The 60,948-nt window shown below is 44.0% G+C and overlaps 1 protein-coding gene across 2 annotated transcripts; it reads left to right on the forward strand.

Annotated features, from left to right (window-relative positions):
• The first annotated feature begins 13,843 nt into the window (after positions 1-13,843).
• Positions 13,844-54,910, forward strand: OGFOD2 (2-oxoglutarate and iron dependent oxygenase domain containing 2). Of its 2 annotated transcripts, none has more exons than XM_069214966.1 (7): positions 13,844-14,108; positions 21,566-21,622; positions 36,820-36,930; positions 45,466-45,565; positions 45,695-45,819; positions 54,068-54,325; positions 54,417-54,910. In XM_069214966.1, exons 1-7 carry the CDS (start codon positions 13,959-13,961, stop codon positions 54,690-54,692), a joined length of 1,077 nt encoding a protein of 358 aa, XP_069071067.1. In that variant the 5' UTR covers positions 13,844-13,958; the 3' UTR covers positions 54,693-54,910. The 2 variants fall into 2 exon arrangements, with proteins under 2 accessions (XP_069071067.1, XP_069071068.1); XM_069214967.1 differs by lacking the exon at positions 13,844-14,108 and adding an exon at positions 14,733-14,877.
• Positions 54,911-60,948: the final 6,038 nt, after the last annotated feature.

Raw genomic sequence — 60,948 nt, forward strand, 5'->3', positions numbered from 1 at the left:
TTAAAAAAAACATATCTTCAAGTCTTTTTAAACATTTTTCAGGCCACAGAGTGCAGCTATGGAATCAACCACTATAATTCACTGCATTCCAGCCGAACAGCATATAGTTCCATCTCGGACTGCATTCAAAATAATGATAGGCTCTCCTGAGTTGATGGATCTAATGACCCAGGAGACTAAATGTGTTTTGTTTTTTTTGCGTTGTTCAGGGGGAGGTGTTTGCTGTGCTCCTTGTAGGAAGTTGGCTCTGTATGTACTATTTCAAAGTAAGAAATTGTGTGCACAGAGTCCAAGTGTTCCCCTTAGAGGTAGGATAGTGGCAAAAGCAGATAATTCTAATGCTCTATTTTGTGGTAGTGTGGTCGAGCAGTAGGCTTATCAGAGGGTAGTGTTAAGCATTTGTTGTACACACACACAGGCAATAAATGAGCAACACACACTCAAAAACTTACTCTAGGCCAATAGGCTTTTATATTGACAAATATCTTTTCTTAGTTTATTTTAAGAACCACAGGTTCAAGATTTACAGTTAATACTTTACATGTAAGGTACTTCACTTAGATACTTTAGGAACTTTGAATGAAAGCAATATCACATACAGTCTTTGTAAAAATGGCAATAAGCTTTTGGACACAGTGCAAAAATCAACAGTTCCTGGGGGAGGTAAGTAAAGGTTAGTTTTGAAGGTAAGTAAAACACTTACAACCCTCAAGTTTGGGGCATAGGCAGCCCACCGTTGGGGGTTCAAGGCAACCCCAAAGTTACCACACCAGCAGCTCAGGGCCGGTCAAGTGCAGAAGTCAAAGAGGTGCCCAAAACACAGAGGCGCCTATGGGGAACAGGGGTGCTCCGGTTCCAGTCTGCCAGCAGGTAAGTACTTGCGTCCTCGGGGCAGACCAGGGGGGTTTTGTAGAGCACCGGGGGGGGGGTGGGGGGGGGGACAAGAAGGCACAGAAAGTACACCCTCAGCGGCACAGGGGCAGCCGGGTGCAGTGTGCAAACAGGTGTCGGGTTTTAGATTGAAAACAATGGAGAGACCCGGGGGTCACTTCAACGATGCAGGCAGGCAGGCAGGCACAGGGGGGGCTCCTTGGGGCAGCCACCACCTGGGCTAGGCAGAGGGTCGCCTGGAGGTCGCTCTTGCACTGGAGTTCGGTTCCTTTAGGTACTAGGGGCTGCGGGTGCAGTGTTGGTTCCAGTCGTCGGGTCCCTTGTTACAGGCAATCGCGGTCAGGGGGATCCTCTGGATTCTCTCTGCAGGCGTCGCTGTGAGGGCTCAGGGGGGTCGTCTCTGGTTACTCATGGGCTCGCAGTCGCCGGGGATTCCTCCCTGAGGTGTTGGTTTTCTGCAGGTCGAGCCGGGGGTGTCGGGTGCAGAGTGTGAAGTCTCACGCTTCCGGCGGGAAACGTGAAGTCTTTAAAGTAGTTGAAAAGTTGCAAGTTTGTTGCAGATTTTTGAGCAGAGCCGCTGCTCACGGGAGTTTCTTGGTCCTGGGGGTCAGGGCAGTCCTCTGAGGCTTTAGAGGTCGCTGGTCCCTGTCGGATGTGTCGCTGGAGCAGGTTTTCGAAGTTGGAGACAGGCAGGTAGGGCTGGGGCCAAAGCAGTTGTCGTCTTCCTCCTTCTCTGCAGGGTTGTGGGTCAGCAGTCCTTCTTCTTTCTTCAGGTTGACGGAATCTGATTTCCTGGGATCTGGGGTGCCCCTAAAAACTGAATTTAGGGGTGTGTTTAGGTCTGGGAGGGCAGTAGCCAATGGCTACTGTCCTTGAGGGTGGCTACACCCTCTTTGTGCCTCCTCCCTGTGGGAAGGGGGGGCACATCCCTAATCCTATTGGGGGAATCCTCCAAACTCAAGATGGAGGATTTCTCAAGGCAGGGGTCACCTCAGCTCAGGACACCTTAGGGGCTGTCCCGACTGATGGGTGACTCCTCCTTGTTTTTCTCATTATCTCCTCCAGCCTTGCTGCCAAAATTGGGAGCAGTGGTCGGAGGGGCGGGCATCTCCACTAGCTGGGATGCCCTGTGGCGCTGAAACAAAAGGGGTGAGCCTTTGAGGCTCACCGCCAGGTGTTACAGTTCCTGCAGGGGGAGGTGAGAAGCACCTCCACCCAGTACAGGCTTTGTTCCTGGCCACAGAGTGACAAAGGCACTCTCCCCATATGGCCAGCAACATGTCAGGTGTGTGGCAGGCTGGCAGGAACTGGTCAGCCTACACTAGAAGTCGGGTATGTTTTCAGGGGGCATCTCGAAGATGCCCTCTGGGTGTATTTTACAATAAATTGCACACTGGCATCAGTGTGCATTTATTGTGCTGAGAAGTTTGATACCAAACTTCTCAGTTTTCAGTGTAGCCATTATGGAACTGTGGAGTTCGTGTATGACAAACTCCCAGACCATATACTCTTATGGCTACCCTGCACTTACAATGTCTAAGGTTTTGCTTAGACACTGTAGGGGCATAGTGCTAATGCACATATGCCCTCACCTGTGGTATAGTGCACCCTGCCTTAGGGCTGTAAGGCCTGCTAGAGGGGTGACTTACCTATGCCACAGGCAGTGTGAGGTTGGCATGGCACTCTGAGGGGAGTGCCATGTCGACTTAGTCATTTTCTCCCCACCAGCACACACAAGCTGTGAGGCAGTGTTCATGTGCTGAGTGAGGAGTCCCTAGGGTGGCATAAGACATGCTGCAGCCCTTAGAGACCTTCCCTGGCATCAGGGCCCTTGGTACTAGGGGTACCAGTTACAAGGGGCTTACCTGAGTGCCAGGGTTGTGCCAGTTGTGGAGACAAAGGTACAGTTTAGGGAAAGAACACTGGTGCTGTGGCCTGGTGAGCAGGGTCCCAGCACACTTTCAAATCATAACTTAGCATCAGCAAAGGCAAATGTTTAGGGGGTAACCATGCCAAGGAGGCTTTTCCTTACACCTATAACCTTCCAACACATTTAAAAAAAAAAGCTTGACTGAGCCTCCGAGCTTCAACATATTTTAAAACAAGTACTTGCAGGGTATTATAGGGCACTTCCCAGCTGGAGCACTGAATGTGAAATAAGTGACTGCTCCGCTCATTTATCTTATATACACATATATACATATTTTTTAAACACTTGTGTTATCAGAATATGTTTATATTATATTTATGGCTACTTTCTACTATTAAATGCTTTCATTAAAATGAAAAGCAGAGTGATAGGTTGATTGATACACTGGTCAATCTACCAGATGCACACTCCTAAAAGTAACAGCCGCATAAGGAACTTTAGCTCTAGATCCGCAAGTCTCCAAAGATTGCTTTATTTTTCATTCAAGCTGCTCCATATCCTCTCTGTACATCTCCACTAATGTATTGTATTGCATCACAGTGGATTTATTAGATCACCTTGGAGATTTTGGCACACCAGCTTCTGTTCTATTCCCAGCACCATGCCTCCACCCATCTATACTAGTGTGCCCATTGTGTTTCTTCATACAGTTCCAACCACTCCATTCATAATTCCTTAGTCCTAGTCCTGTACAGTTTTAAAGGATTGCATGAACACTTGCCACACCTCCTGCTGGTTTTTGTCCTGCAGCAGAAGGGGATAGAAATTGCATTCGGTTTCCGCAATTTAAGAGGGTGTCCCAATTCGGTCACCCCTGCATCATCTTGGGTGTCCTATGGCAAGGAGGTGCATAGATGGAGAAACAAAAAAAAATAATCTGATGTCCGTTTAGGGAGGGAGATTTAAACTGACAGTGGAATTTGCGGCAAACATTAAGCAGGTGGTTATTTCAAAGTAAGATGATAAATGGATTCTGATGTGAAATTCTCCAATAGTCCAGCCTCTCCATTTTTGTGTGAAACTTACAGTTTACCAAAAGGAATATTGAGTGAGTCCTAAAATTGTTGTATTAAACATGCTGTACTCACCCAGTCTACTACATCCTTTACAATTCCCAGCCAGTAGTACCGGCTTTGGATTCTGTGCACTGTTTTCTTTTGTCCCAAATGATGTCCTGCCTCCGTGAAATGGCATTCTAAAAAGATCTGACGCCTTCTTTCAGGGTTTACAACCACTTCTCGCTTTTCCTCCTTCTTTGCCCCAATATAATACATGCACCCACCTCCAAAAAAAACAAATCACATAAAAAATATAAGTCACTCTTCAGAGAGATGCAAAAGTATATCTTGAATGCAAGTCCTAAGGTCTGCTGTGTTAAAGAACAGAATGAAAGAAAATGTTAGAGGAAGATTTTTTTTTATTAAGTTCAAAACTGCAAATTGTTGGAGCTCATATTTCTACAAGTGACAAAAAGGTAGTGGAAATATAGGCCCTCATTACGAGTCTGGCAGTCGCGTGACTGCCCACCTTGCGGTGGCGGTCCCACTGTCAACAGGCTGGTGGTGGGACTGTCACATTATGACCGTGGGGAGCCACCACAGTCAAACCACCAACACCGCCAGGCTGCCGCAAGTGGGCAGTCCTGGTGGTCTTTATCCTCCAGGGCAGCGGTGCTTGCAGCGCCCCCCTGGGGATTACGAGTCTCCATCAGCCAGCCTTTCGGCTGGCGAAATGGAGGACTCAGGAGCCCCTGCACTGCCCATGGACTTGACATGGGCAGTGCAGGGGTCCCCACGCACAGCCCCGTCATGCATTCCACTGCCCCGCCGCACAGCCACATTGGCTCCGGCTCCATTAGGAGCCGGCGTCAATGTTAAGGCCCTGTTCACCGCAGGACCGGCGCCGGCCCTGCGGTGAAGTCCCATTAGGGCCTGCGGGGTTCAGGCCGCACAGGCGGTCTAAAGGCGGGAACAGTTTGGCGGGCGGACTCCGCTGTCTGCCAAACTCTTAATGAGGGCCATGATATTGTGGAGTATCTCTAATTTCATCTGAAAAGTTTTTTTGTAATCCATGTGTGCGCTTCTTATTTTTTGGAAGATTTCAGTAAGGGTTCAAAAACATTTGCATTTTCCATCATCTTTAAATTACCTGACCCATGATGTATGCAATAGAGCACTGTTTTGTTGGGCTGCTGTCAGTTCATGGTTGATTCCTAGAAAGCATGTACCAGGCAGTAAGGAAATGCATTTGATTGGCCTGAGCAACTCAGATAGGAGAAACATTAAAAGTGACTCCAGGGCCCCCAATATCAGAGGAAAAAGGTAAACTGCAAAGACCACTTACAAGACACATAGATAGTGAGGGCACATTAGGAACAACAGAGCGCTATCTCCCTTGCAAGGTGAAACATCTTAAGAGACTACTCATCAAACTCCATATTATGATAACAACTGGATGAAAATATCCAAAAGGCATGTAGATACAAGCATGCATTCAAAACTGGAACTCTTTCAGAGGAGGTTTAATGATGAAGTACAAATGTTCTGTTTCGGAATGTCAAGAGTCAGACCAATGATGTTCTAAGTGGGAGCTTTGGATAATGTGCTCTTATCACTGCAGCAGAAGGCATGATATGTGAAATATAAAAATCTAGACAATTAACTGGACTGTGGATAAGGACTTCAAAGTCAGCTTCCCATTTACCTCCTTTAATGGTTTACTAATTAGACCAGCTCTGGGAAGTCAGGTTGCAATTGGTAATAAAAAGGTTATTTCCTCTGGCCAAAAAAACTACTCTATGTGGATGGAAGCACGAACTGAAACCGTAGGATGAAACTTGACTGTGTTATGGTCTCTAAAATATGAACCACACGGTTTTAAAAAAATGACAAACTTCACAATCTGGAAAGTTGGAAACCTGTGCTGATTTCAGAAATGTTGGCCTGCCAGTGAAAATTCCTACAAGATAAACAGTTTCACAAAAACTATTTTTGTGAGAAAATTCTCTTGGAAAAAACGAGTTATGTGGGTGCTGTTTTTGAGATATTGTTCCACAGAAAAAGATACTCAGAAGACTGCAGAGGGATATCTTCACAACTTATGATACCCCTGTTTAAAATAGGTACAATTTAAGGAAGTGCTGACAATGTTAAGAGGTTATATGACCATTTGCTGAAGTTGTACAATTAAAGATCTTTGCAAAAACGTTTTCCAAACCGAGCAGTACTTCAATCTTATTGTCATGCCTTATCGTATGCATATATTTGCACCTAAATACGTTTTAACACTTTTAATAAGACTGCTTAACTGCTGGCTAAAGCATAAAAACAACTAACAATATATACAAGGGCAAGATAGAAAAGCAGAGCTAATTAAAATAGTTAATAAAGAAACACATGTTCTGGCTATGTTTGGCGTGATGAAATAAGTGCCAAGATAAAACAGCAAGTTTTAAATATTACAACTCTTAGTAGAGAGCTTTCTGGATAATAACTACTGCATGATAAAATTACTTTCAATCAACCAACATGCCCCCTCTACATCTGCCGCCACAGCCCTGCGGACAACACAGAAGGTGCAGATGTCAGATAGACACAACTCTTTGCATCAAAATGATAATTCGAGGCTGCCACCTAAAATTTATCTAGCTGGCCATAGGCATTTATACATCAAATATTACACCCAGTGTTTTGACTTTGTGTTTGGTAGCAATATTGGTTTCACCCATTTCTGATGGTCTTGTAGATTTCACAAGCCCTTTTTTGGTGTGTTATTAGTTCCAATCAATAAAACCTCTGCTTTATCCAGACTTAAACTCAACTAATTTTAAGCAGGAGTAGTTGAATGCTGAGAGATTTCTATTAATTTCAATTTGAAATGCCTCAAGTATCTGGTTAAGAGTATGACGATCTGCTCATCGTCTGCATAATTGTTGACCAACATGCTAGATTAGTATAAAAGTTGCTGAAGAAGCAGAATATAAATATTTTGTACATCAGGAAAAGGACAACTCTGTAGACCTATTAGGAATCTGGGTAATTGGCTATGTGAAAAACAATGCTTTTACTAGATGTCGATTAGCATGCATTAACACTCTTAAGAATTAATCAGGTATAACTCTTTATGGATCAAATCGCTCCGTGACAATTAATGCAAGTCAACAGAAGAAGCATTTTCTTCTCCCTTTCTTACAACTCACATTTCACCCTTTTTTGATCCGCTGTGCTGGCTCCCCTTCATTTGAAAATCTACCTTTCACTATATTTGTCTTGTCTTCAAGCGTGCACTCTCACTGGCTTTCCTTTTCTTTGGCCTCTCTCTACTGGTTTGACTATTTTTATATTCCTACACCTCTTTGTGTTCCTTCCAGTTTTTGCTCATTTATTTTTCTTGTTGCTCTGTTTTATGATGAACTTTGGGTTCCGTTCAGAAGTGAATAAACTATGTCCAGCTTCATAAAATTGTTGAAAGATCATCCCATGCCACTGTCTTTCCAGCCTTATGTGATTTTACACCTTATTGTTTCCCTTTTATCTCACTCAGTGGTCAGTACTGTTTGCATTAACCTAGTGGTTCCCAACCTTTTGACCTCTGTGGACCCCCACTTTATCATTACTGGAGCCCGGGGACCCCCAATGAATCTTAATTGGAATCCAGGCACCTCCCCCCGAGTCATTACTAAAAACTGGGGACCCAATCTGTTAATATTGTTTGTCGGAAATTGCCTTTCTGCAGGGTCACCCCCAAACTTTTTGCCTTCCTCCTTCTCTTTTTCTGACCTCTTTTTTGCTGGCTTTAGGACTTTGCGCACTTTACTTCATGCAAGAACTCCTGGTGCGGCAAAAATCGACGCACTGCCTGCCAGAAAGGACGCACAACCTGCATCGCGGTGAGAAAATCACTGCACGCCGAACCAGAACGACGCAGCCCGACGTCGCAAGGAGATCGACGCAGCGCCAGCGTAGCGACCGGAAATTCGACGCACGGCCCACTGGATCGACGCAAAGGCAAGCCGGAATGATGCAGCCCGACTTCCTGAGAGGAATCAACACAGCTCCTGCCGTGTGGTAGAAATTTCCATGCAACGCCCACCAGATCGACGCACCCCTGTGACTTTGCCCTGCCAGCACCGGATTTCAACCCATCGTCCCCGGAGTGTCCGAAAACCACGCAACCCGAAGAGGATCCAAGTCAGAGTGCCAAAAATTGACGCAAAGCCTTCCCCGCGTGAAAAATAAACGACACATCGATGTGTGCGGCCCGAGAAATCAACGTACACTTCCCCGTTTTCCACACATCTCCTCCTCTGCGGTTCCTTGCAGAGATTTTGAACGCAAACCAGGTACTTTGTGCTTGCAAGAGACATTTGTTGCTTTTAAGAAACTAAAGACACTTTCTATCATTTTTACAGTTATATTTCAACATATACTTATTGCATCTTAATCGTTTTGACCTGCAGCTTATCAGATAAATATTATATATTTTTCTAAACAATGTGTGGTGTATTTTTGTGGTGTTCTACTGTGTTATTGCATGATTTATTGCACAAACACTTTACACATTGTCTCCTAAGTTAAGCCTGACTGCTCAGTGCCAAGCCACCAGAGGATGGGGACAGGATAATTTGGATTGTGTGCGACTTACCCTGGCTAGTGACGGTCCTTGCTTGGACAGGAGGTAACCTGACTGCCAACCAAAGACCCCATTTCTAACATTATTTAATTTTCTATGCAGTTGTGGATCCCCTGAGGAGGGTTCGCAGACTCCCAGGGGTCCCCAGACCACAGGCTGGAAACCACTGTATTAACCTATTCAGCGTTTTGGAAATAATAAATAATAAACAGCAGCGAAGACTCGAGAAGTTGACCAAAACTGTTGTCGTTTTATATGAGTAACATGCCTATATGTGCCATTTATATATTGGTGATTGCCCACTGTGGGATAGTTTTTTAATAATTCTATTGTTATTTGCAACTTTAGTATATCCATATTTAATACTGTGTCATTTTCTGTGTGATCACTGAACAGTGAGCATATAGCACTTGTATTTAATTTTTAAAATTTAAATATATATGAAAAACTCCTTTGGTCTTTGCTGCTGTTTCTATAACCCTCTGCATATCGCTATTGAATTGTTTGCCCCATAACCTAACAATTGTTCAGTTCCATATTTGGTTGAGGACTACGCCCAAGTCCTCAAATTATTAGTAGGTACTCATTTGTACCTAATTAAATAAACACTAAAAGCAGGGGTTACAGGCACGAGCTCTGTTAACATAGTACATGGTTTGTACATTTGACACTGCATCCCAAATCATCATTTGGGCACATCCATCAGTAAGGAAAGAGAAGTACCATTAGCCTGATGTCCCCTACACCCACGACATCTCTTGCAATCTCTGAAGAAGTGTATTACAGTCAATGGTATTAAGTGTATTACCATATATGCCTGCCGACACGTGCACAACGATTTTCATGAGTGTATGCAATTATAACATAATACAATGAGTAACATGGGGCACCTTTATCAATGATCATAAAGATGGTGTCTTGTATGTCCAGCAAACCTGGTTCTTTCTCTACCTCCGTTTGCTCTAAAACCAGATTGCCACTCTCCTAATCTGTGATAATCTTTCAAATGTGTCTAAAGTCATATAGTTGCAGCGGTCTCCTGAACTTTAAACTTGAAAAGAATATAGGAGACTGGCCTTTAGTTTTTGAGCGATAAAGGTTATGACGATGCTAATGTTTATTAATGTTTTAATCCATGCTCTTTTCAACTCACTGGGACTATAGCAAAATTAAATTATTCATTTTTAAACTAAGTCATCAGTCAAGCCAGTTTGTTGTTCTGTAGTTAGTTTGATGACAACAGAAGAGTGGAGGTTAGTGAGATTCAAGTCTAAATTTTACAATACCGGACGAGATATATTTCAACCTTTTTGACACGATACAATGCTTTGTGCACCTTGTTTTCCTTTGAGTCCTGATACAAAGTGTATGCATCCATACATACCATGTACAATAAGCATAAAAATAAAAAGTCGGCATACCAGGAAATTGATTGCATTAGAAGGAAGAAGAATATGCCAAATGAAAAAATGACAGCTGATCCCATAATATCCACAAGTGCTGAAAGGACTGCATATACTGTCCATATTCTGTGACTGAAAATTTTAATGTTGACGTTATCCTCTAGTCCTTTTCGTTGTTAATTGAAACCAATATGGTCCCACACCCAAACATTTGGAGTTGTCCCAGGTGGGCATTACTATATTGTATCTAATAACTCTAGTGAGAGCATTTTTCAATTCGTTCTCCGTTGGATGTGTGTATACTCATGTTCGCTTAAGTGGTTCCATTCAAATACACGGTGAATAGTACCTGCAGAAACACTGGTTAATTTAGAAATGCCGAGTTAATTAAAAAACGTTCTGTAAATACAGAGAAATTTGAAATTAGAGGCTAAAAATTAAGTTATTATCCTCAGATTGATTTGTGGAGTAGTGCAAATGCATCAAATAGAATCTAGCATGGACGATGAGTGTCCAAAATTGGATTTATCAAAGCTCCACACTTCCCATGGAAATGTTTATTTTTTCAATAGCTGATTGAATTATATAAAATATTTCATTATTTGTTTGATGAATGCTTGTTTTTGTATGTTTTTTAGTATTGTCTTGTGGTTCAAATCATCTAAAATGACTCAGTGGGGGTCCCTGAATTCCAATAATGATTCAGTGGTGGTCCCTGAGTTCCGATAATGATTAAGTGGGTGTCCACGTGACTCAAAAGGTCTAGAGTAGTTTAGTATTTAATGCAAATTACAACTACTGTAGTTATAATAACAATACATAGCAACATACAGGGAGTGCAGAATTATTAGGCAAATGAGTATTTTGACCACATCATCCTCTTTATGCATGTTGTCTTACTCCAAGCTTTATAGGCTCGAAAGCCTACTACCAATTAAGCATATTAGGTGATGTGCATCTCTGTAATGAGAAGGGGTGTGGTCTAATGACATCAACACCCTATATCAGGTGTGCATAATTATTAGGCAACTTCCTTTCCTTTGGCAAAATGGGTCAAAAGAAGGACTTGACAGGCTCAGAAAAGTCAAAAATAGTGAGATATCTTGCAGAGAGATGCAGCACTCTTAAAATTGCAAAGCTTCTGAAGCGTGATCATCGAACAATCAAGCGTTTCATTCAAAATAGTCAACAGGGTCGCAAGAAGCGTGTGGAAAAACCAAGGCGCAAAATAACTGCCCATGAACTGAGAAAAGTCAAGCGTGCAGCTGCCACGATGCCACTTGCCACCAGTTTGGCCATATTTCAGAGCTGCAACATCACTGGAGTGCCCAAAAGCACAAGGTGTGCAATACTCAGAGACATGGCCAAGGTAAGAAAGGCTGAAAGACGACCACCACTGAACAAGACACACAAGCTGAAACGTCAAGACTGGGCCAAGAAATATCTCAAGACTGATTTTTCTAAGGTTTTATGGACTGATGAAATGAGAGTGAGTCTTGATGGGCCAGATGGATGGGCCAGTGGCTGGATTGGTAAAGGGCAGAGAGCTCCAGTCCGACTCAGACGCCAGCAAGGTGGAGGTGGAGTACTGGTTTGGGCTGGTATCTTCAAAGATGAGCTTGTGGGGCCTTTTCGGGTTGAGGATGGAGTCAAGCTCAACTCCCAGTCCTACTGCCAGTTCCTGGAAGACACCTTCTTCAAGCAGTGGTACAGGAAGAAGTCTGCATCCTTCAAGAAAAACATGATTCTCATGCAGGACAATGCTCCATCACACGCGTCCAAGTACTCCACAGCGTGGCTGGCAAGAAAGGGTATAAAAGAAGGAAATCTAATGACATGGCCTCCTTGTTCACCTGATCTGAACCCCATTGAGAACCTGTGGTCCATCATCAAATGTGAGATTTACAAGGAGGGAAAACAGTACACCTCTCTGAACAGTGTCTGGGAGGCTGTGGTTGCTGCTGCACGCAATGTTGATGGTGAACAGATCAAAACACTGACAGAATCCATGGATGGCAGGCTTTTGAGTGTCCTTGCAAAGAAAGGTGGCTATATTGGTCACTGATTTGTTTTTGTTTTGTTTTTGAATGTCAGAAATGTATATTTGTGAATGTTGAGATGTTATATTGGTTTCACTGGTAATAATAAATAATTGAAATGGGTATATATTTTTTTTTGTTAAGTTGCCTAATAATTATGCACAGTAATAGTCACCTGCACACACAGATATCCCCCTAACATAGCTAAAACTAAAAACAAACTAAAAACTACTTCCAAAAATATTCAGCTTTGATATTAATGAGTTTTTTGGGTTCATTGAGAACATGGTTGTTGTTCAATAATAAAATTAATCCTCGAAAATACAACTTGCCTAATAATTCTGCACTCCCTGTATTCCTGCGAATGAATGAAGATTCAGAATTAATGTGTCTTATCCGCTCCACTAACCTTTGTCATATTTATTGATAGCTGTTATTTGTATCCTTAAAAGAAATGCATAAATAAGTTAACCATCTGAAAAATACAACTAACGTCATACGGGCTGATCGGTTACCTTGAATGGTAAATTTGAGAGCATATCTCTTCATGTTTTTTCTTTTGACGGAGCAGAAGCTGGCAGGGAAGGATCCGTCTGCCAGAAACCTGTAGATATCCTCGAACTTATTGTTGGAGCATTCGAGCACCTCCTCTTCTGCCACCTGCAAGGGGTCCATGCCCACCTCCCTTGCACTCCCAGCGTTATGATCCGTAAGGTTCTCTTAGCACCGAGGCACAGGGCGGCGTTCAGGCCACCTGCAGAGGCTCCACGCCCATTTCCCTTGTATCCCCAGCGTTATGATCTGTAAGGCTCTCTTTGCACAGAGACCGAGGAACCTTCGGGATAGGTCGTGCCCACCAAACTTTTGCAATGTTTACAAGGCGCTTTGGCCCTCAACTGAGGGTCTCCCCTGCATTCTCTGTGCAGGGTGAGGTTATAGTCTGAGCGCAGGCATAGAGCAATTGTATGTCCGTTTCCCAACATTCACCCCCACCGCTATAAAGGTTTTTCACTTTTGGCGTGGTTCTGGGCCCGCAGAAGCCCCTCAGACGCAGTGACAAGCCACAGAAGGGTCACTCCCAGTTATCGGGTTGCACGTTCTTCTATGCCATGCGTGAATGTAATGGCTTGCCTAACCCGCTGTGTAAAATGCTAATGCTTTCCCTAGCTCCCGGACACAGGCCTCGAACAGCTTGGAAGACACGCCAGTATGTTTACTCATTGAAAGAGCACGTCTGGGAAAAAAAATAAAAACACAAATATTGGAATCAGTCAGGACACTTTACACTGTTACACCTTCCGGTCTCTCAAGAAAGACTCGTTTGGATTGGGTAACGCTTCTTGTCTGCCGTAAACGGTAAGACCACTTAGCCTACATAGACATGCAAAACGTCCAATGAAATAACAAGCCTTCACACCCCTGAACGGTTCTAATTAAGGAACTTGTAAAACTCAGAAACGTTTGAAACCTGCTCTGTATATATGTAGATGGATTTTTCTTATGTATAAGCAATTTTGCTTTGAATAATTGGCATCATTCGTTGAAAAAAATTATTATAATAGAGGAACTCACTGGTTGGCTAACTGAGAGTTTCACAACTGAAATAGTGTTCCGTCTAGGAGGAAATGTCTCCACTCAAAGATGGCCGAATCCTTAACATCTTCTTAGATGAACAGGCGCGGAGACGCCTTGCACAAAGTGCCTCTTTTTTTTACTTCTGCTTGTTTACCGTTACGACCAGAATATCGCCTAACATATCCATGGCAACATTTAAAAAAAACAGAACCGCCTCCCAAACGTAGCGTACTTGGAATTACGCCACCCTATACCCCGTTCAAAGATGGCGTCCACTTTAACAAATGCTGACTAGATTTTAGAGACTCCCATTGCAAGATGGCGGACGCGTATGCTTTTAAATGGTCTAGATAAAGTAATTCCCCGTCCCAACATGGCGACGGATGACCTGTCAAACCTTCCTGAAAGTGCCAACCTGTAGTTCCTTCCCGACCCTCTCCCGAACTTGTACCGTCTTCGTTTGCTCCCCAACGGGTCGTCGGGAAAACAATGTCGTCTGAGCGAAGGCGCCAGACACAGTTGCGGGAGCAAACCTTCCACTGCTGCGCCTGTTTTTATACAGACAACATCTTCTTGGAGGATTACCACATGCACATCCGCTTCCAGGATGAGCAGCAGTTCAGGAAGGAATATGAGGGGGTAATCCAGGCCTGAATACATATTTATTTATTAATAGCCTCATATAACGTGAGCTAGACCCAAACTGTGATACAGAGAGTTAGATATGTGACATAAGTGATTTCGCAAGCGAAAACTAAACATGCGTAGAAGATAAAACATCAAAACATTAAAAAGCTACACCTGAGTTGGATACATACATTTCAAATATATTGTCCCCCCTTCAAGCTTGTAGTAACTGAGTGAATTTTAGGCAGTGCCAACCAGGACATTAAAATATATACGTTGAATGATAGGTTGTCGATTTAGCTGCTACTTTCTTATTCGAAGGTCTAGTGAAATTTTAAACATTATAGTTCACCCCGATATTTGGAGTCCCGTCTTTACCACGTCCTGTGGCAACAATATACGACCTGAATATATGTATCTGTATTCACAAATGTAAGTGTTAAACCTACTTGACAAATACTGAAATAACAGTTCAGTTCAAGCTTCTTACCTGTTCCGAAGTTCAATGGAGTGACTTCTTTCACCTAGCACCCGTTCTGCCTTTTGTGCCTGGCGGGTACTGACATGATAGATGCTCCTCGGGTCAGGCAACAAGCACCGCAAAGGTCACGCATCAAGACATGCGCTCCGGATTTTCTGATACAAATTCCCGCCCATTTGTGCCTAACCACCCGTTTAGTCTCCCTTTGCACAGCACCGGTTGAATGTTTGGGAGCTATGTCTGTGCACCAGTGGCGTGACAGGTGGACGATATTTGTAGTACATAACAACCCTCTCTGAAGTAAGAAGAAGAAAATAAGTTTAAAAAGAAAAATGGATGGTTGGGGGGCTTAATTTGTGTCTAACTTGCAATACCGTCCACAGTGTTGTTAGTGCTGTGGTGATATGGTGACGATGTCCTTTTAAACTACGGTTCCAGGATGTTGTCTTGAGTGGCTGCCAAAAGGCATTTGTCAATCAGTCATACATGCTCCTCAGTATGGCCAGTATGCCCCTTGGCCAGAGTCCTGATTAAAGGTGTCTGGACTGATAGTCCGCAGGGTTATTATTACTTGTGTGGTACTTGATGTCTAATTGTATATTTCTAACTAGAACGCCCATTTTTTATTCTTGGGGGATGAGATGTCATCCATTTGAATAGCGAATGAGTGGTTAATGGTGTGCCATAACACTGAATCTGTGCCCATACAGATAGATGGAAGTTTTGCTCTCTCATTTTATCGCAGTTTGTTCTTATTCAAGTTTTATGAATATCTTGATTCCATATCCGTAAAGGCCCAGTTGGCACACACTGTTTTTGCCCATTCATCAGTTGTTTGTTCTTGGGGAAACACTGTTTCCTAGCCTGATGGGTAGGGTCAGCATTCTTCATGGTGGCAGGGAACCTCTTTAGCTGCTTGGAATGATTTTTCATTCGAGGGGGGAATCCATACTTGCTTTTGTCAAGCATTGGTCCAGAACCCAAAATTCTCTGGAGCACTACTTTTATTGGGTGGTGGTGCTTGGGTGTTGTTGCTAATTTGATCTAAACATCATTGTTGGTATTCATTGTATCTTCCTAGCCAGTGATAGTTTAATTAAAGGCTTTATGGAACACCTTTGCGGCTGAAGATATCCCAAACTTTAGTCTCTTACAACATCTCATGCCATCATGCTCAGCGAAAGTCATATACCTACAAGCTTTGTACAAATGTATTTGATATGTCCAGCACTTATGTTCAGTTTTGAGAACAGCTAGGCTCTGAAAAGCCCTTGTAATTAGTGTTATGCAAGGTTCTCGATTTAATTTCTTCTTTAGCAGTCATCCTCAGTGAGTCCTAATAAATATTCAATGACCAAACACCATTTTAAGAGATGTTTGTGTTTTGTCAACTGAAGCAGGGACAGAAAAATACTTCTCCAACTCTTAAATAAAACTATTGCCTAATATAGTGCTTAATAGAAACCATGAGGTAAAGTTTATGGTACTTTTTAAAGAATGGGGTCCCTTATGCCTTTCTACTTAGGAATCCACTGCACATGGAGCTTAATTGCATAAAACCATTGGGTCCGTTGCAATCCAAACATGGCCTAATCTGCCATGTTAAGAATCTTGGTCCATGTTCTGACCAGAAGACCAACCACAATCAATACCTTTTTTGGGATTGCAACTGCATTTTGTGGAAGAGGCTACATTCTGACCTCAGTTTATAGCAAACTAAAATAGACCTTTATATTCATAAGATCTCCTAGAAAACCTTTCAGAAAGTCTGTAAACTAAGAGTTACTAAGGTTCATTTGCTACACCCACTGTGAACTGAACTTGGCCTTGTTATTCATGGGCCAACTTTTAATGTGTAATTTACACTTTTTGGGGTACCCAACCCACTATAGACAAGCAGTGTCTGAAACAGTAACATAAGAGTTTTGGGAATTCCCATCCTCTGTGTCGGTCACTAGATCACATCATAGTTGTTAGGAACAACAGTCTGAGTGCAAAGTGCAGATTGTATCATCCAGGTTAGTGGTACTCAGTAGGATGGAATTTGTTCCAGATGAATTGGATTCTTGATCTGGTTTCTGTTCATATACATCTACCACACCACTGGGGACAGAATGTCAAACAACAAAACCACAAAGCTTTGCTGTTTCATATTTGACTAATGAGACAGGGTTGCCTGATGTGTTTCTGCTACTACCAGGTGTGGCGTTCTAAGTAGTGTTTAACGATTAATATATATATTTTTGCAAAATAGAAGCTCTTCTTGGCATCACATCTGTTCTGGGAGGTTAATGCAGGGCAAATGGACTGCTTCAGTAAAAATTGGGTGCTGGACCATTGTGTTATGCATATCTCGATTTAATTCTTAGTAATTGGTATCTCCTTAAGCGATTGGTACTCTTTTAGATTGTTAAGTCTGAAGTTTAGTTGTGAAAAATGGATAGCCTTGTAAATTATGTACACTAATTAAATTTAGATTCTTGCTTATATTTCTTTTAAAGGGAGCCAACTTAAGTGTTTCAAGACTAGGGTGATGTGGGCAATTGTTTTGATTTTTTTTTTAAATGATTATGGCGCTGAACAATTGATTACGGAGAGCAGAGATAAGATAGATCTAGCAACTTCCACTATGGTGCAATTTCCTCAAACAATGCAGGAGAATACAAAAGATTGCATGATTGGTCTGTTGTGTGAAAGATTGTTAGGGTCTGCCTGTTTAGTTTTTTTGTGATAGCACTGTGATTTCACATGTTTTTAGTAAGTCAGAGAAAATATCTTACATTGGGATGGATGTTTTAATTGCCTTTAAGGTTTGCCAATCCGATAGTAGTCCTTCTTGATGATTGTGGGTGGAATTGTGTCATTGTGATAGGTCAGTTTTAGATTTCTGATGGACTTGTGTAGATGCTCTTTAAAGAATGGATCGAGTTCGGTCCAGAGGAGGCAAGATAATTTATCTTCCAATCCTAATTTAGTTGTTCTGCAAAAGAAATTTCTTAGTGCTTTCATTTTTGTTAACAAATAATTGATTGTTGAGTTCCTTCACATTTTAGTCAGGATTGTAGTGCAACCAGTGTGTGGTTTTGAGTTGGTGTTTGGTTCTGCCTCTGCAGCTCTGCGCATTGGTGGCTTGAGACAAAGGTGTTAAATGGAGGTTCCTGAAAAGGACTAAACTGTATGTTACCAGAGAAACTGAACAATCTATTGCCATGCGGGGGAAGGGACAAAATCCTCCACCTGCATTGCAAGAGAAAAGGGTGTCCCTCAGCTAGAGTTGTAGCCCTTCCCCCACATCCCCCCCAGAACGATCAACCCATCCAAGCTGGCTCAGCCTCTCACTCAGCACCACAAACCTACTTCTGAGTGCTCCCCAGGAGCGCTTCATCAACTTGTTGTTCCCTTTCCCCCACAGAGCCACTGTCCCCAGCAGCTCAGGTGTTCATTGTATGTCCTTTTACAGAAGATGGTGACAGCAGCAGGGGCGATGAGGCAGAGAAGGGCTGCAGCTAGTGCTGTGTGAGGACAACCCTGGTGTGGGCTCTCCACCAGCTCACTGACCTGACTGCCCTTTCTACCCAAGAACACCCGCAGGCAGAATGAGTGCCTGCCCCACTGCGCCCACATACAAGTGCGAGTATGTGACCACGGCACTCTCACTCAGCAATATTGGCATCAACTGCAGTGAGGCAGAGGCGGTGGGTGGCACAAATCACACTCTAGCAGAATGCAACCAGGTCTGCATGATGCTGGCCACCAGGAAGTAATTAGTCTCTCAGATCTGGCTTTCTGTGTAGTAGGTGCAAGGATCAGGCTAAGATTTGTTAACTGCACAGGCTGGGCATCGCTTGAGTTTCCCTGCTGTATACATGAGCTGTGCAGATGTGCATATACGGAGCCAACACTCATTTATGCAGCAAATGATAGAGTAATTGAAGCGCACACAGCTGCATATTTTATTTCTCAAATGTATTCATTGTTTTGGCTTGCAAATGTAAGCCATATTATTACAAAAAATTAAAACACCACTTTATAAATTCTGGTGTCTAGCACATTTCTTTAAAAAAACGATCTTTTTACAGAGTATAAAAGCAATCAAATAATGTATATATAAATATACTTCATTAACTTTCTCCCACTCCAGCAGAATTCCATAATTACAGAAATATAAAAAAGAAAAGCAGTCAACTGCCATATGTAAAATTACGTCTGTCTGTCCCTCCAGCCCGGTGTACAATCTACGCTCTGATCTTCCCGACTGATTCTCTTTAATCCATTTAATTGTGCGCACAAAGATTCAAAGTAACCCAACTAGCACAGCACTATGTGCTAACACCTGTTGGCACAACACCTAATAGCGCTAGATTGAAAATACATTTAGACAACCTATCATGTACTAACAAAGGCATTTTTGCCTTGGTGAAATTAGGATCGTATGATTTTGCAACCACACATATTGATTCAGAAATTAAGCAGAACTGCTTGACATCTGGAATCACCTTACTTTCCTTCTAAAGTGCGAATATTTTAACTAAAAACCTGATCTCCCTATCAAACGATTTACCTGGCTTTTGAAAACGCTTCATGTTATCAAATGTAGCCAATACCACACAGAACAATTTAAAATCTCATAATAATTGCCTTCAGTACATTTGGTGAAAATGCAGTATTTCCCTAATTCCCTCACTGCATATATATGTAGTGCAACTTCCCCAATAATTCAGAACACGCCCTACCAGATTTAAATTAGCAACAAGCAGTAGCTCAAAACTGAAGAACAAAGGTGCCTTGAGTTTCAGAATGTGGACTTATAGCTAAATATCAGTCTATTCGTGAGCCTACAGCCGCATGACTTTCCAAACTGCATAAATATAGGAAGCTACTGGGTTGAGGATGGATTCACAGTCAGATTCATAGCATCATTGCAGTGTCTTATATTTTTTTTTTTTTAAGTGAACATATGTATAACCTCCTTGCTGACAGGGAATAAGTGCACAGCAGCATAAAGTGCAGGACCAATTCATCACCACCTTCTATGCAATTGCAAATAGTAGCCTGGTTCTTATTCCGCCAATTCCTCGTAAACGTCTGCACAGGATGTGAACCTAACCTGAACTTTATAAATAAAGCTCTCTTCGTTTCTCGTTATTTAAGTTACACACACAACTCAAATCCTGTACAGTCATTAAACATTTAGATTGCCATTCACTGCTCATACTTCATTTCCCTTTGGCCTCTCTTTATTAGAGGGAAGTCCAGCACAGAGATCATTGCAAACCTTGAATTGCGTACCAGAAGTTGTCTCATGATGCAGATGTCAGCTACGTTACTCGTCTAACAACCTTGTATCCATGTAACACAAAGCCATTCCTACACCAATGCCTTGTCATCCATAATAATGAATACACTGTTAAAACTGTTTACCTTGTCATATTTTCCCATGAGACCATGAATTCCTGGCGGTTGCCTAATTCCATCATTACAATTGACGTAAGGATGCCATCGCCACTACACCACCTGACAGAAGTTGTTTAGAATGGGACGGAAATATACTCAAACATATATAGGTTCCATAGATAACATAATATTTTCTAATAGGCTAAACTAGAGAGCCCAGCGAGTTGAAGAAAGGTCAAGCAGAAAGTGTCAATAAATAAAGCTTCTCAATACCTTCCACATCGTCCATAGATTTAGTTCCCCTGCAGTGTAGCACTCCCCGCTGATGGTAATCCCTTCTCTCTCCAAGCAACCATTTGATTAGCTTAAAATATTCTGGGGTAACTAGGCAGACGTATCCATGGCAGTGTAGGAGCACATGTCTGAGTCTCCCCAGTTCTCTTGTTTACTTCGCCTCCAGCATTCCAGTGCAACCCAAAGCATTTGGGAGGATTCCTTAACCCCGATGTGCCCCTGCATTAAGATATGCAAGAGCATTATCTCCTAGTCTGCCACCTGGAATTCTAGTTTCATGCATTTTTACCTCCCACCCACCTGGCTGCCCATTGTAATTTAGACACTAGATAATATAATTCGTGGTTGGGATCCCCTAGACCCTCTTCAGTAACTGGAAGCTTCATCTTAGAGAGTTTTACACTGTCATATAGTGCCCAATATAAGGTTTGACAATAGCATATCTAATTCAACAAAGGCTCACCCAATAATACAAACAGGTCAGTTACTAAAATACTATAACAACCTTGATAGCATTGCCATTTTGACCAGCACTGTCCTGTCCAAAACTGACTGGGTAGCACCCCTTCTCAGAGCCAGCAATGTGGTGCCAAGATTACCAGCCCGCAGATTGTGTGCCCGTAGATAGACTTGTATCCCGAAATACCGAAACGTGTGTGGTTCCTAGGAGATGTCTGTGCAGAGCTGGCTCCTGGGTCCCTCCACCATCATGGCATATACTGGAACACACATTTTTGACAATTTCATTTTGAGATCTGATATTCTTCTAAGCTCCTCTTGACTGGCCCAGTTCAGTGTTGCCACCTCTCAAGTACAACTGTACATTGTCTGGATACAGCTAGATAATGTCAGATCTATATTGGGTTACAGTGAGATTGTGAGTACGGTCAAAATAGTGTTTATGAAACACTGCGGAACTGGGTATCAAACACTTACACAACCAGTTAACTCCTCAAACAGCTATGAAGTATGATTTATGGTCTTGAATGAGAACTGGGATTTTGCCCCAAAATTTCATGTCCAACTACTGTCTGGTGAAGGCCAGGAATATACCTGGTCTCTAGTGAGTTCATGCTCAGTATGGCACTCATTCCGTACTTGAATTCTGTCCAACTTGCTTTTAAAGTTTTGCACCATTAGTTATTAATTGCTGTTCTACTTCAAGAATGGTTCTTCATATGGGAGCGAGTTTAAGGTCTGTAAATAAAAACAGTAATGAAAATGAGTGCATTTAGCTTTTTATGTTGCTAAAAGCCACATTTATCCATTATTTTTCACTATATTTCTTGTGTTTTTACAGATTTTAAAAAGTCGTGGATGCAGAACCGAAGAACATTTAAAAAGCGTACTCATGAAGGCATGTCATCTTTATCATAATATTAAATATAGATCGGCATTAAGATAATGAATGCGGTGTTCCACCTCTTGCCGAGGGCAACTGTACAAAGCTCTTTTAATCTGCATGAATACACTTTAAGAAGCTACATTGATTCAGGAACGCATTATGATATTTTGACTGTTGGTTGTATTGATACCTACTGCTAAATGAGATTGGATCCCTAAAGGTGCTTTTCCTTTAGTTGTTCCAGCTTGATCATATGCATGGTGAATGGAAAACTAGGAGTGGTCAAAACTAATCACAGGACTGTTCAGGAGGTCTTGTCTGGTGTTAGGCTTCCATCATTTAATTGTCCAGTTAGCTGTTCTGTATCTCTCTGGTTCACTAACAAGACGAATATACACAACATTTGCAAAATATGTGGTTATTGTAGTCAGGGCAGTGGAACTTCACGTGGCATCTTGTAAGAACTGCGTCTAGAAAGGTTACTTTTTTAAATACATATTTCATACACACACATGAGCATTTGTTGTACAACACACTGAAAGTGCTCCATCAATCTTAGACATTATAAGAGTTTGTTTTCAGGATTGAAGTGTTTTACAAGAATTAAAACAGGTAACATCTTTTTAATATGTTTGTTTGCAACATGTAAGTATATACTATATGGAAACAGACTGGCACTGCAGTACACCGGTAAAAAATGTAGGTAATAATAAGTTATTTTTATATTCCACTTCATACCTTCATACTGCATTCCTGAGTTCTGCAGGTATCATATGTTACTGTTATCCAGTTTAATGGTACTCCATGAACCACCCATGGGAGGCCGGAAGGTTGGGAGTTGAGCTCATGTCCTGTGTAGGAAAGTACCCTCTTTATTTTTATTTTTTTTAATAAATATTTTTATTGAACAACGAAACAGCTATTGTACAATGTAGCATGCAACGATAAAGACCCATCATTTATCTACAGCTCAGAGACAGATTTCAGTAGGTGTTAAATATCAAAGGTATAACATGTCGATCAAGCAACCCTTAGGTAACGTAGTTTGGTATAACCACATCCCTGTCCCTTCACCTGCCCATGCATACCATAGCAATGGGTCACTTCTTACTTCTGTAGGCCACCGACTCTCCCCAGATTTTCTCCCACTACCTGGGGCAGCACCTGCTCTCGTAGATTACTTTTTCTTCACTTTGGCACCAGCCTAGGTCTGTCTGCCATTCCTGTATACTGGGCGGAGACTCTACCCCATGCCCGTGCTATATTGGGTTTAGCTGCCATTACTGCTATGGCCAACCATAATGCTTGCTGTTTCGGCCCGTGTTCCTCCTCCCACTATGTTAAGTAGAAGGAGCTTGGGATCCAATGGGACCGCTCTCCCCATCACCCAGCCGCCACCCCGGCAACCCCCTACCAGTAAGTCTTTTTCACAGGGCATGTCCCTAAAATGTGATAGAAGGTACCTTCCGACCCACATCGTCGCAAACACTGCGAGGTCTGTGCCCTACCCATCTTGTACATTACTACCCAGGAATAATATGCCCTGTGCAGAATCCTCATCTGGATCAGTCAGAGCCGTGCTTTAATCGCCACAACCCTCGGACCTTCTCTCGCCTTCCCCCTAATCATTCAATGCTCCCAGGTTCACCTCCCATGTGGCACGCAGGATTTTCTTCGGATCAGGGGAATTGTTTCCGCAATTTCCTGTACAATAGAGTTATGGCCTTCGTCTCCAGAGGTTCCGTCAAAAGGCGGTCCTTTGTGGGAGATGCTTCCGGCAGCTGTTTGTGCTCCGGGACATAGCGACCCAATGCATGCTGCACCGACCAGGTAACCGTTCTTTTCCCGCCATGGCATACTCTTGCAGAAGGACTTCAAACGTCATGAGTGCCTGACCTCTCCTGACATCCCCCAGGAGCTCAATACCCAAAAGAGATCATTTGCGTAACCCACTGCGGGTCTTAAGGTCCCCCAATAAGTCGCTACACCACAATGGGGTCCGAGCTGTTAAGGTGGATCCCCAAACCAGAAAATGGGTGGCGTCACACCACGCTTTCACCACTGTTGTAGTGTGCACCGGCAGTGCTCGCAAACTTGTATGGGCATAAAGGGCTTGCTCATATCCCCCCGCCCATCGTCTGTCCACACGAAACGCCAGGTCCTCCTGGTCAGCAAAGGCCCAGTCATTAATGGTAACCAATTGTGTTGCCCAGTAATAGCGAAGGGGGTCCGGATAGCCAGCCCACCCTCATACACCCCAAACTTTAATTTCAGCAACGCTACATGGGAACAGCCGCCGTCCCATAGCAGCAGTCTGATTTCCCGGTACTGGCGATGAAACACCTCTGCTGGTATTTTGTAAGGAGTGTTCTGAAAGACATATAAGAGGCATGGCAGCGCATTCATCTTGTAGAGGGCTGCTCTACCCATGAGAGAAAAAGGTTACGTCCTCCAGTGGGCCACATCTGTGTGGAATCTATCAAGCTGGGGCCGTAGGTTTTTCTGGAGAAAGCACTCCTGGTTCCTAGTCACATATATCCCCAAATATTTAAAACGATCCATGCAGATCGGTACATTACAGCCCGGGGGCAAGGTGGGTGGGGCCCCAGCCAGGGGGAAAACTAGTGATTTTTGCCAGTTAATCTGGTAACTGGAGTGATCCCCAGATATGTGAAAAACCTGCATTATCCTATCGATGGACCATCGGGGTTGGGTAACATACAGCAGAATATTGTCTGCGTACAGGGAGATATATTCCTCACATGTTGCACCCGAGTCGATACCCCGAATCAACGTGTCTTGTCGGATCCATTCCGCTAAAGGCTCAAGTGCCAGCGCGGATAGGATAGGGGAGAGCGGACACCCCTGTCGGCTACCCCTGTGTAAGACAAAGAGCCGTGACCGCATCGCATTAACCTGCACATGAGCCACTGGGTCACAATATATCAGTCTAATCCAGGCCAGGAATCGTGGACCTACAACGAACTTCTTGAGGGCCTCAAAAATATATGGCCACTCCACACTATCAAAGGCCATCTTGGCATCGAGGGATAGGAACGCCGCCTGCTCCCTATTCTGGTATTTTGTCATGTGTAAGACCCCGTAGAGTCTCTGCAAGTTCAAGCACGTGGATCTGGACGGCATGAAGCCAGATTGATCTGGATGGACTAGCTTAGTAACAATTGTGCGCAGTCTAGTTGCCAATACCTCCTCCAGGACCTTGACCTCTGCGTTGAGAAGTGAGACGGGCCTATGAGAAGCACGCATTTCTGGGGGTCCTTTCTTCAGGATCAATATGATAGTCGCAGGCCTTTGATCCAGCAGCAACACTCCTACCTCCCGCGCCTCCTGAAACATGGCCAACATTTGTTTTGCTACCTTGCTCCCCAGACAGTTAAATAACTCAGCCGGGAGTTCATTCGGTCCCGCTGCTTTGCCTGACTGAAGCTCCCGCAATGCCGAGGCAACTTCCTCTTCCGTCAACTCAACATCCAACTCTCCTCTCACCTCCTCTGAGAGCCCCTGCAGTGGAATGTCTTGCAGGAGGTCCGTATAGGCCTCCTCATAATATGGGGCGAAGACCTCCGATATGGACTCGTTGGACCCACATAGGGAACACTGCTTAGACTGTACCTCCCTGACCCATGATCGTTCACGGTCTCTCTTGTCCAACCAGGCCAGTAGTTTGTTAGCTTTGTCCCCCACATCATACAGTCGACGCTGAGATGCCAGCACATACCCCCGAGCATGCTGTTGAGCAAAAGTGGGCAGCTGATATCGCTTGAGGCGCAGTTGGTATAGAAGACAACCCTCAGCCCCTCCATCTGCCGGACAACGGGCCTCAAGTGCTACAATACCTCGCTCAAGTTTTGCAGCCTGCGAGTTTTGTTCCTTTTTCTTACCCCCAATTATGTCTTGAGAATGGCCCCTAAGTACAGTTTTAAAGGCTTCCCACAGAGTACACACAGAGTCCACTGATCCGAGATTTTCCTCAAAGCATTGGGTAGCCCTCTCTCTTATTTTGTCATCAAAGGATTTATCCCACAGATGCCAAGGATCCAATCGAGGCAGCAGAGAGTAGGACTGCGAAGGGCACAACAGGGTGATCCCTACAGGGGAATGGTCTGAGATCCCTCTTGGATAGTGCGCAGCTTCTCGGAACCTTACCCACATGAGCCCATGTCGTGAATAGATAGACCAGCCTTGATGAGCTACTATGGGGAACTAAGGAATAAGTGAACTGCCTCTTCACCTGATTCTGTTCCCTCCACAGGTCCGCCAAGCTAAAAGAGTCCAAAAAGGACCTTAGTGCCGTTGAGGCGTCTGGCGCCCTTGCACGTGAGACTCTGTCTAACCCCGGGTCAACCACAAGATTCATATTGCCTCCCAAAACCAAGAGACCTGTCGGGAGATCAAGCAGCAGGGTACCCAGGTCCGCAACAGTAGACCTCTGAAGTTTTGGCGGAGCACAAACTGAACACATGTTGAGAGTGAGCCTCTCCCAGATTCCTGAGACCGACACATACCGTCCCAGTGTGTCCCACCAGGTGCGTGTCAGAATGAATGGTATTGATTTTTTAAGAAGGATGCCCACTCCCCTGGAGCCCGTTGTGTAACCCGCATGTGCTACCAACTGGTACCCAAAACCTGTCTAGCGCCTTGTAATAATTCCCCTTTAGATGCTTTTCCTGAAACAAGATAAGATCAGGGCTATGTCTTCGCAGGTACTGAAGCACTATAGTCCGTTTAATGCAGCTGCCCAAAGCATTCACGTTCCATGTTATGACCCTAAGGTTGCAAGCCATCGGTTCTGCCATTAGGGAGCCTTTCTCTACCCAGCCAGGTTACTGCACCAGTCTCCTAGTCTTGTAGTCCCTCCCATGTCACTTTGCCCCGACTAATGTCACATGACATTGCATGGCTGTGCAATAGCATAGAAACAGTGTATAACTGTATACTGTAAATCAACAATCCCAAACCAGGAAATCCCCCAACCCTGCAATCCCACAAAGCAGGCTTTGAACTGCCCTACCGAAATCAGCAGAGCGTCTGTTGCCCATAACATCTCAAACTCTTGTGTGTGTGGGCTAGCACCACCGTTCTTGACCTTTAGCATTTACTATGCAAACGGTTAATTCAAAACAATCCCCCAATGTACATTTCTGTGCTTTGTAACACCCGCCTGTTCTAATTAAGCTCTAAGCTTGCCGCCAACACCCTATTCTGAGTCGTTGAAGGCCACCGCAGGCACCCAACAGGCAGCTCCTGTCGAAGTGTCATCTCAGCCCAAGGGCTGGGGGGGGGGGACACCTCACCCAGCCCACCCCCAGCCAAAGCCAGGAGCCTCCAGTGATAAGACTCTATAGTCTCCGCGGTAGGTCAAGGCAGGTTCGACCAGCTATAATGTCTGTGATCTTGCTGTTCCCAGTCCTTGTTCCTGTCGTTGTGGTGGGGGGACCACCCTCTTACCCCCACCAGGACCTCCTCTGATACTCTGGCGATCCACAAAGCCCACAGCTCGCGATCCCTCCAGCCACTCCCAGGCCTCATCCGGAGTAGTGAAGTGCCATGTTTTGCCATCCGTGATTACCCTCAGTCGCGCCAGGAAAAGCATCATATTTGAGTTCACGTTCCCCTAGTGCTTTCTTGACTTCTTGGAAGCTTTGGTGCTGTCGTTGGACCCTCAATGTGAAATCTGGGAAAAGGCGGACGGTAGCATTTTCGTATTGGAGGTCTCCCTGAGATCTAGCGGCCTGTAGTATGGCATTTATGTCTTGAAAGTTGAATATTCTTGCGATGATTGTCCTTGGAGGGGCCCCCAGTCGCGGAGGGGGGACTGGAGCCCTGTGCACCCGTTCAACGGTGAATAACTTAGATATTCTCTTAGGGCAAAGGGAGTCTGTGATCAGGGTCTCCAGAAAAAGCTTGACACTCAGACCCTTGACTCCCTCTGGCAGCCTGACCACTCTGATATTGTTTCTCCGAGCCCTGCCCTCCTGATCCTCCAAGCGTGCCACAGTTCTCTCATGTTCTGCAGTGAGAAATTGTACCAAGTCTCTTGGATGTAGACTGTAAACGGGCAATGTCCGTCTCCGCATTCGTGACCTTTTCGGCGACTTTATTTAGATCAGCTCGGAGGAGGGTAACATCCACCATCACCACATCTAGTTTGGGTTCCAGTGATCCCCTTAAGTCTTGAATGGCAGCCTTTATTGCGCCCCTTGGCATTGTCCGGCACCACGGGCCCCCCTGTCTGCCTTGGTACTGCATATTTGTCCATTTTGTTCGTCTGTTGCGAGAGCTGCCCTTTGTTCCTGACCATGCTGGAGAGGCACACCCTTCGAGGGGGTTCGTCTGCAACCCCCCCAGCCAGAGCCTCACCCCACCGCGGGCCTCGAATATTACCAAGTCAGTATCCAGAGTGCTAGGCGGCATCCCCCTCCAGCATGCGAGCCCCCCACCAGCATTGCGTCTTAATCTGGCGGGGCCCTGACCTCTCTCCTCCTCTCGGGGGGCCATGCCGCTTCCAGAGCAATGGTCACTTCTGTGGCGTCGCCCCCGATAGGGGGGGTGACCGCTCAGCTTCCTTCTGGATGGGATTAGCTATCTTCCAAAGCGGGAGACTGAACAAGGCCCCACGGCTGCGTCTCACCCCCCGTACACCTCGTCCTCGGCGCTGCGGCCCCTTCGATCAGGCCACAGGCAGGAGACAGGCCGCCGCCAGCCCTAGCGGCTAAAGCGATTCCAGTCATCAAAAAAGGGAGGGTAGGGGGAGAGGCGCCAAGTGTCCCTAGCCTCAACCTTGCTGTACGTGGTGGTTCCTGACCCGCGACCGGGTCCAGCACTCACGGGTCCCCCGATCGGGCACTCCATCTCGTCTGTCGCCACAAACTCCACACTCGGCCGTCTGTTTAGTGACGCCGGCCCAGGGCGCTGCGTCCAGGTGTCTGGCTCCACGCAGCCATGCTGCCGCCAACAGGCCGCTCATGTGCCATCTGCAGGGGAGCGCAGGGCCCGGCGGCCCCCAAAACGGTCACCCCGCTGCTCCGGCTGCACCCAGACCACTGCTCCCAGCGGGCGGCATGGATTATTAGGCGGATATTTTGGGGGATTAAAAAGCTAAGTACAGAGCTCTGCTAAATGGCAGCCATCTTGGCTGACGCTTAGCAACGCCCCCAAATGTACCCTCTTTCTTGGCATGGTTACCCCCATTTTCTGCCTGTTGTCAGTGTGTTTGACTGTGTTCACTGGGGTCCTGCTAACCAGGACCATAGTGATTATGTTCTCTCCCTTCCAACTTGGTTACTTGTACCATTTTCACCCCACATTTGGCATACTGATGCCCCATGTAAGTCCCTAGTTTATGGTACCCAGGGCATTTGGGTCCCATGGGCTCCAACATGTATTATGCCACCCATGAGGAGTCCATTCACAGTGTGTCTGCAGGCATGCCATTGCAGTCTGCGTGAAAGGGTGCATGCACCCTTTTCATTACAGGTCACCACACCAGATCACTGTAAGTCACCTCTGTGGCAGGCCCTCCTAGCCCATAGGGCAGGGTGCAAGTACCCGTGTGTGAGGGCACCCCTGCACTAGCAGAGGTGCCCCCACAAACTCCAGTTCCATTTTCCTGGACTTTGTGAGTGCGGGGACACCATTTTATGTGTGTACTGGACAGACATAATGGTAACTCTGAACCTAGGCATGTTTGGTATCAAACATGTCGGAATCATACCCCAATACTGTTGCCAGTATTGGAAGAATGATTCCATGCAGTCTGGGGGGCTCTTTAGAGGACCCTCAGCATTGCTCCTACCAGCCTTCTAGGGTTTTCCGGCAGCCCAAGCTGCTGCCACCCCTCAGACAGGTTTCTACCCTCCTTCTGCTTGCTGAAGCCCAGGAAGGCAGAACAAATGATTTCCTTTGGGAGTGGGGGGGGTAACACCCTCTCCCTTTGGAAATAGGTGTTTAAAGACACTGGTATGCTTTGAAGGGCACATTTGGTGCCCTCCGTGCATAAACCAGTCTACACTGGTGGAATAGTTTGCTTTAGGTTGATAGGGCATGTTACTTTGCTCTTTGGCATGATTTCAGTATTGCTGTTTATTGTGACTGCTAATCATATGTTCGATGGCATCTGTCGCTGTAGATACGCATGTTCTGCAATAGCTCGCCATCTGGTGTTGGGCCGGAGTGTTACAAGTTGTTTTTCTTCGAAGAAGTCTTTCGAGTCACGGGACCGAGTGACTCCTCCTTTTGTCTCCATTGCGCATGGGCGTCGACTCCATCTTCGATTGTTTTTTTTCCGCCATCGGGTTCGGACGTGTTCCTGTCGCTCCGAGTTTCGGAACGGAAAAAATTAGTTAATTTCGGAAGATTTTCGTCGGTATTGTTGCGTTCGGGATCGGCGTACTTAGATTCCACACCGCATCGAAGATCGAAGAGCTACGGTGCCCTTCGGGGTAGTTTTTCGATCCTCCGTCGGGGCCTGGTCGGCCCGACCGCGTGCTGAAGAACGCCGATGGAACGGACCCCGTTCCGTTTCTGCCCCAAATGCCACAATAAATACCCCTACACAGACCAACACTTGGTCTGCAACCTGTGCCTGTCACCTGAGCACAGCGAAGACACCTGCGAGGCCTGTCGTGCGTTCCGGTCCCGAAAAACACTCCGAGACCGTCGAGCCAGAAGACTTCAAATGGCGTCCGCACCGACAGCCCAACGGGAGTTCGAGGAACAAGAAGAGGAAGGTTCCTTCTCGATCCAAGACTCAGACTCCGAAGGATTCGACGATACACAAACCGTGAGTAAGACGTCGAAAACCACACAAAGAAACATTTACAAGGCCCAGGGGACGCCACTGCCACCAGGCCATGGCTCGACCCATAAATTCGGTGACCGACCTTCGGCACCGAAAAAGGCCCAAACAGTGCCGAGATCGTCCGACTCCGGTCGAGACACAGGCACGCAGCCTTCTCGGGACCGAGAAAGTGCTGGAGACAAGCCTCGACACCGAGATGCCGGTGTCGACACGGCTCGACGCCGAGACAGCGGCACCGAAACAGATCGACGCCGAGAGGTTTCGGCCCCGAAAAGGAAAAAAGTCACCTCGGAGCCGAAAAAACACGCAGACAAAGTTTCGATGCCGAAACAAACTGCAAGCGACCCAGCTTCAGGCTCTTATACAGAAGAGCACTCGCTAACCTCCCAAATGCAAAAGCATAGGTTTGAGGAAGAGCTACAAGCAACTGATGTGGACCATACGCAAAAGCGTATCTTCATTCAGCAGGGGACAGGAAAAATAAGCACCCTTCCCCCCATTAGGAGAAAGAGAAGGTTGGAGTTCCAGACGGAACAAGCACCACAACCAAAAGTGGTGAAAAGAGTTACACCACCACCCTCTCCTCCGCCCGTAATTAACGTTTCACCAGCACAAACGCCATCACACTCCCCAGCTCACACCACCATGAGCCAGGGTGACCAAGATCAGGACGCATGGGACCTATACGACGCCCCAGTGTCAGATAACAGCCCGGAGGCATACCCTACAAAACCATCTCCACCAGAAGACAGCACCGCGTACTCTCAGGTGGTGGCTAGAGCAGCACAATTTCACAACGTAAGCCTCCACTCAGAACAGGTCGAGGATGATTTCTTGTTCAACACACTCTCCTCCACCCACAGCTCATACCAAAGCCTGCCTATGCTCCCTGGTATGCTCCGGCACGCAAAAGACATATTTAAGGACCCAGTCAAAAGTAGGGCAATCACACCAAGGGTGGAAAAAAAGTATAAGCCGCCTCCTACGGACCCGGTTTTCATCACAACACAGCTGCCACCAGACTCTGTTGTTGTAGGAGCAGCTAGGAAAAGGGCCAACTCTCACACATCTGGAGATGCACCACCCCCAGATAAAGAAAGCCGCAAGTTCGATGCAGCTGGTAAGAGAGTCGCAGCACAAGCTGCAAACCAGTGGCGCATCGCGAACTCCCAGGCACTACTTGCGCGCTATGACAGAGCCCACTGGGACGAGATGCAACATCTCATCGAACATCTGCCCAAAGACTTCCAAAATAGGGCAAAACAAGTGGTTGAGGAGGGACAGGCCATCTCCAACAACCAGATACGTTCCTCCATGGACGCTGCAGATACAGCTGCACGGACAATTAATACATCTGTAACTATCAGAAGGCATGCATGGCTCCGAACGTCTGGATTTAAACCAGAGATTCAACAAGCAGTTCTCAATATGCCTTTTAATCAAAAAGAACTGTTCGGTCCAGAAGTGGACACAGCGATTGAGAAACTCAAAAAAGATACGGACACTGCCAAAGCCATGGGCGCACTCTACTCCCCGCAGAGCAGAGGGAATTACAGCACATTCCGTAAAACGCCCTTTCGAGGGGGGTTTCGGGGTCAAAGCACACAAGCCAGCACCTCACAAGCGACACCGTCCACTTACCAGGGACAGTATAGAGGAGGTTTTCGGGGACAATATACAGGAGGGCAATTCCCTAGAAATAGAGGGAGATTTCAAAGCCCCAAAACCCCTACTACTAAACAATGACTCACATGTCACTCACCCCCTCCACACAACCAGTGGGGGGAAGAATAGGTCATTATTACAAAGCATGGGAGGAAATCACTACAGACACTTGGGTTCTAGCAATTATCCAACATGGTTATTGCATAGAATTTCTACAATTCCCTCCAAACATACCACCAAAAGCACAAAATTTAACAACACACCATTCCAATCTCCTGGAGATAGAAGTGCAGGCACTATTGCAAAAGAATGCAATCGAAATAGTGCCAAACACACAAATAAACACAGGAGTTTACTCACTGTACTTTCTGATACCAAAGAAGGACAAAACGCTGAGACCAATCCTAGACCTCAGAGTAGTGAACACTTTCATCAAATCAGACCACTTCCACATGGTCACACTACAAGAAGTATTGCCTTTGCTAAAACTGCACGACTACATGGCAACTTTAGACCTCAAGGATGCTTATTTCCATATACCAATACACCCATCGCACAGGAAATACCTAAGGTTTGTATTCAAAGGAATACATTACCAATTCAAGGTACTGCCTTTCGGATTAACAACCGCACCAAGAGTCTTTACCAAATGTCTAGCAGTAGTCGCAGCACACATAAGAAGGCAGCAAATACATGTGTTCCCATATCTAGACGACTGGCTAATCAAGGCCCATTCGTTCATACAGTGCTCAAATCACACAAATCAGATCATACAAACCCTCTTCAAACTCGGGTTCACCGTCAATTTCACAAAATCCAAAATTCTGCCACGCAAGGTACAACAATACCTGGGAGCCATAATATACACATCAAAGGGAGTAGCCACTCCAAGTCCACAAAGAATTCAAAATTTCAACACCATCATACAACGCATGTATCCAACACAAAAGATACAGGCAAAGATGGTATTACAACTCCTAGGCATGATGTCATCATGCATAGCCATTGTCCCAAACGCAAGACTGCACATGAGGCCATTACAACAATGCCTAGCATCACAGTGGTCTCAAGCACAGGGTCACCTTCTAGATCTGGTGTTAATAGACCGCCAAACTTACCTCTCGCTTCTGTGGTGGAACAACATAAATTTAAACAAGGGGCGGCCTTTCCAAGACCCAGTGCCACAATACGTAATAACAACAGATGCTTCCATGACAGGGTGGGGAGCACACCTCGATCAACACAGCATACAAGGACAATGGAACGTACATCAAACAAAACTGCATATCAATCACCTAGAACTTCTAGCAGTTTTTCAAGCACTAAAAGCTTTCCAACCAATAATAGTTCACAAATACATTCTCGTCAAAACAGACAACATGACAACAATGTATTATCTAAACAAACAGGGAGGGACGCACTCCACGCAGTTAAGCCTGCTAGCACAAAAAATTTGGCATTGGGCAATTCACAACCAAATTCGCCTAATTGCACAGTTTATACCAGGGATACAAAATCAACTCGCAGACAATCTCTCTCGAGATCACCAACAAGTCCACGAATGGGAAATTCACCCCCAAATTCTGAACACTTATTTCAAACTCTGGGGAACACCTCAGATAGACTTGTTTGCGACAAGGGAGAACGCAAAATGCCAAAACTTCGCATCCAGGTACCCACACAAACAATCCCAAGGCAATGCCCTATGGATGAACTGGTCAGGGATATTTGCTTACGCTTTTCCTCCTCTCCCTCTCCTTCCTTACCTGGTAAACAAACTCAGTCAAAGCAAACTCAAACTCATATTGATAGCACCAACTTGGGCAAGGCAACCCTGGTACACAACGCTGCTAGACCTATCAGTGGTACCCTGCATCAAATTGCCCAACAGGCCAGATCTGTTGACACAGCACAACCAAAAGATCAGACACCCAGATCCAGCATCGCTGAATCTAGCAATCTGGCTCCTGAAATCCTAGAATTCGGGCACTTACAACTTACCCAAGAATGTATGGAAGTCATAAAACAAGCAAGAAGGCCATCCACCAGGCACTGCTATGCAAGTAAATGGAAGAGGTTTGTTTGCTACTGCCATATTAATCAAATACAACCATTACACACAACTCCAGAACATGTAGTGGGTTACTTGCTTCACTTACAAAAATCTAACCTAGCTTTCTCTTCCATTAAGATTCACCTTGCAGCAATATCTGCATACCTGCAGACTACCTATTCAACTTCCCTATATAGAATACCAGTCATTAAAGCATTCATGGAGGGCCTTAGGAGAATTATACCACCAAGAACACTACCTGTTCCTTCATGGAACCTAAATGTTGTCCTAACTAGACTTATGGGTCCACCTTTTGAACCCATGCACTCCTGCGACATACAGTTCCTAACCTGGAAGGTGGCATTTCTCATCGCCATTACTTCCCTGAGAAGAGTAAGCGAGATTCAGGCGTTCACTATACAGGAACCTTTTATACAACTACACAAAAATAAAGTCGTCCTAAGGACCAATCCTAAATTTTTGCCAAAGGTTATTTCACCGTTCCATCTAAATCAAACAGTGGAACTTCCAGTGTTCTTTCCACAGCCAGATACCGTAGCTGAAAGGGCACTACATACATTAGATGTCAAAAGAGCATTGATGTATTACATTGACAGAACAAAGAACATCAGAAAGACTAAACAACTCTTTATTGCATTTCAAAAACCTCATGCAGGAAACCCAATTTCAAAACAAGGTATAGCCAGATGGATAGTTAAATGCATCCAAATCTGCTACCTTAAAGCTAAACGACAGCTGCCCATTACACCAAGGGCACACTCAACCAGAAAGAAAGGTGCTACCATGGCCTTTCTAGGAAACATCCCAATGCAAGAAATATGTAAGGCAGCCACATGGTCTACGCCTCACACATTCACCAAGCACTACTGTGTAGACGTGTTATCCGCACAACAAGCCACAGTAGGTCAAGCCGTATTAAGGACATTATTTCAAACTACTTCCACTCCTACAGGCTAATCCACCGCTTTTGGGGAAATAACTGCTTACTAGTCTATGCAGAACATGCGTATCTACAGCGACAGATGCCATCGAACTGAAAATGTCACTTACCCAGTGTACATCTGTTCGTGGCATCAGTCGCAGTAGATTCGCATGTGCCCACCCGCCTCCCCGGGAGCCTGTAGCAGTTTGGAAGTTACCTTCAATTATTTATATATGTATCATCTCAACCTTAAATAGGTGCATACTTAGTCACTCCATTGCATGGGCACTATTACTACAATTCAACTCCTACCTCACCCTCTGCGGGGAAAAACAATCGAAGATGGAGTCGACGCCCATGCGCAATGGAGACAAAAGGAGGAGTCACTCGGTCCCGTGACTCGAAAGACTTCTTCGAAGAAAAACAACTTGTAACACTCCGGCCCAACACCAGATGGCGAGCTATTGCAGAACATGCGAATCTACTGCGACTGATGCCACGAACAGATGTACACTGGGTAAGTGACATTTTCATTATAGCAAACAATGCCTTAGCTACTCCACTGGCTATATCATAGCTTGAATCAAGTGTCCAATTCAGGAATTTCTTGGATGGAGGCTGCCATATAAATGGTAAATTAGTGATATATACATTTGCTTGCAATGTTATTTCCATACAAATGTGTAAGATTGTTAGCAAGAAAAAATTGCCAAAAAGTTGCAAAGAGTTTGAGATAACATTACTGAATGACCCCCCTAAAAAAACGACTGACTGCTACTGCTCACTATCGCTACCACTGAGAGTTGAGTGCTGACGGGGTTTTAACTGGTCTAGTTTTGCAGAGGCATTGTAGGACAGACCCTTGGACATCAGAGGAGAACACCCCCAGCCTTCCGGGCTCAGGCCCTGTGCCCTGCCTGGAATGGTGTCTGACAAGGAGGAATCATTAATTACTCAAGAAAGGTCTCTAGAAATTTTAAGCAACTCCTAGCGTGAGTAGCAAGTATGTGAAATATTTCCAGAGGTGGCCTTCCTGGCTGTTAAAATAGCTTTCTTACAAGATCAGAAGTGAAATCTGTATTTGATGTTGCCTTTCACCTGTCAAGCATTCCTCCAAAGCTTTACTGTTTTACGTTTTGGAGAGAACCAGGATGTGTTTCAAAATTAAATTGTTCTATCACTTTTCTGAAGTATTAGTAATATTTAGCACTATACTGGGGCTTACATAAATGTATAGCAGAGCATCGGATAATAGTTTTTTAATATCATGTATAATAATGAAGTTATAACTATGTAAGTTTGCACTTCTTAGGTGTGACAGACTCATACATACACAGAGAGGAATCAAGTTTTAAGGCTTTATGATGGCTACGGTACTTATCTTTGATCAAGTATCTATTATGGTTTCTTCACAAAATTACAGTTCAGCTATGACAACGCATTTGAGTATGCATGTCTTGTGCACAAGTGTTGGAATGGGTGGGATGTACTTAAAAGTAGACACTAATTTCAAGGAAAGAACTGCCTATGGAAAATGTGTTGCAAAGGTATTTTAAACATTGAACTACATTGGGAGTCACAAGAAAATATTCATTTGTTGTTCAGATTAATAAGCAAGGCCCATTGTTGTATAAGATGTAATGTACAAACTACTTCATTTCCTCTACTCACTGGGTTTGCTGAATCCAGCTTTATTGTTTTAAATAACAAATCTGCTATGTTTTTAGATCGAAAAGGAAGTCCAGCGAAGAAAGCGATTGGGTGAGCAATCTCTCGAAAGAAGGCTAGCCATTTCTCAGTCTTACAAACCTTTGCACCCAGAAGTATATATTTTACAGGTACAGAAGACAACAAGCCCTTTGCCTAACTGTTTGATGTGGTACAAAGCCTAGCAGTATGTCTCACAGTCAAAGAATATTATGTGATCTTTGATGTACACACATGAAATGATTCATCTGTCCAATGGAGAAGTGATTGGAAACATTCACAGGGGAATGGAGGAAACAGAGAAAAGAGTGTATAGCAAGGACTGTTTAAAGTGGAATTACTGGCCAGGTTGACATCCTCATTTCATTTTCATACACTTATTTGTAAAGCACATAAATACCAAAAAGCAGCCTCAAACACCCATTATAAATGAATACACTAATACATAGGCGATTCTTCTCAGATCCACGGGACGTTCAGGGCGCTGTGTTCTGCATAGTCATGGGACTCACTGCCCCAGAATACTGTTATTGCCAGGAGGAGGGGCCTGCACCTGATTTTCCCGGACAGCGTGCTTATAGTGCCCACCACCTCACGCGTTACGGGACATTCAGGGAGCTGTGTTCTGCATTGTCAGGATACTCACTGTCCCAGAATATCATTGTTGCACCTGATTTTCCTGCGCAGCCCGCTTATAGCACCTATCCACCTCCTGCGGTGATGTTCAGGGAGCTGTGTTCTGCATCATCAGGTGATTCACTTTCAGAATATAATTGTTGCGAGAAGAGGCCCACACCTGATTTCCTTGAGCTGTGCATATATAGCTCCCATCCACCTCCCGGGGTGCGGGTGGCGTGTGGGCCATGAGGGCAGGCCCGTCCACTCTCGTTGGAGCCCAGAGGAGGCTGGGTCCCCCTCTTACGGCTGTGGATGGTATTGCCCGCTCAAAAACTGGTAGTCTTTTGCATCTTGAAGTCTAGTCTGGCAGAGCTTCCCCGCCTGTGTCTGCTTTTGCTGCCCGGGCGGCCCTGGGACCTTGGAAGAAGAGCGTTGCCTAAATACGGGTGAGCTACCCTCACTGACTATTCGAACTGGGCGGTATGGGAGGCCCCACTAGGGAGGGTTCTGTTCTGCTACCACGCTCCGGCTGACACGGGGCAGTGGGACAGTGTGGACTGACCAGTTGATTGCAATAATAAAGAGCTTGCGAGGCATCCCGTCCCGCTGGGTGAGCCAACTTAAACAATGCTGATCAGTTCAAAATACCCGGGGCGGGTGGGGTCGCCTGAGAGCCACAGAAAGTACTTCTGGGACTCGCCTCCTCTGGACACGGATGGGGGGGGACACTCTTTCCTTCCTGCCTTTGCTGTGCTTTCTCTCTTGTCTCCCCTTCTGAATTGAATTGAGTACTTCTGGACTACCCATTCTAGTTGGGGTCTCGTTTGATGAAATTCTTGTTGTTATACATTTAAGTTGCAGGAGCTTGTCAACCCTTACACCATAATACAGTAGAACATAGGCCTGCAAACTAGTTTTGCGGGGGAATACCGGAAACCTGGGTAGTTACAAATTACACATTTGAAGCTCAATACCCCCGGAAGGGGGTTATGGAGAAGTAGTGAATACTTACCGGGTTACAGGATGAGAAAGTGTAAAGTCACTGAGTCACTACCTAGCAAGGAGAAAACCCCCAAAATAATGAAAAACACAGGAGACTATTGCACAATAGCAGAAATAGTTTACCTGATAGAAGAGGTTGAATCCTTGGTGGGTAACGAGGCCAAGCTGCCCAAAACATCCACCACAAAAATAACCTCCTTTTACACAAAGAAGGGGGGATGCAGAGGATAAATGAAACAAGCCACAGATCTGTAAAAGGTTACCACACAAATCAGTAACAGGGACCCCAATCATTGGCAAAAGCAGCCACTGATACATCTGTATTGGCCTCAATCCATCTCCCAAGCCAAGACCTGAGATAGAGCATAACGCCATCAAGATCAGTGAAAGAGGGGAGGGGCGTATTGGGTCTGGTATCACTTGTTCAAACAGATATAGGCCCTTGGCAGCCAGGGAACCAACTAATACTACTGAGTCAAATCCAATAGGCTATTCCTCTGTAGTACAGAGGTCTTTACTGTCAGAGGAGGCCCAAGAGAGAGCAGAGTTAAAGCAACCTGCAAAAAAATATATAGCCGTAGGTGTAAACTTCTGGAAGTGAGGAAACAAAATGAGAAAATCGATACTCCAGCAAGTGAGGTTGCAGATTTAAAGTGCCTTGCCAGAACTCTCATTACACATTTGAAGGACAGAGAGGGACTAATATCCAGTAGACAGGTAGGGGTAACTGATGCACCTTCTAAACCACCTCATTCATAGAATCAAGGCCCAATACCTATACAACTTAAACCATGAGATAGTTCCGCTAAGGTACACCATGACCTTGCCAGTTTACCCCCCTGGCGAAGGAAGTATGACATCGAGCGCGGCTCTATGCAAGGTAGCGACACTGTGCTGCAGATGAGGCCATTAGACACGGAAGACCCTAGTGCTATGACTGCTCTACCAGCGGCCTCCTAAACCCAAATGCCATTAGCACAAAAAATGGAAAATATAAGTAGGCCATTCAATATGACTCAGAATAGGATGGCCGCTAATCCTAAAAGTTCACAACATCCCAGTCAGCATCCAAACGAAGCTAAGGAATATACACTGTATTTAACAAATGTTCCAAAGCTAAATCAAGCTAGCTGGGAGGATAGGGACTCTCTTAAAAGTTATTCCCTGGATCAGATACAACCGACAATGTTTGCCGGTTGTACGCTCGGACATAGTGAGAACAGAATGACTACCTAACTCGATGAGAAGAAATTACACTATTGCTCTTACCGATAGTGACAAAATAACAGCAGATGGCTTAATTGCCGTGGACCTAATATCCATCTCTCTCTTAAACCCCACAATGAGGTTTAAATTGCATAGACTGCTAACTGACGAGGTTCATTTATCAAGGAACCACCAAGGCCAGACGAGCCAACCAACGCTCACCCTAAATATGGTAGATCTTGAGGCAGTAGATTGACTGAGACAGTTTGTACCAGCAGGCCAGGGTCGAGAACAGAGGGGAATCCTAGATATAAGCCCCATTAGGAGAATGCAGCAGGTTCCATAGATGGAAAGAAGAGGGGAACCCCTCAACAATAAATAAGGAACTTAGATGAGGCAAGTGGCTTCCCTAAGTACCCCGAGATTAGTAGATTTGGATACCATATGCATAGTCTCATGGACTGTGGCAGGGCTAAGGAATAAGTTAATAGATCCTGACTGGCACCATTATGTTGAACAATTTCATCTTTGCCTCTTCCAAGAGACCTGGCTACTGGATCCACCATACAAGCTGGGTAAAACCTATTATATCAATGCTGTCGCTTCAACAAGTGGTGGACCTTCTGGGGGGCTGGTCCTATGGATAAAAATGTCCCCAAATGTCTTAGTTAACTTGTACTCTGTAGACTTCCCAGATATTCTGGGAGTAAACTTGAGTATTAATAGCAAGACCCTATTACACTTGTTTAACACGTATATTAGACCAAGGAAAAGTAACTTGGAGTCACAGGTAGTGGAGATCTTAGATGATGTTTTAAAAACGATAGCCCCAATTATATATTCATCATAGGTGGTGACTTCAGTTGTACGTATGGGGCTATAAATGGCCGAGAACAAATTATGGAGGGTGAGGACATGGTAAGAGGCATCCCCCAACTGACAACTGGACCATCAGTACCATGTACGGTAGTGGCCATTCAACTGGTATGCCTCACTTTGGAACGTGGCTTGAGAGCTTTTAATGGCAGGATTATCCCGACAATGCCAGTTTAGACACATTCAAAAGAGGTGGTGCTCGATAAGGCTAGATTATATTCTGCATAGTACAATAGCATGGGACAGGATAGCTGCATTTAAAGTAGACAGCAGAGAAGAAAGTGATAATTTCTCGCTAAGCTTAGAGGTGACGAGTTGCCTCCCTGAAATGCCAACTCTTAGCAGAGATACACCATGAATACAGCCGACCATCGGTAACCACTGTAGGTCGGTAAAATAGGCTTTCATATTGAAGAACTTGGGGTCCATGGTTAATATTTATAATATATTCTCTGATGCAATGAGCCCCTATGCTGATAGCAGCCCATCTGATATACCAATAATAGATATTCACCAATCCCTGGTTACAGCCCTAAGGCCATACGTAACAAAGCTACCACCTCAAAAGAAAAGGCAGGGGGCTTATAGTGATCTCCAGCACAACCCCTGGTATACGAGGGAATGTAAAGAGGCTAAGAAATTATTACTTAATGCTTTAAAGAGCAGAACCACATCAGCTGTGCAAGAGGCCAATGGTAACTATAAAAAAAAGTATTAGCTAATGCTGAAAAGAACCAGGAAGAGCTGAATTGGAATGACTTACTCCATGTGGCTAAATGTAAAGATACTGTTACATTTTGGAAGATAGTTGCCCACGGAAGCAGAGATGCAATAACCCGCACTGAGCATCACCTGGATCCCAATACCTGGATCCAGCATTTTGCTGACATCTGTTCCGAACCTATGGAGCTTGCCCAACAGCTACAATGGACCCCGAATAATTGAATAAATAAGGCTACAGAATTGACAATTTATTTTAGCATGAGAAAAACGATAGGGACCATTGACGCTATTAAGCCTGGAAAATGTAATTAGCAGTGCTGTGGCATTGGGAGCACTGGTTCCCTATACATGGAAAGGGGCGGAAATAGACCCGTTTTATTTAAGAAAAAAAAGGGAGTAAGCAGGAACTGGGCAATTGGCCTTACAGACGAACTGCAAAAAATATACGCCAGGCAGGCCCTGAGTAAACTGACCGATTGGATGTAGGACAATAATACCCTAACAGGCAAGTTTCAGGACTCGTGTAAGCACAATTGACCAGGCTTTTAGCCTTCTATTTATCCTGTGGAAATACACTAAATTGAGGGGAGGTCACTTGTATATTGCATTTATAGACTTAAAGGTGGCCTTTGAGCTTGTCTCTAGACGCCCCTTATGGGCCTCGTTAAAGAGCCAAGGCATACCAGATGGACTCCTAAACCAGATAATTAGGTTGCATGATGGTAATTTTTCCAAAGACGGTTGGGGTCTGCACGGCGAACTTGCAGAGTCTATCCCTATTAATAGGGGAGTAAGGCAGGTGTGCGTGCTCGCACCCACCCTAGTCTCACTCTGCGTGACTGAAGTAGTTGATCATCTTAAGAAATACGGTCATGACTCCCCAAAGCTGAGTGGGGTCCCTTTTCCGGTATTACTTTCCACAGATGACATCATTTTGGTGTCACAGACACCAAGGGGCCTACAAAATCTACTTGATGGCTTCAGTGGATACTGTGTAGCAAAGGGGCTACAAATTAATATCAGTAAGACCAAATACATGGCTGTCAGACTCCGCAGGTCTTTCAAGAAAAACCTCACAGTACAGGAGCAAAAACTTGAACATGTGTTAAATTTCAATTATTGAGGTGTGACACTGGATGTTATCGTGGCTTCCCCACATAAACAAAGCAAAAGCAGTCTTTGTGCATAGCTCAATGGCCATTAGCAATAAACATAAAAAAACCTTATCAAAAACAATATCCCCGGCCTGCAAGGTCTATAGACACAAAGCTACAGCTGACGCTCTATATGAGGCTGAGCTGTGGGGAACAAGCAACTTAAAACAGCTCATGCTATGTGAAAATAGGTTAATGAGGGGATTACTGGGACTACCTGTCTCAACACCACTGATCCCTATATACCAGGTTCTAAACATTAAACAAATTGAACATATAGCAGTTTTGAGACCAATGCTCTGTTGGCTTAAACTGTGGACAACTCATGAATTGGTACACCATAGAGAAGCCCTTATGGAGCTGCTGGAGCTTGATAAATCTGCAACTTTCCCCCGGCTCTGACATGTCCAGACCTGGCTTGTCAAACTTTGTCTAATTTCCTACTGGAGCGAACCTCAAACACTACCCATACACTCAAAGAAACAACTGAAGGAAGCATACTGGGAATACGTTTTGAACATCTTCAATCAAAACCCGAGATTAGGAAGGTTAACATCACAATTCTTTATTGCCAAGCCAAACCCAAGCTTTGAAGAGTTCCTAAATGCAATCTAACCCAGTGGGGCGAAAATAGTTTACATGAAGTTTTGATTTAAAATCCTCCAAACTAATGCCTTCACTGTGAATTGGAATCCGCACAATAATACTAAAGATGATTCTATCTGCACTTTAAGTACTATGGATATTATTGAAACCATTGCGGGTGTTGTTTTTTTTTGTAGGGCCTACGAGAAGCCCAGAAGGAAATGGAGTCACCTGATCTGTGATAACATAGTGTTCAAGAAACATCAATAAGCTCTAAGAGTCCTAAAATTTGATACTACTCCTTACATGGTTTTTGGCTTCAGCAAGTATTTACTTGCAGTTGCATTTGTACAGAAAAAGATGGGCCTGCAATTTTAAACTATTTTGTTAACTATCAATATGACTCTATCATATAATAGGGCCTGAAACTTAAACTGCTAAGAGTATGTCATGTAATATTTGCTAGCAAGATTACTCTATTTATATGATTGAACCTGTTTTTAAAAATATGATTGTGTATATTTTGTACTGTTTTACTTAATGTGATATAAAACTGTAAATATGCTTTTAATGGTTTTTAACCAAAATAACGCTCTTGATTTCAATATCCTCAGACTTACCCACACATTAATATCCCCATCCTCCTTCTTTGTGGTCACAATGGAGAAAGAGATCAGTCGCCATCTTGAATGCTTTCCTAGAAGCTCTCTTAGCTGCACATTATTTCCAGTCTAATCTTTAACAGATCTGTCAGCACCACAAAAACCTTATTCACAATACCTGTCAACCCCTACCTTAAAATTATTGTGTGCTAAAATCATGTAATGTTAGTGAGGTTATTTGTGTGCACCCAATGCCTATTTTTTAAATTGTGTATTTGTTTAAAACTGTGGTTATCCATTTGCGCCACTTTGAGAAGGAATCAGTTGTGAAATTGTTGATTAAAGATGGCACATCATAAATGATCATAAGTGATTTTACATGTTTTAACATACACATACCGGACTATGAATAACTTGCCAAAAATAATGGAACAAACCAATGTTGTGCTATATTACTCTGTATGGCGTAATACATTGAATACGGAGATTTTGTCTCATTCTAATTCCTAGTTTTGCTTAACAAAAGAGAAGGAAAAAGTGCCCATTGCATTTCGTATTAAGTAAACACAGCAAATACAGTACAGGGTGTACTTGAATTCTGATTTGCTCTTGTACAAAATAATTTGGAAGAAATCATCTTTGCTACATTCGCTGGCATAGATGCTTTAGCAAGGGTTCAGAATAGACCTCGGTAATATTTTTGGACTGATACAAAACTTGCATAATAAAGCCATTTCACTCACTTTCTCTGTGGGTAAGCGATCAACCCCTTTCAGCACACAAACCAAGGTTCATATCCTGACAACCAACTTAAACCTTGCTGATGCCCCCAGCCTTCATTTGGCCTCCTCTTTTCAGAAACATTCACATTACTCAAATTAAACTTGCGGATAAACTTCACTTTTACAGAAAACGATCCATAAAATGAATGGGTTCTGCTTCCACAACCAAATCGTACTGAAACATCACTATGGAAATTAGGATGGCATGTAAATGTAGGTGCACCTAGACTCTGATCTTCCATCACTTGGTAAAATTTCCCAATAAAGTGAGCTGTACCCTAGCACTTGAAGTGTCGAATTCAACAGTCTTCTTCAAATCCTGCTTCATATGCAGCTCACATGCATTCCTGAAAATCCCTTTCTTGCTACATCTTTTACAGTCATTAGTAATCACAGAACACCCCCTAGAGCAGTGGTTTTCAAACTGGTTGATACCACCACCCCCCAATGGGAAAAAATAAATCATCGCCCCCCCCCCCAGAATGTTTCATAACTATTCTATTAAGTTGGCAAAGTCTAGACTTATTTTGCGGTTATGTTCTGTTTCCTTTTTTTACAAATGCAATAAACATTTTTCTGCTGAAAACAAAGCACTATTATCTGCATAATCCTTCTTTTGGCCAGGGCCTGGTGCCCCCACTGGGATCACTTGAGGCCCCCCAGTTTGAAGACCCCTGTTCTAGAGGTTACCACATGCTCCGCTCCCATTGCTACACTGGAAGCAAGAGATTTAGTTCAACTATCCCCTTGTTACATTTAGCATGATGTTTTTCTCCATTTTGTCCAGCCCACTGAATACTACACCTCTGTTAGATGTCTTATCCTTTTTAATTTTACGCACTTTTTTGTCTATCCCTCAACAATATGTAAAAAGGGATTTTTACCTAATCACTGCCTCTCCTGCATTTTAAGCTTTTTAGTGCACATCATCAAATACTGTATGATGTTTACCTCTTTGGAACTAGGAATTAAGGTTCAGGTATAAACTTGGTGTATATTGAAAAACAATAACGATTTTTTATTTTACTTAGAGCTAGAAGAGGCTGCCATACTGTTTCCTAAATGTTTTTTTTTCACCCTTTCCCTCTTTCTACTTGTACTCTCTTTACTGTTCCAAGGATTCATTTTTGGCGCCTGAGTTTTTGGAGATCGTAACATTCTGTAGATCTCAAGATGCAGATCTTGATGGCTTGCTGAGTCGAATACAGTCCATTTCAGGTAAAGCAGAAGATTGTGTTGTGGTAGTGATTACTTAATGCCTACATGAGCTTCAAAAATCTGTTTGTACAGACCAAGAGACCGTCTTAATATAATCGTAGATGATTCCATAATTTATTGTGTTTTTAGACAAGAGGATCTATCGGTTTCCTGTGTTCACTCAGGAATTTTGCAGCCGATTCATCGAAGAAATGGAAAACTTTGAAAAGTCTGAGCTGCCTAAAGGCAGACCAAACACCATGAACAACTATGGGGTAAGAAAAAGACGCACATTTTTTCCTTCAGTGTAGACATTTTAATATAAGCATTGTTCATCATGTGATATTGTTGAGTGATATTGTTTGGCTCAGCTCTATAAGGTTTGCTTTGACACCCACAGGTGACACGAGTGAACTCAGTTCAATGCACCAACGCTTGAATGTGAAAGAGGCTTTTTGTAGCCCCACAGAACCCCACCTAATCCATAGTTGAAGTGGTGTCAATGCCTTTGGGTTATTAACAGTCCCTAAAGAGGGATCCAGGGACACTGTGGTGATTGGAAAGAAACCTATTTTGTTCTTCTCACTACCACACACACAAACAACACTAAAAAAAGACACTTTAACTAAAAAGTATTTAGTTTCACCCTGTCATTTAGCACATCTAATAAAAATACACAGAGTACAATTAAAACAGCACAGATGCATGCTGGGAACATCAAGAATTAAAAGAATATTTCTACCATAGTTAAAAGGTCGTCTAAAAACCTATCAACCTAAAACGTACTTCTTTGCCGTACTCTATGAGCGCATGGAGTAGTATAACTTGCCTCTGGAGTTTCTTAGAGAGAATTAGCACAGTGCATACCTATGTAAAGCTGGAAGTTATAATTATCAGTAGTCGGGGAGGCCGGTTTCCCTCCGAATGGCAAACATGCGCTGCATCAGCTCTGCTTCTCCTGGACTTGAACTTGATATCAGCTTTCAGTAGAAAATGCGATTCGACAGCTTCTCTGGCAGTCAAGATTTTATTTGTCAATGTCTGGTATCTTCCACACTAATCTAGGGCGAATGCTCAAGTGTCGGGCTTTTTATACCATATTTTACCTAAGACGAGAATTTCCCATGTCACATTAAGAATGTCTGGCAAAGCCAATGTGCATCAAGATGCTAGTCCAAGATGTATTCTTATAAACAAATAGGGTAAAAATATGACAATTCAGGCTACACTGTTTTGGCTATTGTTCTTGTTTTACCTTGAAATAGAGATAAGAATGCACTTGTTCCAGACTGGTGTTGTAAGGTGTCTTGTCAATGTAATTTTATCGGAGTGACTCAACACTTTCACTGCTTCTTGGAAAGATAAAGAGAGACAACACCTGCGCCAAGGCAGACATGTTGATGATTCTGTAAAAACAAATAAAAATGCTGTCTCGGTCTGCTCCAAATTGAGTCGGACCTTATGATCTTTACATCAAGGTAGCTTCTGTACAACTATATTGCAACAAGCGGGCTGACTGACTAAAGAGCAGTCTATGAAGTAGAAATGTCCATGAAAATAAATCAGTTTCTCTTCTTATTCACTCTACCTCTAAGGCTGTTTCTTTTAATATTGAGAAGCTCATTTGCCAGAGAGCACAGTATGTTAATTGCCGTGTGCACCACTCAGGTGGCCATCTTCCAACTGGACTGATATCGCAATGAAGGGAGGATGCCCTTGATGGTGATTGGAGATCTCTGAACCTCAGTCTGTAGGTATACTGTTCCCGTATAGAGAATCTCTTATTTGATCATAACCCGGCCCTGATAACTAAATCCACAGAAGAGAAATAGAGCTGGAAAAAAGAGGACAAAAGAATAGTAGGTACAGCATAGTATGTTCTGAGAGAGACTACTTGTGCACGTACTACAGATTGACTCATCTCAAGGCAGGTTGCTCAAGAAGGGAACATGAGTGTAGGATGCCACCATGAATGACAGGTGTAAAGAGTGAGGTATACTTTATAAGAGAATGTGAAATAGGTTTTACAGTAGCTGCATTTTGGTTTAAGTACAGGTTATCTTGCATCCATAAATTATGCATTTACAAATCTGCTTAGGAGTTCCTGATGATTTTGTTTTCTTTAGACGACTACCAAGTTCTATGTCTGTTTCCCTCTTCCCACAATTGAAAGACATATTGTGCTGTATGATGACAGATAGGAATGATGTGACACAGCTGTGGACACTTACAATTTCTCTAAACACAAGGACCTTAATGAGAATTGATTCACTGCTAATATCAGTAAGTATGCAACAGTTTAAATTAAATCTGTCAAGATAGTGTGCAAAAGAACAATAACCAAAATGCACAGCTCACAAATTCCCATATAATGTTGCAGATTACAAATAACATATTACTTGAACATTTACATTACCAGTGACATCACTGAAGCAATAATAGTTACACTTTCAGCTTCTGTTTTCAGTTCATTGCATTGAAGATATTCTCCCCACTGTTATGCATCCGGACAAATCAGACAATCATTTTATTATATTAGGGGTCTAATTGCTATTATTAACAGCTACTTGTCATGGATAATGCAGTTGATTTTCTCGACTGATCATTCATTCAACTGCTCTGAATTTGGGCTAGTGTTTCAAAATTATATGTTGGTTGATTTTATCTTGCCTAAAATTAGATAGAGGTTAGCAGGAACCTGTCTGAATAGTTTGGATTGTAGAGACAAACCAGACTGGGTTGCCCTCTGAAATCATTTATTGTTGTATTACTTGTGATACCTCTTGCTCAAACACTTAAAGACAATGCCTGACCTAAACATTCTCTGGTTTATGAGGAAACCTGTTTCCCCCCCCGTGGTCATTTTTGAAAGTGTACAGAGTCTTTAACATCTTTCTAGAATAAAAGTTAATTACAACAAAACTTTTGCTTTAAGCTTTAAATGTCTCAATAGATTTGGCACTGGTTGTAACTCTGTCGTTCTCTTTACCTACAAATAAGTTGTTTATAGAATCAAGTGTTAGGGAAGCAATAAAAACCTTGCTAGATTGATGGTCTTTTCTGCTGTAAGATGCCAGAACTGCTAAATTCCCCTTTTGGGGTTCTTAAGGCATATAATCAACTTGATGTTTCATGAATCTATAAATTAATAGAATCAAACTGACCTTTCATCGGAGACTACTCTGTGTTCTTATCCAGATCCTGACAAAGCTTGTCTCTAAAATACAGTGTAAATTGTCTTATGTTAATTGGCGAAATTAAGAACTTAAAGATGCCAAAAGGGCATCTCCTACAAAAGGGGGTACAGAGGTTCCCGAAATCCAGCATTACTTGTTGGCACAGGACTGTTCCCTATATTTGACTGGTTAACTCCTAATAAAGGTAAGTTATGGATACCGCATGAGCCTCAGTCATACCCTATTCACTACAGTTCATGCTCTGGGCAGCAACTAATACTAGACATATGGCTTTGTCACAGCCGAAGCTATATGGTGTCCATTTCTAGGTGTATAACCCGTCTTTTTCCATCCCGTCTGATGTATGGGAGATTTTAAAATGTCAAACCAACACACCTACTTTGAGCATTTCCAACAGTATGTGATCTTTTTGTGAGAAATAAAAGTATTTCTTCATTGGACATGCAAGCTCATGAATAGGACGTGGTTTACAGCTCTTGTGGACTCTGACCAGTGTATACAGTTACAATAGGACGGGGTCTGATTTCCTTTTTATTAGTAAGACTACCCCAGAATGATCTTTTACAAAGTACTGTGGGCATGCAATGTCTTATCTGATTAGGATTTGAAATTAGCTTTTTTTTTCTGTAACCTGTATTGACTCTGATAGGTGAACTTTTACATAAGTTCCTTAAAAAAAGGATACTCATATGCAAAATGCGCAGAAAAAGAACTGACTAGAAATACAGAGTACCAAAAACAATTGAGAAATATATAGATGGGTAAAAAATCTGCCGTAGCATATAATGTAGCACAGAGGCATAAAACGTAAGGCATCCTCATTATAATGTAGATACAGCAAATGTACAAAATACGAAAGGAAATACAACAAGAAAAGGAAAACTAATGCTATAAACTGTAATTGTGACAACAATTATATATTACCATAACTATAATCGTAAACTGTAACAGCCCACACTGTTTTTAACCAGCTGACACAACCATGACTGAAGCGCGCAATGAGGGTGCAATCCCAAGTGCATTTTTAGCCACCCTCTTCTGTTTGACCTCTGACTCTCAAACGAAGGGTGTTCACTGGGAGAAATGGATCAGGCGTTTTGAACACTACATGCACGTAACCTGCAAAAATCTGACGGATGAACAGGCAAGAGACCTATTCCTAAACCTGGTTGGCGATGATGTCGAAGACCTATTTGTGACTTTCCCGCCTGATTCAATTACCACATACAAAGGCCTGATGAAATGCCTCACAAACAGCTTCCACCCCTGGCGAAATGTCGATTTTGAACGTTACATGTTCAACACAGAATGCCAACAAGCAGATGAATCCCTCGACGATTTTGCCACCTGGCTGCGCAAACTAGTCACCTACTGCGAGTTTGACAATGAGGCAGCAATAAGGCTGTGTATTAGCGAAGGATGTCACTCAATTGGGTTCTGCTAAAAAATACTGAGGGAAACGTACACGCTGAACAAAACACTGCCCATGATGCAGTCAGAAGCCAGGGCCACATTACATGTCATCCACATGGAAAACAGGAGAGTGCGGACAATTGAACAGGCTCACCGCATGGCTGCGAGCAGCAGTAGACATGACAAGCCATTGGTGTCACTGAAGGAGAAACACGAACGAACATGCTATCAATGCGGCCTGGAATACCCGCACGTCACCGCAGGCCATGTGACACAAATGTCAGAAATGCAACCACGACAATCACTTTGCAAGCGTCTGCACATCAAGGCAGAAAGAGGGCAACCTGCTCGGCCACGAATAACCTCGAGTCGACACGCACAACACATGGAAGCATGGAATCGCAGCTAATCCACTGACTCCTGTGCCGCTAATGCACGTGAAACCAACAAACGTCTATACCTCATGACAGACTCTCAGCACAAGGACGCAGGTCCGAACATGTCCAGCTAGTTGACAAACAACAAATAAAGAGGATAGCGACAGTAGAGCTTCAGGTCGGAAATCACACAACACGATTTGTACTCGATAGTGGATCCACATGCAACACCATGTCAGAGTATGAAAAAATGAAATACAAGTCTCAGTTGTTGCTTTCCACTGTTGACGTCTTTACATGTGGTGCGAAACAACCAGTAGTGAGCATAGGGAAATTCATGGAGACACTCACTTACAATGACACGTCCGTGGAAGAAGAGGTGCACGTCCTATGGGGAGTAAACCCAGTGCAGTGTTTACTCAACAACATCACTGCTCAAGTGATGGGCCTCCTGACCATCATATATCACATGGCTGAGCGTCACAACATCCTGAGAGAACACCTTGTATTACTCAGAGGGCTTAAAAATCTGAAGGAGACACAAGTCACCCTTCACATCAACAAAGCAGTCAAACCAGTGACTCAAAATCACCACAGAGTTCCTGTGCACCTTCAACTGCAGCTAGAGGAAGAACTAAAGAGTTTGCTAGCATAGGATATCATCGAGCCAGCAGAAGGACCAACTCCATGAGTGTCCCCCATTGTGGCCGTGCCGAAAAAAAACACACAAAAAATGCGCATCTGTGTTGACATGCATCTACCAAACACAGCTATCGAAAGGGAATGGCAGTTAGGCCCTCACTTGAATGACATGATCAGCTGCCTCACTGAGGCCTGTGTGTTCTGAAAGCTAGACTTATTCAAAGGCTACCATCAACTGGAACTGGACCCGCAGTCCTGTAACATTACCACATTCTCCACCCACCTGGAGCTATTTCGTTACAAGCGATTAAGCTTTGGAGTGTCATCAGCAGGAGCAATATTTCAGTAGTGGCGAGACCAGTGATTAGGCCCGTAAAAAACTGTGTAAACTACAGCGATTATATCCTAGTATTTGGTCGCACAAATAAAGAGCACGACACAGCACTGCGGGAGGTATGCAATCAGTTAGAAACGGCTGGCATGACACTGAATGAGGGCAAATGCGAGCTGGGAAAAGGAGAACTTATTTTCTTTGGACACATTTTCTCCAGGAAAGGGATGCACCCTGACCCCAGCAAAGTAGAAACACTCCACAAAACACGACCCCCAATGGACGTACCAGAGGTGAGGTGATTTTTTGGGTTGGCGAGTAACTGTGCTCGCTACATCAAAGACTTTGCCAGTGTGAGCACCCCAGTTTGTGAATCTCGGAATGCGACAAGGCATTCGAGGACAGCCAGCATGCGGTCACAGCCGTGGATCACCTCGCCTACTTTGACACACTCCATTGTACAGAGCTCACTGTAGACGCTAGCCCAGTGGGGTTAGAAACCATTCTCGCACAGCATAAGCCCGGAAGAGACTCACTGAGGCACATTGTTGCATATGCAAGCAGAAGCCTGTTGGACGTAGAAAGGGCATACTCTCAACAGGAGAAGAAAGCCTAGCAGTAGTATGGGCATGCAAGCACTACCACATGTTCAGCTATCGGAAGTCATTCACCATCGTGACAGACCACGAGGAATTGGTCATGATATATGGCAATCCCAATGCAAAAATTCCACCATGCATCGAAAGGTGGGGGATACGCCTGATGGACTACAACTTCAAAATAGTGCACAAACAAGGGAAGGAGCACAACCCTGCCAACTACATGTCGCGACATCCCCTGCCCCGGGCAACAGAGATGGCCTTCATTTTGTGCTATGACAAAATACACCTGCCCCAATCACGATGGAGGAACTGGCACAGGAGACAATGACTGACGCTGCAAGCGATCAAAATACTCATGCAGCAACAGAGGTGGAGATATGTGAACAACAGCAGCCCAGTAGATGAAGGGGTCAGGAGAGAGGAAATACTCACGTTCAAACAGGTACAGGAGATGCTGTCTGAAACAAAGCAAGGGATACTGCTTCGAGGCACCAGGATAGTCATACCGAAGACACTTTGATGGCAGTCAGCCTTGCACATGAGTCTCAGAGAGGGATGGTGGCAACAAAAAAAATGCTGGGAAACAAAGTATGGCTCCTGGGACTTGGCCGTCTGGTAGAGGACATGATTATGACCTGCCACCTATGTCAGATAACAGGAGGACCACCCAAGACGGAGCAACTACACCTCTGACCTCCCTGAGGCAGTATGGACAATATTTGCCACAGACTTCTATGGGCCCTTGGACAGCGGTGGCTACCTGCTGGTTGTCATCGATTAATACTTTCGCTTCCACATAGTGTGCCAAGTGTCATCAACATCAGCCGCTGCCACCCTACCGATTCTGGATGACATCTTTGCAGCTTGGGGTGCCCCTCTGAAACTCAGACAGACAATGGACCCATGTTCTCAAGAGAGGAATTTTGCAAGTTCATGGCATATCTGGGAGTACACCATAGGAAAATAACATCTCTGTGCTGCAAGCAAATGGCATGGTGGAAAGGTTAATGGGCAACATAAAGAAGGCTAGCCAGCGAGCAAAGTTGGCACAAATCTCCATGGGACAAGCACTGTGGATTACTGGAATACCCCACACAGTTCCTCGGGGAGGTGCCCATCAGAACTGGTACTGGGGAGAGCAAGCAGGACTCGTCTACCTCAACTGGAAGCAAGGCCCCGTCAGAACACAGTGACATTATCGCACGTGACCAAGAGGCCAACAGGAAAGAAGCATATACACACTCTGACGTGCCTCCTTGTGTCGTCCTTTGGGGCTGGTGCACTTGGACACAACAGGGTAGAAAGGCCACCATGTTGTAAGTGATGGCTTCAGATGTGAGGAAGATATAACTCCATTTCAACAGCATATCATGTTTCAGGAACTGGGCTTTCCTTTTCACAAGTCAATGCTTTCAGTCCTGTTTCATCATGGCTCAATTAAAGCTGCCCAAGACTACAACCGTCAGGATGCACCGATTTGTTAAATAAAAGCTTAGGACCTACGACATGTTGTGCTAGTGAGTGGCATGGAGTTGCCTGTTCAAGCTAAAGATCACTCTTTTTCAGAATATAATTTCTCCTTAGAGCAGTAGATAGAGCATCAGTGACAGCTTATACTACGATATGGAATCTCAATCTTTACACCAAAAGCCCAGACATTCAACACAGTGGCTGTTAGGGATGAATATAAATATATTTCCAAAGAACATGCATGCCGAGCATCAAAAACAAAACAACCATTGCAGTTTGCCTCACGTGGAGGTTAACTACATTTTAAAAATATTCCTTTACTTTATTTGAAGTGTTGTTTTGTTTGCATCTCGCCTGTGATACGAATAGTAAGTAGGTATTCATTGTATGCATGAGTTTTAATGTCTGCGGTACTTGTGGGGAATTAGGATACACCTCTGAACAGGGCCTCAATGGCCTAACCTGGCTATTTATGTTTGCTTATTGCTCAGGTGCTACTGAATGAGCTGGGGTTTGACGAAAGATTCATCGCACCTCTACGTGAGAGATACCTTCAGCCAATGACGTCCATTCTGTACCCGGATTGTGGGGGGCAGTACCTTGACAGCCATAAAGCGTTTGTCGTCAAATACTCACTGTCGGAAGATCTGGATTTAAGCAGTCATTACGACAATGCAGAAGTCACTGTCAACATATCACTGGGGAAAGAGTTTACAGAAGGAAACTTGTATTTTGCAGACATGAGGCAGGTAATTCAATTTGCTGATCCTCAAAAACATGTGGTATATACTATAGGAGAATTATATGGCAGTTTAAGGACCTTTTCTGTTTTAATTCCAGGTCCCAGCCAATGAAAGAAGGTATGTGGAAGTTGAACACGTGGTTGGCCAGGGACTGCTGCACCGAGGAGAGCACGTTCATGGAGCCCTGCCCATCACATCGGGAGAACGCTGGAACCTCATTGTGTGGATGAGATCAGCCACTGTCCGCAACACTCTGTGCCCCATGTGCGACAAGGCCCCCCAGTTGGTGGAGACTCTGGGTTATGGTGATGGCTTCACCCAGTCATGTGCCCCCCCTGCACCGGACACTGTGGACGTTTGTGCTGTCATCTAGCAGAAACCTGAGGCTGCACGGTCCACTCACCAGGGCTAGAAACCAAGAAGAAACCATTTTGACAAACTTACCCGGGAAGACCAGATTTGAGCTGCTGATCCTGAAGCCACAACTACAATCCCTGTGGGTGTACATCTCTGGCTGGCAGGTTCACTTCGGGGCAGTTCTTGCATATCCAGAGGTACATGCAGCTCCAAATAAAAGTACGCTCAAATGGCTGAGTCCTCTCAGTATTTTTTGTTCGAGCGGAACAGAGGTCTGACTGCCTGCCTGCATAGCACACAGTATCCCACCTATTGTCTTTGCACTGATCTTAAGAATTTCATAGATAGATGTAGGTTTTATTTCCGATGATTGTCAAAGATAGAATTTTGTGGGAATTTTAACAAGAAGTGCATTTCATATATCAATAAGCATGGACGAATTATCTACTGCTTTTCAAGTATAGTTGGAAGGCAGTGATCTGAAGCGCTTGTACAACAGATCTGAGGTCCCTCTTAGAAACTTTTTGAGTATTTCGGTACAGGAGCTAAGGAGGGGAAGTCCTCATTGGTATTTCATAAAGTGGATTCTGTCACCTAAGGCAAGCCAGTAGAGATATTTTCTAGAAGCACAATGTGCCTTTTTGAAATGTATAGATGGCGCACTCTCAAATTGTAGCAGTCTTCTGAAAAGTTAAATCCTTGTGGGGAGACATAATAGGGCTTTTGGCACTAGGAGGGCAGGGACACCGCAAGCCTTCAATGGCAGCCTTTAGCCTTAATTCAACTAGTACGCAATGTGTTCACTTGTATGACACAACTAGCAAATATAAGCATCCTGATTATCAAACCCTCAATCTCGATGGGACAGAATGTCGAGGACAAAATATTGAAAAAAATGACTATACCTAATAACACATATATGTACATACGTGGTACATATATATTTAAAGTACATAGATGTGGAGTTAGGAATAGTAAATCCGTGCTTTCCTATTTGCACTTACCTTTTGATATTTTGTACCTCAATAATCTGTCCTCGCTATTCTTGTAGTCTGGGCCTCGATATTCAGTAGCACAATCCAAGATACATAAAAGGGTAGGTAATGAGCTGGTGTCTTGTATCTCAATTGTTTAAATTCAAAATGTCAATTTTCTGAGGTAGAGCAAACACTGGCAAAGCCAATAGGTCTTGGTTTTTATTATGGAAATTGCTTGATAATTGGTGGGAGTGTTTGGGTGTGGTTGTATAGGTGCTTGTGTCACCAAATTGGGGGGTATGTAATTCAGTGAATGTGGATGTTTTCAGACAGATGAATGAATGTATAACTGGAAATATAGGTAGCTGAATGTGTGCATGAGCAGCAATGCAGGGAGTTTTTAGCTTCCTGCCACCTGCAATACTGTTGCCATTTTTGCACTCACCTATTTATACATCCACACAAGCATGAAAACAACAGCAGGCATGCTCACCAAACCAGACAAAGATGGCCAGGGCATATGCCCTGAAACAGTGTACGAACTGCTGCCACGACCTTAAAAATGTGAATAGAAGTAATGATTTGAGACTAAACTTATTGAGACAGGGTTATAGGATGGCATGAGACCGAAAGCAAAACGCTTGGAGTTGTCAAAACAGCAAGTTGATTATCAGATAATACTTTTAAAGGCAATGAAAAGAAAGAGGGGTACTCATATTTCCGTTTTACAAAAAAAAAAAAAAAACGTTCGGAGTGTAATGTATCCTGAAGCATTTATAACGGTGACTTGTTAGGGTCGAGCCTGCGTCGCTGTATCGCTAGCGAGACGCTTTAGGAATTAGAAAAGGGCTTGGAGCCCCATCCACGTCACGTCAGAGTCTTTCATTGGTTCGTGGGATTGCCTGTTAGAATCTGCTTGCTTTCATTAGTGGAAGGTACACATACGTCATGCCTTTTACGGTGGTTTTCCCTCCTCGAGCGCAGCGACCAAGTATAGAAAACATGCGAGGCTCGCTGTTTCCCATCAGGTTTGTGGACCACTTTTTCTCTATTTTTGCAGCATGATCTCGCTTGCATAATATCGACCCTGTTACACAGTTAATTGCACTTTTGCTGGTTACGTACATAATTGCATTTTTGCCGATAGGTTTCATTACGAGTGAACTGTAGCAGCGCTATCGCGCAGTTTTTTTCTTTTAACATGGCAAGAAAAATCCAGTTGGGAGTTTACAACTGGTAATAGCTGTAACTCGGACAATTGTGAGACACTAGAGCATTGCAAATGCTTGTTTTGTTGATTTGTTTTTACTTTACCAATCTCAGCTTGGTTGCCCAGTCCATTCCCAGAATTAACTGACCAAATTTTTTTTCCATTAGAGCACATATTCATCTGGCTCAAAACATCACTCCGAAACCAACTACTGCCCTTTCTCATTGCAAGACTGCCACTCTGAAATTATTAAAACCATTCCCTTATTGTGCAAGAGCATATATGGTGTAACTTGAGTATCTTACCAAATACTGCACGAGCTATGCATCTGCAGTGTGCATGTAAGCCGTAAATATGGTCTCTTGTGTTTATTTAATTAGCAGCTATAACATTTCGACTGGAAATGTTTTACAGAGCACTAGTGGTGGTACACAGATGGATGAGGCGAGGGTGGTTAATTATTAAGCCAAACGTAGAATCAATTGTGGTTAAAATGTATTGCTCCAATTATATGGAAGTAGTAGCCGAAGACAAATATACGTTTCATGTAAGATAATGTTTCACTTAATATTTCACTTTTGAGAAATACTTATGGACCATGTCAATGTATACATAATTATATTAGTTTTGGGGTGGAGCCATATTCATTTAGGTCCTGCTAGTTGCCAGAGATGAAATAATTAATCTGTGAATTATTGGAGTACATACTTTAGCCTGTGAAACATTGGATAGGGCACTCTACATAAGTGGCGACCAACCCGCTCCACTATGCTGAACGTATTGCCTTCACTGCTGTTTCTGATGGCAGCTGAGGAGCCTACACTGAGAGCGCCCTGGTGGAAACAATGTTTTGTTATTACGGTCAGAACACCGGCTGAAGCAGAGTTTTTAAATGAGGTTTGAAGAAGTTTGATCTGCACCACAATTCCAAAGTTACCACAGTCCTATAGAAATATTTTGTGTGTGTGTATAAGGAGCGTGAGAAAGTATGCTAAAATATTGTCGGAGCTCTCTAGATTATGAGCCACGCATACATTTGGGTAGCAGACTGGAGAAAGGATGAATGATTGGTCCGTGCTCCTATAAAGCAGTGGAAGAGTAAGGGAAGAATTGTGGGGAAAGGATGATCCGCCCTTGACAGAAGTCTTAATTGTGGCCCAGAGAAAGGAGCACACATCCTTGAGGTATACAAAGACAAGAGGTCAACCAGCTCTTGGCAACAGTCAAGGTGGACAAGGTTCCATGTTCCTCCCACCTGATTAACAGCAAGAACTGGTTTAGAGCAAAGGACATATGTAGAGCAAGGGTGTCAAATGTTGGTCCACAGTGTCATTACCCATGCTGGATTTTCATCTTCATGAGCTACATGTGCACATAATGAATCTGAATAATTTTCATAATTAGTGGATATCTTAAAAACACGGTATGGATATGGGCTTTCTGGACTAATGTTCAATACTCCAGATAAAGAGAATAGAGAGGGGCAATGAGGACATTTGGTAAGTTCTTGTAGTTGCCAAGGTCGACCAACACAAATGTAGCACAGGAACTGGATGACAACAGTAATTACAGTGTTTTGGGTTTAGACAGATAAAAGTGAGATATCCCTTAAGGGAATGTGATGGTTTAAGGAATGGACATTTGGATGCTCTTGGATTATGTGTCTTAACTGACTATATTGTCTAGAAATAATTTTGAAAAGGGTATTCATACTAAATATGAATGATTTCCCTGATATACGAGTTATAGAATTTAATCTTAGCTGCACCTGACCAATGGCACCTTTTTGTGGTATAATTAGAGACTGGCAATCTATTTAGAAAAATGACAGAGAAAGGAGGAAAGGGCGAGTGAAGAAGAGGAGGAGATGAAATCTTATTGTGCTAGGTCACTGAGAGGGTGGAGATGGCGGAATGTCGAATAGAAACTTTCAAAAATGACCTGGTGTAGCAGTAAGTTATGAGGTTAGTGCAGAATAGTTCGCAGGACAAGGGAAATTAGTTGAAAAGCTCAATCCTTTTGGGGTAGGCAAGGGAGATCATAGCAAAAAAAAAGACTGTCAAGGCATGCTATAATAGTTGAATAAACCACACATCTCTGCTTGTATTCCACTGCATTCCCATACACAAACAAGCTACTGACGTAAATGAGGCAAAAGAACAAATTATTGTCCATTAAAAAGTACCAGCGAAAAATCTGAAGGAAAAATTCAGAGATTATGCTGGCAAGGAAACACGCACCACTATTTCACCTTTATCTGGTCACATGACTTTATATATATATATTCACTAAAAAATCAAAGGTTGCGAGTCACAGTTACCTTAGGGCACGAGTTTTAGTTACTTGAGATAACTAATTATAACTGATGAATTTCCATGGTTTCTTACCTTTAAAATGGGAGCCTAACTATAACGTCCCTGTAACCTTTGTTTTTTTAAGTGAATATCTATGTTTTAAAAAAAAATCTATTTCCTAACTATAACATCCCGGTAACCTTTGTTTTTGTCAGTGAATTTCTATGTTTTTTTGGCCATGCGTGGCTGGGGTTGGCCGCAGAGCTGGGCCTGTGGCCATTCCTTGTGGCCAACCCTTATAACCACCCAACCCTTTGGCCATGCACAGCGGGGTTGGCTGCACGGCCCCCCTCCCCAGGCCGATCTTCCTCCATCTACCCCATCCCCCAGTGGCAGGCATAAACATTTAATTTTTTTTTGGGGGGGAAGAGGGGACCCGGGGGACCCCATCCCCTGAAGCCTGGTCTAATTTTTTTTGGGGGGGGAGGGAGGGCCACGCGGCTCCCCTGCCTATGCCGATCTTGACCCGAGGACCTCATCCCCCACGGTCTGGCCTAATTCTTTATTATTTTTTTGGAGTGAGGGGGTGCGTGGCCTACCTTGCAAGGACCGATCTCAGCTCCGGGGACCCCAGCAATGTGACCTGGGAGCCCCCGCAGGGCCCCCCGTCTCAATGTTGGCAACCGAGGGGTAAGCCTGAAGGCCTCCATGGTCCCAGCTGGCTCCCTGCCTCCTGTGGGAGTCAGCATTGCTGTCAAAGAGAGGGAGATGGTGGTCCCTGAGGCTGCGGGGGAGCCCCCCTGCACTCATTGTGATGAGTGCCCCGGGGAGGTGGTGGTCCCCAAGACTGCAGGGTGGACGTGCGGTGCCCCCGCTCATCATTACAGGAACCCTCAGAGAGGTTGTGGTCCCTGGGGCTGTGGGGGGCTATGCGGCCCCCGCATATAACTACATTAAAGCCCCAGGGAAGTGGTAATCTCCAGAGCAGTGGGAGGGCGCGTGCTAACCCTGCACCTTATTTACTTTATGCCCCGGGGAGGTGGTGGTCCCGCGCATTAAAATAACAATGCCCCGGGACCTGGCCCATCTGGGGTCTTATTAAAAAACAAGCGCTTGTTTTAAAAAAAAAAAGAAAATTATGGTGGATCCACTGCGACGTCCGCTGAAAACTTTACAAAAAATGTTTTTTTGCTTTGGTGGGGGGGGGAGGGAGTCCACCAGAGCTACGGGGTCAGGGTGTTCGTACCTTGGCCCCTTTTCTTATTTTTTACATTTTTATTTTGGGACTCGACTGAAGCCAAGTCCCAACATTGCTGCCAACACTTCCTTGTGGAAGTGTTGGCAGCCAATCGGATCTCTGCACAAGATCCGGAGGGGTTGCGAATCCTTTGCGTCCCTATATGTACAAATGTGGATTTTCTTTAATATCTCAAAAACTACTGAACGGATTTACACCAAACTAATAAAGGGCTCTTTTTGGACCAAGAGCTGCATTTTGCCAAATTAGGTGCAATTCGGTCCAGTGGTTTTGGCGCTATTGCTGTTAAAAATTTCCTCTGGGAATTAACATTGGAATCGCTCTAATTTTGACCCCCCCCTTTAGCTCTGCCCTTGCTTGAGGGATCATCCTGAAACCTCCCAGACAGCAATTCACGTGACTGTCAAATTATTTGGGAAAATTTAGTGAAGATTCATCAAGCGGCACCAAAGATATAGGCAAGTAAAAAAGAGCTTTTTCTATAGAAACTAGGTCCTAACTATAACTACCCAGTAGCGACTGCCACTAGGTAA

Source organism: Pleurodeles waltl, chromosome 11, assembly GCF_031143425.1.
Source record: "Pleurodeles waltl isolate 20211129_DDA chromosome 11, aPleWal1.hap1.20221129, whole genome shotgun sequence".
Classification (NCBI taxonomy): domain Eukaryota; kingdom Metazoa; phylum Chordata; class Amphibia; order Caudata; family Salamandridae; genus Pleurodeles; species Pleurodeles waltl.

What these genes read in the sequence shown, in the direction of transcription:
- OGFOD2 (XM_069214966.1), top strand. Translation starts at nt 13,959, where the DNA reads ATGTCGTCTGAGCGAAGGCGCCAGACACAGTTGCGGGAGCAAACCTTC. An exon ending in CAGAAGTATATATTTTACAG is followed by an intron (nt 36,931 to 45,465) that starts GTACAGAAGACA and finishes TACTGTTCCAAG; the next exon opens with GATTCATTTTTGGCGCCTGA. An exon ending in TCGAATACAGTCCATTTCAG is followed by an intron (nt 45,566 to 45,694) that starts GTAAAGCAGAAG and finishes TTGTGTTTTTAG; the next exon opens with ACAAGAGGATCTATCGGTTT.